At 49.6% G+C, this 70,411-nt stretch overlaps 1 protein-coding gene across 2 annotated transcripts; it reads left to right on the top strand.

The window, feature by feature from the left end:
* The first annotated feature begins 256 nt into the window (after window positions 1-256).
* Window positions 257-31,458, top strand: GLRX3 (glutaredoxin 3). Of its 2 annotated transcripts, XM_004265705.4 has the most exons (11): window positions 257-400; window positions 6,083-6,191; window positions 14,196-14,270; window positions 14,980-15,181; window positions 20,056-20,228; window positions 20,466-20,527; window positions 22,698-22,755; window positions 23,727-23,779; window positions 27,575-27,614; window positions 27,723-27,815; window positions 31,194-31,458. In XM_004265705.4, exons 1-11 carry the CDS (start codon window positions 312-314, stop codon window positions 31,242-31,244), a joined length of 1,005 nt encoding a protein of 334 aa, XP_004265753.1. In that variant the 5' UTR covers window positions 257-311; the 3' UTR covers window positions 31,245-31,458. The 2 variants fall into 2 exon arrangements, with proteins under 2 accessions (XP_004265753.1, XP_033276595.1); XM_033420704.2 differs by lacking the exons at window positions 14,196-14,270; window positions 14,980-15,181 and adding an exon at window positions 1,551-1,638 and having other exon boundaries at window positions 291-400.
* Window positions 31,459-70,411: the final 38,953 nt, after the last annotated feature.

Genomic DNA, 70,411 nt, shown 5'->3' on the forward strand with positions numbered 1-70,411 from the left:
GAGTTGCAAGGAACGTACGGCGCCCCGACATCCAGGAACCCCAGAGGCCAGGATTCCTGAGAGTCCGGAGCCCCAGGGGTCAGGAGCCTGGGGCTCTCACTTGGCCCTCCGGTAAGCCCCAACCTCCCGCGTTTCACCGGCTCCCGGCTTCCACGCGGGCCTACAGGGCGGGGCGGGCGCGGGGGCGGGGCTTCCGCGGGGGCGGGGCTTCCGCGCGGGCCGGAGGCGGGGCGGGGCTTCCGCGTGCAGCCGCCCGAGCCCCTCCCCCATCGACCGCCCGCGCTCGATTGCTCTTGTCTGGCGGCGGCAGCATGGCGGCGGGGGCGGTTGAGGTGGCGGCTGCTGTTGTGGAGGTCGGCTCAGCCGGGCAGTTTGAGGAGCTGCTGCGCCTCAGAGCCAAGTGAGCGGGGCGGCGGGCGGCAGGGATGAGGGGAGGCGGCGGGGGCCGGCCGCGACGGCTGCCCGGCTCCCTCGCACCCGGCCCGGCCTGGGCGGAGCGGCCGGCGCGGCCCGGACCCCGAGGCCAGGTCCCCGCCCCGGAAGGGGAGCGGGGTCCACCGCAGACCCCCGGCCCTCCGGGCGCCCCGAGGCCCGGGTCCCGCCCTGCCGCCCGGCCCGGCCTCCCGGGGCGCGGCGACGCGGGGACTCAGCCGCGGGTCGGGGGTGGGCACGGAGACCCCGGCCCCCGCCCGGTTCGTCACGGGCGGGAGGCGGAGGAAGGCCTAGCTGGGTCGGCGGTCCTGCCTCCTTTCCGAGGGACGTTTAAGGGTGTTGGTGATGGGGCAGAGCGCACTGTGTGGCGCTGTCCGGGCCGAGGACGCGGGTCTCCTGTTTCCTGGACGGGCTCAGCCGCGGTCCGTTCTGGCTTGGCCCACGTGCCCCTCGCCCTTGGGACGGCGTCTGAAGGAGACCCACCGGGATGCAGAGGCCGGGCCTGGGGGAACACATGGAAACCCGGGGCTTGCGAGTCGGCGCCGGCGGGCGGGCACGGGGCCTCCGCAGCGGTCTCGCGGCTTCCGCTGGCCGAGCTCTCGGGGACTGGGCGGTGTCTCGGGGCATGGCCGGCGGGGGCGGCGGAGCGCCAGCCGATTGCCCGGGAGCCAGCCCCAGAGCCGCTGCGCACGTTTCTTAACCAGGTCTCAGGAGTGTCCTCTGCGGTGAGAGGGGTAGGACAGTGCCCACCCGGGGGTGTGGGAGCGGACACGCGTGCTGCCTGTCCTCGCGGCGCCTTCGCGCCCGGGCCCTTCTGCGTGCGGCGGCGCGGCTGCGCGGGCTCGCTGGCAGTGGAAGCGTATCGGCGCGAGTGCAGGAGCGGATCGCGGTTGGAAGCGGGTAGTGAGTACGCTGGCGAGCGGCTGAGCTGCGGAGTGCGGGTGCGATGGGAGAGTTCCCGTCTGGCTTCGCCGCCGTGCTGAAGTTAAAGGTGTTCACCAGAGCCGCTCTTGCGGCATTTCCGGTCTTGCTGGGAAACTGCCAGAAACGGGCGAGTGGGGCGGGGGGGGGGGCGAAGGGAATGACGTGGACTCATTGATGAAAGGTGACTCATCCAGCGCTCCCCCCATCTTACGGCGGCCCACTTATGGAGTGCCCCAGAGGCGGCGTCTTGAAAGGAGCAGGGCTCGGTTGGACCTGCCCTTCGTAAGTGTTCACGATCACCTGGAGGACTATTTTGCTTTTTGTGTGTTTCACATTTTTGATTTTATGTATCGTTTTTTAAAGAAAAAAGTCGTTAAGACATCACAGTTGAAAAAGCTTAAATGTTAATTCTTGCCACGGGCCCGTACTTGAAATGATCCGGAAACCAATATACCTTTTTCGTGGTGATGAGTTTAAATGGGCATATGGGAAGGAAGTGATGCCTGGCATCTGCGGAAGGAACAAATCTCTGCTACTTTTGGTGAAATTGGCAGCATTTCAGAATATTAAACAGTACTTGTTAATGTAGTTACTTAACGTCTACTTTACAAATCTTCATTTCCCAGTATTAAAATTTCATGTGAATTGAAAATTTTTTTTGCTTAAGTCAAATAATCAGATGTTTATATGTTACTGAGACCTCAGTTGGTCTATACAGTGGGGATATTAATACCCATTTACAGAGTAACTAAGGTTTTTACCCATTTGTAAAATATTTAACAGAGTCTAATATTATATGATCTTAATAGATAGTAGCTGGTGTTACCTGCAGAGGAATAACTATAAGAGAACACCTGTAATAACAGAGAAACAACCATTTATCAATCACTAATTATCTTACTGAAAAAGAACCAAGGTTCATTACATTGTTTAACATCACAGTAGTTAGGATTTGAATCTCGTCTTTCTCTAAAGGTTTTCCTTCAACAATGCACCCTGCATATTGGGCTGTCCATGAAGGTGGAGAGAATACATATAATCCAAGAGAGGGTGACAGCGTTTGTTTGTTTCAGGTTTATGTCCTTATGATGTTAGGCATCGTGTACGTAATTGGAAAGTGGAAGTTAAGCATCTAAATATGAGAATATTGTGGATAATGTAAAATAACAACGTTAATATCATTCTTTAATGTTTTCAAAGTGCGTGCATAGTTTTGTTTGATCTTCCCAACCTCCCAGGGTGTTACTGCTGTTTAACAGATGTGGAAGTTAAGTTACTCTTCCAAGCCACATTAGGAGTAATGGAAGTTAAGTTGTGTACGTGTACTTTTTTCTTTTCTTTTTTACTTACGTTGGCACATACTGTTACAAAGTTTGGTAACTTATTTTAATTTTTTAAAAATGTACTCATTGTGAGCATTTTCCCATGTCGTTAAACATTCTTTGACACACGATTTTTAATGGCTTTATGATATTTTATTGTATGACCATTAAGAAAACTATCTTGTTGAACAATAGATTTTTACAGTTATTTGCTGTGTAAAATACTGGGAAAATGTTCATATACGTACGTTTTTGTCTCTTTAATGACTTCTGTAGGATAGATACTTGGAAGTGTGTAAGTATCTTGAAATTTCAGGAAGGTTCCAATTTAGTTTTTACTGGTAGGATATGAAAGTGCCATCTCACTTTATCCTTTTTTCATTGAATATTATGATTTTAAAAATCTTTTTTCAGTTTGGTAAAAAGTGGTATCTAACTTTTAAAAGATTGAGGTATTAACTTATATACTGTAGTAAAATAAAATGCACAGATCTTAATTGCTGGGTGTGATGAATTTTGACATTTGTATTAACACAAGTATCCACCATTCAGGACAAGAATATAGAGCCCCAGAATGCTCTTCAGGCTCTTTCCAGTAATCCCCCACCAGTGATCTGCCTTCTGTCACTGTAGATGAGTTGTGCCTCTTCTTTTACTTTATGTAAATGGAGTCGCAGAACTCCTGGTCTTTCATGTCTGGGTTGTTGTGCTCAGTGTGTTTTTGGGATTCATCCATGCTGCTGTGTATCTGTAGTTGGTTCCTTTTTTATTGCTGAGTGGTATTCCGTTGTGTTGATATACAGCAGTTTCTCCAGTTTGTGGACATTGGGTTACTTGCAGGTGTCGACTGTTATGTGCCAGGCTGCTGTGAACATTCCTGTGCAGTCGTTTCGTGGGCCTGTCTTCCTTCCCACCATCCCTTAGGCCCCAGAGGCCCCCCGCCACTCTGTGCAGAAGCTCTGCGAGAGGAGGCTGGAGTAGGCCGAGGCTCACGCGGGAGGCTTTGCAGGGCCAGGTAGCTCACTTCTGCCCTGCATCCCACTGGCCACAGCTCAGTTCCAGGGCCCCAGCCCGGGACACAAGCGAGACTGAGAGGTGTAGTCTAGCTGCATGCCCGAGAGGAAGAGGCAGCAGGGATTGGTGAAATACTTCCTCCATAGTCTCTACCCACCTACCCACATGTTGAAGCTCCTGCCTTCTGCTGCTGCACTTGGTACCCATGGAGTAGGGGCCCTGCCATGTGTCCTTTCCCACCTTAGGCGGCTCTGCCTTTAGAGCCTCCTGCTTTACTCTTGTGTGCCCCTGGGCAGCCCTCCTGTCTTCCTCGGTCCTGTCTGTGACCCCTGTCCTCCATTTTCCTTCGTTTCAGCACATGACCTTGTTTCCTACCTGGAAAACAGGACTTCCAGAAGCATCTTCCAGAGCTCTTCTTCGACTTGCCCCTCCCCCGACACCTACACATTTACTTGTAGCTTCACCCATTCTTGATTCCTTTGCTCTTGACCCGGAGGAGATTGTCCCTCTTCTCAAGGCGAATTCTTCTCTGCTCTCAGTTTCCCTCTCCTGCCACCTTTGAGACCTTGAATCCTTAGCTGTCTCTCGTGTCTTCAGCCTCTCCCTCCCCATTTGCACTCTGTCCCCTCACAAAATAAACGATGAAAATTCTCTTGTATTGAAAAAAGCCCATTCCCTGATCCTGTCTTCATCCTTGCTGTCTCTCTGTTTACAGCCCAGTCTCTTACAGAGTAGGTTTCTAGCCGTCTCTGCTCCTCATCCTCAGTCCAGTGGTCTACACGCTGCTTCTGTCGTCCACCGGACTTAACTCTCACTGTTGCTGGTTGCCCTTCCTGCTGCATTTGATGATTGTCTCTCCTTCCTTCTTGACTTCTGGGAGACCCTAGAACCTTGCTGTGTGCCTTTTAGGTCCCTTCTCTGGTCTACCACCAGGGCTCCTTTACCGCCATCTGTCCTATCTTAGTGTTGATGAGCCCCAGAGCCTCTGCCCTCGGCCTCCTCTTTATCCTCCTGCATGGATGAGCATGCTGCCTGCGCTGTTTCTTGATTCCCAGATCTGCAGATCAGGCATGGACTTCTTTCCTGAGCTCCAGACTATCACAGCCCACTAGACTTCCTTTCCTCTCAGGTTGGCAGCTTCTGTACTGTGATTCGTGGCTAGTGCTATCACTAGCCATCAGTCACTAAGCCAGGAACTTGCAGGTACTGAAATTTAGACTGTGCTCCAGTGCCACCAAATCCTGCCCCCAGCTCTCTGAAGTCCCCAGTGCCTCCCTCGGCTTCCGGCCCCCAACACTGCATGGTAGGCTCCTCCTTCTCTCAATACTTAGCTCACATGAGCCAAGTATTCTATTCCTTTCCTTGCCCAAGGTTAGTTGTCCTTTGTTTCCTTTCTCCGTGTAACATATTTTTCAATGTATTTTCTTCCTGGGTTTTCAGATTTTTTTGTAGTCAAGGAGGATTATATTTGAATTTGGAATTCTGTAAAACTGAAGGGTTTTTCAGTTGGGTATGAGGATAGAATTAAATATATCTTTGCCAAGATAATTTTATATGAAAATAGTTGATAGGTACATACTGAGATTCTTGAGAATTTCATTGACAATTTATTAATCGCTATTCTGTCTGTTCATACTATCAATTTTTAGAAAATCTTCTGTAGCATAATAAAAGTATGTGAAAAGCAGCTCCCTTTTTTTCCCTTTGTTTTCTGCTTATATACCTTCATTTGCAACATTTTTTTTTTTTTTTTTTGCGCTACGCGAGCCTCTCACTGTTGTGGCCTCTCCTGTTGCGGAGCGCAGGCTCAGCGGCCATGGCTCACGGGCCCAGCCGCCCCGCGGCATGTGGGATCCTCCCGGACCGGGGCACGAACCCGCGTCTCCTGCATCGGCAGGCGGACTCTCAACCACTGCGCCACCAGGGAAGCCCTGTAACATTTTATTTCTATTCCTATGGGCACTTCATCACAGTACCATGTCTAAAAAGTAAATAACATGAGTAGTAGTAACGCATATGCAGTCATTTTTCACAAACGTTGTGCCTTGACTACAGAAATCTAGTTTCCATCTTTCTTTCCTAAGGGTCTCAAAATAGAGTTAATTTACATGGCTAGTAGTTGAGGTGGATGAATATTCAGAACCACTTCATGTGAGCTAAGTATTGACTCAAGAAATATCATTAACTTGGAAATTCATCCAAAAGATTCTCAAGACCTTGCAAGTTGTTATATTTCTGTCTGTGTTTAATATAACAAGATTCTAGCAGTACAAAAACAATTCAGGCGGTCCTTGTACAGGTTTCTTTGCTAATAGAATTTGATCTGCCTCAGTATTTGCTTATTTCTAAAGCTACTGTATTTTTAAAAACTGCATTGTATGGATTTACAGGTCCCTCCTTGTAGTCCATTTCTGGGCACCATGGGCTCCACAGTGTGGTCAGATGAACGACGTCATGGCAGAGCTAGCCAGAGAACACCCCCAGGTTTCATTTGTGAAGGTACTGTATTTTCAGTGTCATGTCTTTTAAGAATTTAATTCTGATTTATGGGTTAGAGTACATTTTATTAACATATAAGGGAGGACTGGTGTGGGATTCCTCATGTTCATAGCTGGTGTTGGGATCACAGTAGATTATTCTTAAACATCTTAAAATGTTTTTGCATTTTTCAAGTACCGAGTGGTGTAAAACTCACCACACTTTCCCTGACACATGCTTGGTTGGGAGGACAGGATGGCAGTCGGGGGAGTGTCTACGTGGGCAAAAAGCAGATGAGATCATTCATTTTGGGGAATTGTGGTTTTAATATAGTAAAGATAGTAACAAGACTTACTTCATTGAAAAGCTAGGTGTGACATGGAAAGTGATTCAAGAAAGAGTGTGTGAAGGCCGCTGTAGGGACCGGGGCAGTAGGAAGAGGTTGCTGTCGGGACCGGGGAGGTGCAGACCTGCAGGAGAAACTGAGTTCTTCTGACCTGCCAGGAAGCAGAGGAAAAGGAAGCCAGTCTCTCCCTTGCTGCCTTTGTTTTTTTACCCTCTTGTGCATGCTCTGCATTCCTGGTATCTTTCTTGGGTAGAGGCAGTACTAGGAAAGTGAGAGTTGTGACTGGATTAGCTCACTAGGTTTAAGCACATTTAACGTTATCAATCAGGACTTAGTACTCATTTAAGCAGCAGGGCCAAAATAAGAGCTGAATATCTTAGAAATGAAATTTTGGGAAGGGAGAAAGCTGAATCCTTAGTATTTAAAAAAGCAGACAGGAAACCAAAGCTTTATTTTTATTTTTTAAAAATAAATTTATTTATTTATTTTTGGCTGCATTGGGTCTTTGCTGCTACGTGCAGGCTTTCCTCTCGTTGTGACGAGCAGGGGCTACTCTTCGTTGCGGTGCGTAGGCTTCTCGTTGCGGTGGCTTCTCGTTGCGGAGCACGGGCTCTAGGCATGTGGGCTTCGGTAGTTGTGGCACACGGGGCTCAGTAGTTGTGGCGCGTGGGCTTAGTTGCTCCGCGGCATGTGGGATCTTCCCGGACCAGGGCTCGAACCAGTGTCCCCTGGATTGGCAGGCGGATTCTTAATCACTGTGCCACCAGGGAAGTCCAAAGCCTTATTTTTTAAAACCAGGGTTTGTGAGTTCAGAGGATATGTTGGCAAGTATACCTGTGTATGGGGTTAAAAGTGACATCAACTGTATTGCTTGTATGCCGCTTTTTATGTAAACTGAAGACCCAGAATTCCGACATACTAATCCATTTGTATAGTGAGTGATACAATTTTCAGACAGTTTCTATATAAATAAGTGTGCTTTGAATAGGTATTGCACTTAGTTGGTTCAGAAATCAAAACAGTATACAAAGATGTACTTTGAGAAGGTCCGCCCCACTCCTTCCCGTCAGCCCTGTTGTCCCATCCCATAAGTAGCTGCTTGTATTAATTTTGCATGAATCCTTCCAGTGTTTCTTTATGCAGATGGAGCAACTATGAATATAACGGTTAGCTTTTTAAAATTTAAGGACTTATTTAAAATTCCAGTGAAATGTGTAATGAAACCTTAGAATGTAACCCTAAAATGTTCAATATAAATAATGGAAGGGAACATTAAAACTGCATGTTTGGTCAGTGATAAAAGATAATGATTACAAGTGAAATGAATGATTAAACATTCAATCATAAGATTAATCAAGATGATGGTAATTGTTGTAAGTCTGCTTTTATGTGTATAATGTTACTGGTTTAAGTAGCACATTGTTCTTAGCTGCCATTTGAATGATTTATTTAAAGTGACTATAGAATTACTTCTCACATTGGTACCAAACTTGGCAGTGAGACTTTAAGTTGTTCAAGTGCTTAAGTGTCTCAGCACGCCAAGGGTTGGGAAGCCCTTATCTGTTGGGGATACCTGAACCCAACTGCACCTGCCATTCACGGAGAGGGTGACAGGGCTAGGTGGGTAGTTTGCCCAGGTCGTTACTTTCTGCAAATTCATTCTGTGGCATAGTATTTCTTGCTTAGACATCCTCAAAGGTAAAGATCATGTGCGTGGAATTTGGAAGGTAGGTACTTTTAAAGGCCACAGTACTGAACAATAGTCAGCCCAGGAGAGGTAAAATATTTGAGAGCTCTCTTGGCATTTCCCAGTAAGAGAGGCATGCGGTTCATTTCAAAACAGCTTTCTCAGTGAGAGCTTTGTGAAACTTCTAGGGTATAGAATTGATGTTCTACCACCCTGTGTTTCTTTTGATTTCTTGGTCTTTTTTTTTTTTTTTAAATGACAGCCATCATTCAGCATTTTTGACTTTGACGTATAAGAGGTTAGTTCATTCTATGACTTAGATTTACAGAATCATTATATAGATGGTTTTAATCACAGTTTGTGATCATCAGCAATTCCTTATTTTGTAGAAGATGGTAAAATAATACCGGAGAAAAGCTAGGATACATTTTTGGTCCCAGTAGTTTGTGCTCATTGGAATAGGTTGCTGAAAGGCAAGATTTTCACATGTATTGCATCTGAATCCCTTCACTTCCTGGACTGATGATATGGTAATAAAGTACCTGTGCTCCTTCCTGGTGCCATGTTTAGGCCGTGTGCTGGTTGCACTCACCTGCATCGGCTGCCATGTCCAGTCAGGTCCTGGGGCTGTGTCCTACCCTGATGTTCTCACACCTTCAGGGGCATGGAGGAGATCCATGAGTTATTCCTGTTGCTGGAAGTCTCACAGAAACCTTCGTTTGTTCAGAATAAAATTAACCAGCTAATTAAAATATCAAGTGCCTTTGCTTTTCAAATTATGTAAAGTCAGTTTGTTAGCATTTAAAATGGGAATACATGTTTATCATTAAATCAAATTGTTTGGTAGATAGACTATTTCAGGATAGTTTCTGGTAGGGGGTGAGAAGGAGGAAGAATAGTATTGGGTCATGAAGTTGGGTACCACTAGTCATATTCATGGTCCAAGTCAAATCCATCTTTTTTTTTTTTTTTTTTTTTTTTTGCGGTACGCGGGCCTCTCACTGTTGTGGCCTCTCCCGTTGCGGAGCACAGGCTCCGGATGCGCAGGCTCAGCGGCCATGGCTCACGGGCCAAGCTGCTCCGCAGCCTGTGGGATCTTCCCGGACCGGGGCACGAACCCGTGTCCCCTGCATCGGCAGGCGGACTTTCAACCACTGCGCCACCAGGGAAGCCCTCAAATCCATCTTTTAATAGGAGTGGCAATTTATTTTAAAAATTTTGTAGTTGATTTTATTATTTTATTTTTTAAGTAAAGATTTTGTGTATTTAAGGTGTACAGCATGATGATTTAAATCAAATCCATTTTGTGTGAAGTCTTTCTTGTGTACCTCCGTGGCTTTTTTTTTTCCCCCCTCTTTCCTCTCTCTCCGAACTTAGTCTGTGCCATTGTTTGGACTGTTAGTCGGGGAATATCTTGTATCTTCATCTGCTCTGTCATTTTATTCCCGTTTTGTTGGCTTCTTGACTAGATGGTGGGATACTTGAGGTAGGGACCTTTACCTTACCATGTTTTTTTGTTGTTGTTCGTTTTTGTTTTTGTTTTAAATTGCTTTCCTTTGTGCAGGTGGGAGCAGAGAATACTGATCAGTTTATTCGGCATCTTAGAGAGCATGCGTAGGATTCCAGTTTTTAGGAACTCTAAGATGTCTCTCAGATAATTCTAGTAGAATTGTTACATCTTAAAAATATCCTAGTTTTAATCGATGCTGTCTTGGTAATAAAATAATACCACAATTAACATAGTTTATTAGCTGTTACTGGGCTAAGTTTGGTAAAGTGTTAAAAAAAGTTATCAAAAATGTTAATTTAAATACTATTTTGAAATTTATATTTGACTATCTGACAAATAAAGAATTTGATTTTGAAAATTTTTCCTTTTGTATCTTGTCACAGGGCAGAAAGAAGCCCTGTAGGAGATATGACAGAATGTCCCGGAATGTCAGGTGGTTTTGTTTGTTTGCTTGTTTTATTGAAATATAGCTGATTTATACTGGAATGTCGAGTTTCATCATTGTGGCCTTAACCTTGGAGGCTCATTGCCACCACTGGCAAGTAGTCATTCCCATTTTGGCTTAGGAATAGTGACCACTGTTAGTTCAATATTCTGTTCAAAATTTATTTCTTGAACACTTAATTATATGCCACACAGTATGCTAGTTGCTGGGAATGTGGAACAGTAAAGGTACAGACAGTAAATGGGTAACACATAGTACCAAGGTAGTTTCAGGTGGTAGTAAGTTCAGCAAAAGAAATGAATAGGCAGGTTATGAAAGGTGGGGACTTGGGTGGGTGGGGTGCTTTATTTAGGTTGGGCTGAAAAGGTGTATCTAATAAGTGAGAGTTAAAAAAATGAGAAGGTGGCAGTCATTGGAAGAGCTGGGAGAGAGCTTTTAGGTAGAGGCTTAGCAAGTGCAGACTTCAGAGGATCAGCAGTTGGCCAGTGGGGCTGGAGGACAGTGAAGGAGGAGAGGCTCTGACATGAAGTTGAGAGGTAGGCAAGGGCCGAGTGGCCTTGTGGGCAGTGGTCAAGTTTTGGTTTTATTCCAACTACAGTGGAAGTGACACAGTCTGATTCCTAAGTCGATTACTGTGGCTGCCATGTGGAGAATGGTTTGAAGGGGGTAAGGGTGCAGCCTAGAAGCAGGTATACTAGTTAGGAGACTATTTCACTGGGCCAGGTGAGAGATGCCTTGGACACTAGTGGGGAGAATGTTGAAGTAATGTCATGGTCTGAGTCGGCTTGTATTTTGGAGGGGGGCACCCAGGAGACCTGTTGATGGATTGGATGTCAGGAGTGAAGGAAATAAAATTCGTCAAGGTTGTCTCCTTTTTGATTCGAGCAAGTAGATGGCTTAAATGAGATAGGGATGCCCTGGGGAGGAACAGGTTTAGTGGGAGATATCCAGTAGGGATCTGAGTGCAGATGTCGAGTGTGTGGCTTGGAGGTGAGAGGAGCGGTCTGGCCTGGAGAGAACTTGGGTGGCAGTACCATATTGGTGCTCCTTAGAGCAGGGGGTTGTATGAGACCGCTCTGGGAAAATGAGTGTAGGTGAGAGAAGCAGACTCAGAACCAAGTCCTGGGATGTGCAGCCATGTAGTGGTTGGCCAGAGGTGAGGGAAGAAGCCAGGGATTCAGTCTGAGAGTTGGAGGAAAAGAAACCACAGAAAGCCAAGGGAAGGGTATCAGAGAAAGTGGGTGTGGTCATCCTTACTGAATGATACTGAAAGGTCAGTAAAGTGAAGAAAAAAGGCATAACCATTGGATCTGGTGAAGTGGCAGCAGGGCCGCGGAGAGGGGAGTGAGGCTGGAGCCAGACTGCCTTGCTCCACCGCCCAACGGTGGTGTGCTCTCGACCGTGTTACCTAGCCTCTTGAAGTTCCAGTTTCTTCCTTAAGACAGTACCTACTGTGACGGTTAAGTGAACTCAGTGCCTGAACGTACTTAGAACGGTGTTAGCCATTATCATCACGATGGTCAGTGGTGACCCTGGCAAATTGAAGGAGATGATGCAGAATTCCCTTCCTCTGGACTCATCTTGCTTTAGTAACACCTCCCTGCCCTCCTCCCCCTTCTCCACAGACACAAAGCACGCTGCGTGGGGAGGGTCCACGTTTGAGATTCACGGTATAGGAAGCACGTGGTTCCCCCAAAGGCCTTCCGGCTGAGAATCCATTCTGGAAGTATTCGTGTCTGTTTTGTCCTGAAGTCATGTATAAGTCCTATCTTTGAAATTTGACTATTTCTTGTTTGATTGTTGTAGTAGAAAAGTTAACCTAGTATAGTGAAAAAAGCACAGGCTTTGTAGTCAAACAAACATGGGTTTGTTTCTCAGTCCTGCTGCTTATTAACTGTGTCTGGAGTGACCTCTTTACCTGGCTCCCTGTGAAGCTGAGATGATTACATGCCCCATACTTCCCAGGCTGTGACAGGTCTAGGTGCTCTCATGTAAAGGCATGTCGTGGTTTATGGCACAGAGCAGGCCTCCAAGGAAGGTATTAGCTCTTATTGGCCATCTTTGGTCTCTTTGGAATGCAGAAGAAAATTAAAATTAAAAATTTTTAGTATTTATACATTTATCTTCTGCTTTCATTGTTATTAACGGTTATGTTGTCTTACATCCAACGGAAGTATTTCTAAAGAGTTTTAGTGTTGTGAAGGTTTCGGACTTCAGGTGCCCTTGATATTCTGGGGAACGGCTTTGCCTTTAATGGTGCTCCTGGCCCAGGCTCAGGAGGATTTGCCTGTCACCGTTGCCTGTGTCTTATTAAGATCTCGTCTTCTGGGAGCTCATTTAAGGGAGGCACGTGTAGCGATCCTCCTGGCTTCAGCAGGAATTTCAAGAGCATCATTTGCTTCCCAGAAGAGTTGTCAGTAAGGGACCCTACTGGAAACCAGCGGGAATGTGAGAAGAGATCAAGTTTCAAAAGCATATAGGAATTTGATTGTATGAGTCAGGATGCTGCTTGTTTTGTTCTGGTTTAAAACTCTATTATCTTGTTTCTACTTAGTGTTGCCTGGTTTTTGATTTGTATTACTTTTCTGTTAGAATCCAGGAGTGCCAGCGATGGGGATCTTCACTGAGCCTGGCCCAGTCAGTGCCCAGTGTGTGGTGGGCACTCACCAGATGTTAGCCGAAAGACAGACAGTGATGCGCTGCCTTTGTCATCACCTTCGTGCTCTTCTTTGGTCTGAGTGTGGAACTGTATGAAGGAATATGGCACAGAAGTTTCTTATATCTTGGAAAGAGTCTCTTCTAAATAGCTGTCTCCAAGTGCTTTACCTTTGTTCTTTTTTCAGTTTTATTGTACATTTGACATCGACTTTAAAATGTATATAATTTTTCACAATGGAGAATGAAAATAATTTAAAATATTGTTTCAAAAGGGCGTTGTAAAGAAACGAGAATTAAGGTGATAAGAGAGCACCCGAGGGTGCATGGGCTGGAGACACACGCCAAAGACAGACGGCTGCTTCCCGCTTTGTCACTGCCGCCCGTTTGATGGGCTAGGGCTGCAGACAAAAATAGTGTCTCCAGCCCGGTGGGGGTCTTTCACTGCTGAAAGAATGCAGTGTATATAGTTTAAACTCTTTAGCAGTAGAATTTATCAATAAATTTTATTTCCTACAGGTGTAGTGTGAATTTAGATTTTTATTGGTTTTCAGAGTTTATATTACATTGACAGTCCCCTGAGGGAAAGATACAATGTATCTCAGTCTTTCTCAAAGTATACAGTTTAGAAAGTCCAAGTAAAAAGCTTGAGGTATTTGTGTTTTAATTGTTTAGAAAGGGCGTTACTAAATACTGTTTAAGCTTATGTATCAGATATCACATCAGATCTTGTTGAAGGGCTTCAAGGAAATTGTCGAATACAATGTGGTCATCTTATTTAAAATGCATTTAAATGTATGAATAGACCCAGAAGCAAGTAACCTAGCAAGGTATCTGCTTTGGGTCCAACAGCCTTGCAGGAGTTAAAAGTAAAATTTATCAGACATCAATAGTTTATTGAAGAAATATTCCTTTTTGCTTCATAATTTGCAGAAGGCTGCAACTGTCAGTCATGATGTACTGCCTCTTGAAATTAGTCAATAGAGCAAACAGCAAGAATTGCTGTGGGCAGAAAATAAGCACTGTAATCATGACATAACTGGGGTCAGTGATTTATGGATTTCAATATAGTCGTAGCTGCATATGATTGAAAATTTACTAGGTCACTAGTGCACCAAAAATTTTATTCACAGCCTCCAGGCATCTTTTGAAATGTGCAACAAAATAAAAACCTCTGAACCTGTTTTGATACTGCAGACTCAGTGGATGACATGCCAGCCCAGTGAGTCTCATTTAAATGTAAATGTGTCATAAACTTTTGTACCATACTCTTTAAAAAACATCAACTACTTGAAGGGATAATGCATGTGAAACTGATTTACATATTGAAGTAGTAAAAAAGGATCTTTTTATAATCACGCTTAAATTCTTTTATTTTAAAGTTGGAAGCTGAAGCTGTTCCTGAAGTATCTGAAAAATATGAAATTAGTTCTGTTCCCACCTTTCTGTTTTTCAAGGTAAGGATAAGATGGCAGAAGAGGTCGTCTGCCTGCAGTGGGCCACGGGCTGTCTGTGCTGGTTCCTTTGCCCTCTCCCCTGCTCCCTAAACATTAGGCATTTGCTTGCTCTTGGCTTTGCCCTTCTTGTAGTCTCATCGTTTACTTGGCCTTAGGGGTCCTGGAAAAGGGGCATGGACTGTGGAGGTCCAGCCACCAGGATTGGAGAAAAATTCTAGATACATGGTTGTAAACCCAGAATGTTCCCTGAGTTGGGTCAGAAGTTGGTTGTTTGGGGCATGTGCCTGGATGTAATGAAACATCTGGCTGGTTCTGGTTTGATTAATGACTCCTTTAGGAAGTGGGTGCAAATCAGTGCTTCAGGGTACCTCTGGGTGTTAGCATGGTCCCCCAGTTACCTCATTTATACTTAAGAGTAGATTTGATCCCAGCGAGGGTGGGGAAATCCTTTCTGACCTGGTTTGAGAAGTAGTGCCGTTTTCCTAGTATGTTCCTAAAAAGGAAAGAAGAAAACAATTATTTATTTCTAAAATTGAGATGCATAGCAGGTAATCTGTAATCAGAGTTTAAAAAACTTTTCCAGTGATAATGTTGACCTCTTTAAAAACTGGCTAGAGCTATGGATTTGTGCTCGTTGTAATTTTAGAGCCTGAAATATAGAGATGATGAAGAAATGCACACATACTCTAAATGACTTTTTTAACTTTAGAATTCTCAGAAAATGGACCGATTAGATGGTGCCCATGCCCCAGAGTTGACTAAAAAGGTTCAACGACATGCGTCTAGCGGCTCCTTCCCACCCAGTGGTAATGAGCACCCGAAGGAAGACCTCAGCCTTCGCCTGAAGAAGTTAACTCACGCTGCCCGCTGCATGTTGTTCATGAAGGGAACTCCTCAGGAGCCGCGCTGCGGTAAGGGGCTGCTTGGAGGATACTCACCGGGAGGGGCGCAGTTGAGGCGGTGCGCTCTGTGCAGGCTGCGCCATATATCTGATACTTGTGTTCAGACACCCTTAGAAGAGCGGGACACGTTATAACTCCCAGGAGATTCTATAATTAGGTGTGAGAACTCGTTTGCAATGTAGACTCGGAGAATGTTGGAACCAAAAGGCATCTTGGAAATCATCTGATTCAAAATCTTTGTTGTCTACTACCTAAGTCCCAGTGAAGGTGACTTGCTCGGGTCGCTGGGTAGCAGAGTTGGGATTAGGTTCCGGCTGCCAGACTGCTGTCTCCATTAATGGGCTTTTGGGCTGTTCAGTTAATTTTGCTCTTAACACTTACCTCTCTTTCTTGGCAGCCTCCTTTTATTCACATAGTCCAGATTCAGCAGTTTGAAAATGTACAGAATTGCAGTAGTGTTCCTGTGTCTACCCGGTGTACTTCTGTTTTCTCTCAACGTCTCATGACTGTATTATTCACCATTGATGTCAATTCCAATTTGTAGCTGCTCATAATTTAAAGATTCCCACTTCTGTGGCTTATAGTCACTCTTATTGTCTTACCACAGGTATGCTTGGAATTTTGTCCTTGAGTAAGTCTCAGGGTTATTTGGCCCCTCTGATATTGGGGTTACGTTGTTTTCTTTTTACTGTGCCTTGTACAACATTATTATGCTGCATAATGGAGCATTTAATGCCTTTTGGTGATGCATGTTTGTTTCAACTGCACAGGAGGGATTTATTAAGACAGGTGGCAGGAAAGTTGAGTGTGTTATTGATGTGATTACTGCATGGCCAGAGTGACTTTATAATATAGCCAAGCTTCCAATATAAAGTTAATTGTAAATTCTTCCCTGTATAGTTAGCAAATTACATATTAAAGTATGAAACAGTCTAGTTTTAAACGTAAAGTTTCATGATGAATTCTGTCTTAGGAAGATAAAGAAATGGTTCCTTTTTCTCTCAATTATGCTTGAAAATTTTCCTTGCCAGTATTTCCATGTCAGATGCCTGCTGTTTGTGTATTGAAAGGCTAACTTAGTCTATACTAGAGTTAACCAAAGATAGCAACAGATAGTCTCTGTGTTTTGGTTGTTGGTTTTTAATGGATGTTGCAGCTGGTTCAATTTCTCCTATCAGGCATGAAAATCACTTCTGGTACTTTATGTGGTGACCTAATAACAGGGACTTAAATCAGTCCAGTGGATTTTATTTAATGTCTTCATTGAAGCCTGAAGTGCTGTAGAACTGGTTGTAAGATGTGGAGGAACCGGTGGGACAGGTTATACACAGGAAACCTACAGTAAAACCAGTAGAGTATTATTTCCTTTGGGAATGAACAGTAGTGTTCTCTTAATCGTTTCTGAATAATAACCTAATGAAATTGGCAGGTGGTAAAAACTGAAGCTTAGGGAAGGTATTCTGAGGCAGCAGAGGGGAAGGTGATAGATATACTGGAAAGCCTAGCAGACTAGATGTCACGACAGGTGAGCTGCAGTCCTAACTGCCCCTATGTCTGCCACCTGCCTTGATAACTTGAGGTACAAATCAGTTACCTTCCGTGTGACTTCACTTCTTTGGGTGTTGGGGGTTGGAGCCAGTCTTGGAGAGCCTTTTCAATTCAGATGTTATATGATTATTCAAATAAATTAGAATTATACTTAGAAATAATCATTTTTTGGCTTACCTTTTCATTAGACTGGATTTATGATGTATTTCTAGCCATTTTTATATTAACCGTCTGAGTGACATTTGGAAGACTGTACAAATAACGAGGTAGAATAAAAAAGAAACCTTGAAACATTTCAGAGCAATAGGAAAAAACGCTGTATTATAGACATTTAGATAAATACTTGGGGAATTAAAAAAATATTTTGATACATATTATAAACAGAGTTTCATTCCGTACAAGTACTTATTTTATTGTTTATAATTTTTATAACTACACTTTAATAGGCTTTTCTGTTTCCCAGTATTTTGGTTTCTGTTACATCATGTCTTTCTATCACATATAGTAAATAGATTATTTTAGAGTTTTGGTATTCTTTGAAAAAACATCTACTTAAGGATTAATTGGGAGTCTTTTATTGTGACTGTGCCCTGCTGCTTCCTTCACTGATGCTGCTCTGATTCTGTGTGTCCTTTTCTGTGTGCACTGCTACACAAACTGCCTCTATCTTCAAACTATTCTTTTACAGGAATGTACACGACTTTCACCCTCTTCCTTTCTGAGCCTGTTTAGTGGACAATCGTTTTAGCTTTTCTGGTGGTATGTTAGAGATGAGGCGTAGGCAGAGCCTCCTTTATAAAAGAATGGCCATCAGTGCTTACGAGCTCAAGTGGCTGGTATTTCCATATTTTGCACAGCATTCACTTTGAAAGCACTACCGTCAGTAACACGCTTTACTCCCTTTGGACGCCCGTTGTGGAGTAGAGCTACACTTGATTTTTCATTAGTGGGCCCCCACCTTGCTTTCAGTTAATCAGAAAAACATGAATGAATAACATTTAAATTTTGCATCAAGGAGACCTTGAAAGCCGTTTCGGGGTCTGCCCTGGAATCTACTTGGACTCGGCCCAGCCCCTGCACATTGCACATCTCTGTCTTCTCAACCTTCACTTTTGGGCTCTACCTAGAGAATGGTATGGTGTATTAGGAGCCTGACATGTTGATAGGGTCTCAGTCGTCAAAGAATTAGATTATCCTTATTCTGTGCTGCTCAGGAGGACAGGAAAGGGAGGGCTCTCATGTTTTAGGATGATTTTCAAGAAGAGCTGAGATGTACATCTTTTTAAACAGCATGATAAATCCTTCAACATGCAGGTTAATCAAGTTATTTGGGAATTCTTGTATCTATTTCTACTAACAAAGCTTTTAGCAAAGCAAAAGGTATTTGAACCACAGTGCAAAAATTTCTCCTGCAGTGAGAGTCATCTAACTGTTTTACTTTTTAAATCAGACACAAAAACATTGCAGGTTCCACAGTGTTCTTTAGGGTCTCGTTGTTGTTACGTAGTGGGACAGTTAGGCTCCTTATTCATGTCTTCTGTCATGAGCAGAAATGATTGTGGGTAGAAATGGTGGTTCTGGGACAGTTAAACGTGGTTTTTCTACTTTTAAATATTTTTATTGCATGCATGCATTTTTCCTAAAAAAACTGGGTGTAAACATTTTGTTATTAGAATAAAGCCTTCTGACTATTTTATTCTTAAGCATAACATTCCAGTCTGCCTCTTTAACCCGTAAAAATGCAACTCTACCAATCAATCTTTCTAGTCTGCATGTAATTGCCTAAAGCAAAAATAAAGCTTTTTCTCAGCCAGTTACAGTAGAAGTGAGTTAATATATTGGCAACAGAATAACTATCAGCAATCAGCCGTTAGCTGTTTACTAATGAACTCCCAGATGATTGAAAAATTTCAGAATCAGTGTTTTACTTCGGGCTGTACATGAACTTAACACTTCAGTTGTAGGAAAAGCAACTTATGTGCTATACAAATAAATACTGGTACTTCATCTCAATGAACGGCAGATCTAAAAATGTCTGGAGCCAGTAATAGATCCATGTTTTAATAGTAAAAGTGCTTTTTGTATGACATCAGGTAAAGCCTATTCATACAATTAATTTTATACTGAATTTCATGGTTTGATTTTATTTAAAAATAATTGCAGATGCTGTTAAATCTTCCAGGAATTTTGCATCTGAAGGTTATTTTCCAGCGGATTACGACTGTTTGAAAAGAAGAATGATGGAATGTGAAAGAGTAGAGTATTGAAAAACAGAGTATTGAAAAACAATGGGGAAGAATGAGCTTATAGAAAGAAAAATACTCTCTTTTCAGACAAGACTAATAGGTTTATAAAAGACTGATATTCACACTCTTATTCTTCAGTACTAATGTCATAATAAGAAAATGATGTCAAAAAAGTACAGAACAAAAAAAAGTATAATCAAATCATGGAACATAAGATTGTCACTACAGTGAGGTAAAAAAAAAAATCACATTACATACTTTGGGGAATATAAATAGTTTTAGAAAAGAAACTGTCAAGTTATGACACCAGATGAGAAAGGATACCAGCAGTCTACTGACAGTTCATGTATAACAACAGAGAAGATAGCTCTGAAATTCAATGTGCTATATCCATTCTAGACTAAAAGAGAACACACTGCTTCTTGATTTTTAATTTATTCTGTTTAGGGATGATGAAAATTGAGAACTATTGAAATGGGTACACAGGAAGTAGTAAAAGGGCAGTAGAAAGCAAACAGAATTGGGTTTCCAAGTATGGTCAAGTACTAGTTAAAAATAACAATTGTAGAGTTTTTTCCTCCACCCAGTGTTGATGCTCATAGATTCACAGAACAGCAGAGCTGGGAGGGACTGTCTGGGCATCCATGTCAGTCCCCTGATTGATGGGAAAGTGCAGGGGGGCAGAGGTGGCTGTCCAGGCCTGAACTGTGCCTCCCCTTGGTGAATGGAGCTGGTGCTGGGGCTTGAGGTCTCTGCTTTTTGGCCAGTACTGTTTTTCCTACAACAAAAATACCTAATATTGAAGAGGAACTTCGATAAATAAACATACTTTGTTTTTGTTTGTTTGTTTAAACTCATGATACTTTAAAAAGTTAAGCCATACCTGAGCATGTGATGTGGTTCAACGTCAGAGAAGGGGTTCTTGGACTTTGCTTCCTCATTACATACTACTCAGCCATGCTAATTAAATCATTGGTAAAATAGAGGCAGGCATCTATGTTCAGTAGATAACATGTAATCCGAATTAATTTAAAATTGTGTGTATTTGAGAGAGAAGTTAAGTTCTTGATTTTCTTTTTCTGTATGCAGGTTTCAGCAAGCAGATGGTGGAAATTCTTAACAAACATAATATTCAGTTTAGCAGCTTCGATGTCTTCTCAGATGAAGAAGTTCGTCAGGGCCTCAAAACCTATTCCAATTGGCCCACCTATCCCCAGCTCTATGTTTCTGGAGAGCTCATAGGAGGACTTGATATAATTAAGGTTAGACTTGAGAAGACTAGACCTTATAAAGAATTTTCATATTTAAGCATACTTTTATAAGTGCTGTATTAAATCTAAAGATAAATTTCTTAAGGTTCTACCTTTATGAATATGAATCTGAAATAAATACAGAGTATTTCTGATGAGGTGATTCATTAATATTTTATATTATGGCATGACCAAGGAGATTTATGTTATAATAAATGTTTCTTAAACTTACATGTATGTTTATTTTAGGAGCTAGAAGCATCTAAAGAACTAGATACAATTTGCCCCAAAGCCCCCAAGTTAGAGGAAAGGTAAGCGTTTTAAAAGTTTCAGTCTGCTATTATTTTAAAAACATTTTTAAATTTTCAGTTTTTGCATTACTCTTTCTATGTAGAAATCAGAGATTTGCTTTTGTACGCCAAAGTCATAATTGTGTCATTTGCAAACTAGTCATGCAGACTTGGGAAGGTCTGATTTGGATGGAGAAAATTTTGTACCGATTTAATGGTTATGTGGAGGATAGTCTTTGTTTGATAGAAATGTCATTGTCACCATGGAACGACCAAATTTTAGTTCTCTCCATTTCGGAGCTGGGATCCAGTTGTCTTGGCGTTCAGGTTTTAGTAGCGGTTCCTGCTCACAGCCTAAAGCTGGCTTACTTGTGTTTTCTTCTGTTGCTCTCACTATCCTGGTAGAACGCTGTGAAAAGTGGTTGAGTGTGGAAAGCAGATGCTGTGCATGGAGTTCGTGTGTAAACACTTGGGGGATTTCTCACTGCCTTTCGAAGAACTGTGGTAATTTAAAAATTTGAGGAGATTTTAGAGCTGTAAAATCTCTCTTAGTTTTATGAAGGATCTCAATCTGCTTTCAGAGACTTTATCTTATAGAAAGTTTGGGCTTTGGCCAGTAGGAAGACTTTTAAAGTTAGGATTTTAAATGTAATAAATATTAATTAATGTAGAGGATTAAAAAGCAATTTATTTTGAAATACAGCAGCATATCAGCCATTCCTAGTCGGGGCTTGACTTTGTAAGGTAAAACTTCCTGTTGTAATTTTCTTATCATTTAACATTTTGAGATTTTCTAAAAGTGTTTAATAATAAACACCTCATTTATCTGTTTCTGATTCATGAAGTAGTCCTCATAGTTTGCATATATGTCGAGCTGACCTTTAAGTGCCACATTTTCTCACATGATTGGCGCCTTTACTGCCTTGTGGGTAGAAAGTGCTGCCCCTGGTTCCTTTGATGCTCTGGTGTCTCCAGTTGGGTTTCTGCTGTGCGGCCTGGCGGCCATGGAGGCTGTGTGGCCTCAGAAGACTGCTGTGCTTTTTCTAATTTCTTTTTACAGATACACTTGTATTTGCTTTCCGTTTATTTTCCTCTGTGTTGAATACACTTTTGCTGTTGTTTTTGTCCCTGTCTTCATCAGACCTTCTCTCTCTTTTCCTCATGTGCTGCATTTGTGTCTCCTGTGGTTTCAGACACCAGAAGATAACTGGCTAGAATTACATAGAAAGTAATATCCAGTATATTTTGAGTAAAAATTTAAAGGGCTCCTGGAAAGCAGAGTGCAGGAGCCTGAGTTCCTGGGCTTGGCCGTGTCTCTGTGGGTGGGACAGAGGGACCTGTTTGGTTCCCTGGATCCCGGTAGTTGGGTCTCCAGGTGCGTGATTGGGGTCTTTCTGAGAATTAGCTGATTGTACCACATGGACATGTATGTGACGTAGCTTTGTGCATGATTGGTGTGTCTTGTTTGTGATACCTTTTTTCTCTGAGGAGATTTGGAGCCATGAATGATCCAGAGCACGTGGAAGGAGGAGAACATGGTGCTGTGACCACCATTGTCCACTGGGGCCTAGAGGCCCTTCAGCAGCCCGTTGTCCTGCTGCGGGCTGTTGCTGAGAGTCGTTACTGGGCTCTAGGCTGCATGTAGATGGTTAGCATTCCTGACAGCAGTTAGATCATGAGGTTTGAAAGATGGTATAAAGTACCAAACATAAAGTCAAGACGAGAGCATTTGATTTTAGCAGCTGGTGTTGGTTGGTGCTCCAAGATTTAGCGCTTCTCCCTTCAGGTGGGACCTTGTGGGCGTGAAGAGTGTAGAGCCATGCGGGCCTCATGATGGGAAAGGGACACACACGTCTAGTTCTGGAAATTCTGGGTGGGCTCAGTGTGTAGGTCCCTTACTGAACAATTCCTTATTGAGTTGGTTATTATTTTTTTAGTTCTGTGAGTTGATGGGCTTAACTTGCAACTTGAAGGCACACTCATTGCCTTAAAAAGCCATATTGTGTTTTACAGTGGCTCAGGGAGACAGCGAAATAAAGGAAAATGTCAGTGCGTTTGCTTGTTTAATGCCACTCAAAGCTGTGGACCCTCATCCTGCTCTCCCTCAAAGATGTTCGCTGCTCATGAAGCAGAGTGACAGTGCTGTTTAGTAATTTAGCTGAGCCGTTTTATATCCATTTTCTCTCTTCAGGCTCAAAGTACTGACAAATAAAGCTTCTGTGATGCTCTTTATGAAAGGAAACAAACAGGTAAAGAACTCAAAAATGGTTTTATTTTAAATTTCTTTTGATGTTATCTGCAGCAAGGGGACACTTAAATCTTTTTTTCCTGGCTTTAGCTAATGAAGCTGTAGTGGTAGCAGGAAGTTATCCAGGCCTCAGTTGGTGCTTATGGAGATCAAACAAAGTGATCTACATTTTGCTTGACTTTATCATCAAATCTCAGTGGGGTGCATTTCTTCCTGCTGCCAAACTTTGTCAGCTAACGTGGTCAGCACTGTTAACACTGGACTGGTTCTGTTAGCTGCTGTCGACTCCTGGAGTGTGCAGTTTGGTTCTCTACTTCCCGCGTTATACCTTTTTTTTTTCTTCTTGGTGGTTATTTAAAGCAGATTTTTATCCTTTTTTTCCTGGAAGCCCAGGAAGTATGCATAAATTCTGGGAACAGAATCATTAGTGCAGTTAAGGTGTTTATGTGGTGCCAGGTCTTTCCCAAAGGATTGGGAGTTGGAATCCTGGGGCGTGAAAAAAACTGTAAGATTTTCCCATAACCTCAGAAAAGTTTGGTGCTCTATAGTGTAAAGGTAGATTTAAAAAGTGGGAGTAGAAGTCCAGTTGGGAGTAGGAAAACAATGACCCTAATCATTGCAGAAAGGTGGAGTTGAGGCCGTCTGAGTGAAATAGAGAAGGGGCAAGAGAAGCCTCAGGGTTTAACTCAGGACCTTTCTGACCACAAAGGTTATAATGTTAGAGCACGGGTCATCTCCAGTGGTTACAAACCGAGGTGAGTCTAGGGGCTGTGCGTCTCGGACGATGTCTGGATGGGTCAGTCCTGAAGGTGCAGGTCTTATTCCTCTGACGGCTCTTGATGTGAAGAGGCCCTGGGAGGTGGCTGCCTTCTGCAGGTGCTGTCCCCCTTGACAGAGCATTAGATACAACCATGCTAGTGGGCTGTGTGGGAAATGCAGTTCATCCTAAAATTGGTTTTTTTCTAAATTTAGGAAGCTAAGTGTGGCTTCAGCAGACAGATTCTGGAAATACTAAATAGTACTGGGTAAGTAAATCTTGTTTTCAAATGGTATGTTTTACGAAATGCTAACTTTTCAGTTCTGCCACTGATGCTTTTCGGTTGTTATATCTGTTCATATATTTTTATCTATTTATTTTTGCTCTAACGTTTTGCGAATGCTTTGGCTTAGACCACAATAGAATTTTCTGGCCAGTGTCCAACCTATCGGTAACATAGAGGAGGTATTCTGGCAGTCATCAGAATAACTCTTTGTCTACTTTCCCAGAGGAAACTTGATAACTGAGTTCTTACCATGCATAAAGATATTTTAGGGAAAGTGTATTATAGGTTTTTAATTTTCTTTAAAAAAATATTCTAGTTTCCAAATAGTTCATGAAACTGATAGGATACATATTAGGATCCATTGTCTGGATCTGAGAAATAGGGTAAATTAAATTGCAGAGCTCATGCTTTTGCTCTCCTTAGTGATGGAGCTGCTGGGTAAGAAAATTGTAGTTGAGTTTTGTGGTTAAAAACCAAACCACTTGGGACTTCCCTGGTGGCGCAGTGGTTAAGAATCCGCCTGCCGGTGCAGGGGACACGGGTTCGAGCCCTGGTCTGGGAAGGTCTCACAGGCAGCGGAGCAGCTAAGCCCGTGAGCCACAACTACTGAGCCTGCTCTCTAGAGCCTGCCGTGTGCCACAACTACTGAGCCCACGTGCCACAACTACTGAAGCCCACATGCCTAGAGCCTGTGCTCCGCAACAAGAGAAGCCACAGCAATGAGAAGCCCGCGCACCGCAACGAAGAGTAGCCCCTGCTCGCTGCAGCTAGAGAAAGCCCGTGCGCAGCAACGAAGACCCAACGCAGCCAGAAATAAATAAATAAAATAAATAAATTTATTAAAAGAAAAATGAAAACAAAGAAAACACCAAACCACTTGTTTGGAGATACTTAGCACATGTTCTATGGGGTTGTCAGATGTTTCTGCTTATCTTTCTTCCTTATTATTTCTCAACTGCTTCTTTTCAATATTGTGAGGATTCTAACCGTAGCTTTTTTTTTTTTTTTTTTTTTTTTTTTGTGGTACGCGGGCCTCTCACTGCTGTGGCCTCTCCCGTTGCGGAGCACAGGCTCCGGACGCGCAGGCTCAGCGGCCATGGCTCACGGGCCCAGCTGCTCTGCGGCATGTGGGATCCTCCCGGACCGGGGCACGAACCCGCATCCCCTGCATCAGCAGGCGGACCCCCAACCACTGCGCCACCAGGGAAGCCCCTAACCGTAGCTTTAAATAGACTAGCTGACCCTGTGAAGTGACACGGAAAGTCATCTCTGAAGCATTTGGGCATTCTTGGGCAGGGTAGAGTAGCACAGGTTCAAATACAACTTTAGGGACCAAAGAAGAAACACAGTTGTTCTCTTCAAATGATTGTGACATTTCAGAGGAGAGTCTAGTTGCTTTTGTCCTGTGGCCTCCAGCTGCCTTGTTTTCACCCCGCCCCAGGATGTAGGAGAGGCCGGCTTGGCTTTGGTTGTTTTTTTACGCCCCCTTTCTCTGTCTTCCCTCTGCCACAGATCCCAGTCAGTTGCCCTCAGGCCACCTCTCCCTAGTGCCAGTGTGTCCCCTCAGGTCCTGAGGCCAGGGTAGGACAACCCTAGGCCCATCACCGCTCAAGTATTTGGTGGAAAGTCTCCATAACTTGACTTTCTGTCCCATATCTGTCTAATCCTCATTGGATTGGAAGCACCAGTTAACCCCCAGTGGAGCGCCTTCTTTGGGAGAGAGTGCCCTCCCGGCTCGAGACTGGCTAAACGCCTCCCAGGGTCTGTTAACTTGAGTGGCCTGCGGTCTTGCTGAGAGCCATTAGAATGTGGAGGAAGCTCCTGGCGCTTTATTCCTTTCCTCCATTCTTTTTTTTTTTTTTTGCGGTACGCGGGCCTCTCACTGCTGTGGCCTCTCCCGTTGCGGAGCACAGGCTCCAGACGCACAGGCTCAGCAGCCTTGGCTCACAGGCCCAGCCGCTCCGCGGCATGTGGGATCTTCCCGGACTGGGGCACGAACCATGGTCTCCTGCATTGGCAGGCGGACTCTCAACCACTGCGCCACCAGGGCAGCCCCTTTCCTTCATTCTTGCACTTGTCTGTTCCTTCCCTAGCCAAAATATGTGTGCCTTGAGGGGCTGAGTACCTAGTGTGTATTGGGTGTGAAAAGCACCCTTTACAGTGAACTTCTAGGAGACATATTGGCTGCTGTGACTCTGTATACCTATGTACATTTAGGCCCAGCACTTCTTAGATCCTTTATAGATAGTTCCAGAACTCATATTTGTATTGTACTGTGTCAATTAGGAGATCTGCGTCCTTAGTTAAACTTGAAGGGAGACTTACATTGGGTGATTCTTTTTTTTTTTAATCATTTTTGCTCTTCTTTCAAACATTCCTTTTTTGGTACTTGCTGCTGATTATCCTGTCAGGTTATGTTTTTGACTGTTTCCTGCATCGTGGACAGTCTTCTTTGGAATGTGTTTACTCAGTAAACAAGATTTCCCTATGAAGATGGTTTTGGTTTTATGGAAGACAAAATTTGTTTCTTTATATGTGGCATTTTCTTTGGCCAATTTTTGGAATTGCATGTGTACCCACAGTCTCCCTGCAGGAATTCAATCTTACATTCTTACTAATTCTTTGACCACCTTGTAATGAAATCCTCCCCGAGTAGATGTGGTTGAATTTTCATTAATTTATACAAGTAGTGTTCATTACATGGCATAAAGCCACAACACTTTCACTGGTTTCGTGCATATTGAAAATAGCACGTGGGACTGCCCTGGTGGCGCAGTGGTTAGGAATCCGCCTGCCAGTGCAGGAGACATGGGTTTGATCCCTGGTCCGGGAAGATCCCACGTGCCATGGAGCAACTAAGCCCGTGTGCCACAACTACTGAGCCTGCGCTCTAGAGCCCGTGAGCCACAACTGCTGAGCCCATGAGTCACAACTACTGAAGCCTGCGCACCTAGAGCCTGTGCTCCGCGGCAAGAGAAGCCACTGCAATGAGAAGCCTGTGCACCGCAACTAAGAGTAGCCCCTGCTTGCCGCAGCTAGAGAAAGCCTGCGTGCAACAACGAAGACCCAACAGAGCCAAAAATAAATAATTAAAAAGAAAAAGAAAGTATAGCGTGTGTGTTCTGTGATAAAGTTTATTGCTGTGTGGAAAGCACGTCTGCAGAGGGTAGAGTTGGTTGGCAATGTTTTTTCCCAGCTGGTGAGCCCCCAGCCTCCATCCATGGGCACCAGCAGGGCTGCTCCCTCCTGCACCCTAAGCAGCTGCCAGTAGGTTAGGAAGCAGCAGTGCCGAGGGGGCTGGAAATGGAGCGAGGGTGTTAACGAGAGGCCTGCATGAACGCTGAGTCTAGCCTGAACTTGGCAAACTGCAACTGGCCGCCTACTTACGTAAATCGAGTTTTATTGAAACACTGTCCTTTCATCTCTGCCTTGTCTGGCTGCTTCTGTGTTTCACAGCAGAGGTGAGTGGTTGGAGCAGAGGCTGTATGGCTCGCAGGGCCGAGATGTTTACTGCCTCACCCTTTACAGAAAGGTCGCCGACCCCTGTCTGACCTGACACTGTGTAGAGAAAACTCCAGATGAATTCGTTTCTTGGGATGACTTATTCTGTGTAGTACCTGACAGATTAAGAAGTAAAATCATTTCTATGTTTCCACAGTAAATTTTGTTAGCAACAAAATAGTTTTACTTTTCTTGACCTTTTGGGACACCAAATAGTTCTTATAATTTTTGTCTAAAACTGTATTTCTTGTTAAAATGTTTTCTCCTTTTTTATAGTGTTGAATATGAGACATTTGATATCTTGGAGGATGAAGAAGTAAGTTCTATGTTTTATGTTTTGTCCTTTATCTTAGTTTTAATCGTTAGGATTATCATTTAATCCTAATCTGACAGGAAGGTTTCAGGGTCCCTGTTGTTTCCGTAGGTTCGGCAAGGATTAAAAACTTACTCCAATTGGCCGACATACCCTCAGCTGTATGTGAAAGGGGAGCTTGTTGGAGGATTGGACATTGTTAAGGTGAGGTTGGGATTCGTTCGTCTGGGAGCCCAGAGAACTGAAAACCCGGGCGCGTTTGAAAATTATTTCATTGGGGTTGTCCTCGATGTTCTTTCCTGGCCTCATATCTAATCACTTCTAGACCAGCATTACCATCTTTACCACCATAATATCTGTCGTTCTCTCAGCTCTCACCTCATCCGGGCAAATCAGCCCCCTTACTGTGTGGCCTTTCCTGCCACGCTGGGTCCTTTCACAACCTCCTCCAGCTCTTGAGGGACTGCCGACCAGGGTCTGAAGTGTGACTGGGCATTCAGAGCGGCTCCGGGTGTGGCCGAGCTCAGAACCTGATTTATTCACACTGTACTAAGTTCTTCCATGTTTTCAGCTTTCCTTCACCCTGTCTCTGCTTTGGATTTCCTTGCATATCTCACACTGAAGTATGCTTTCTGTACCCTTCAGGGCCTTTCTCTGTGAGTCACTTACAGAGTCTTTCCGGCCAGAAGTGTTCGCTCTGCCCCTGCTCCTGAAGTTCTCCTGTCCTTTTCTATTTATATTATCGTAATTATGTTGTTTTCTGGTGTCATTTTATTTTGCTTTACTCACATGCACTTTGGTGATGGCGTGAAGAGCACCGGGCTAAGGGCCCGAGGGCCTGAGACCTAGTGTCGGCCTGGACCTGCTGGCTGTGTCCCCGAGACCTGAGGTCATCTCCAAGTCCCCCTTTGATTCTCAGATGCTAGAACACTGGAGAGCTCTGTCAGATCGTAAGCGTGTTTCAAGGACGCTGTTTCTTACATGTCTTTAATGATGAATTTCCTTCTTTGGTTTGCTTTAAGTAAATTCTAACTGAATTTTAAACGAACATGACTTTTCTTATAGAATTTCAAGTCCAGAACTTAGGGCACCCTTACCTGGTAGCACCTGTGTGCTCCGGTGCTCTCCTGATTAGCCCAGGACCCCAGAGGGCAACTGCAGCTTTCACGTCCTCAAACCCTACCCCCGACCCAGGCCCACCCTGGGCGTCATGGTGTGGGAGGAGGGTGGCAGTGGGTGGGCACAGGAGGGCCTGGGCAGGAATGCAGGGCTCTGCTCCAGAAGCGCCAGCCTTCACGAAAGGCGGGTGGTGGAGCTGCCGGGGCTCAGGCCCTCCTCGGCCTCGCCGGTTAGAGGATTTTCCCTGAGGTCAGATCCCTGGTATCTTAAGTGGAAAGCAAGTGGTAAGTACAGCTGTCTCTAGTTATAAAATGAAAGTTTTTAACTCATGCTTTCGTACCGTGAAAGACCTCTGGCCCAGCCCTGAGTGCCGGTAGGTTTTCTGAACACAGGGCCACGGTTTCATCTGCCCAGATTTTGTCTCCTGTCCAGTTCCAGGTTTGACATCACACTTCTTGAGCAAGCCAGTGAGGCACTTCCCCAATAAACTGTCTCATTCCTGGAGGGAAAAAAAAAGGTTTAACACAGTGGCTTTTGAATAGCCCTGAGGCAACAAAAATAGATCTGCATTCGTTACCTTATATCTATTTTTTATTTTTGTAAGACACAAACTGTCTTCCGACCAGAATACCCTTGAGCCTGTTCTTGTCTGAATGTTTGATGGCCTGTACCTCAGCCACTGGTAGCTCTTGGGGAGATACAATCAATAAATCTCATTTAATTCTAAAGCTGAGCTGCACGGGCAACTTCTTCTTAGGTATATAACAGGGTGTTCGTTATATGACTTTCTGTGTTCACCTGCTAAGAACTTACACATTTGGAAACGTGCGATAGTGTTAACATTTTTCTTTGAGAAGCTAACTGGGAATAGTTGTTAGGTTGCCATTTTGGTCTGTTTCTGGCAGAGGGCAGTTCTTCACCTTTAGGTCACTTAAAGCAGCGGTCTCCAACCTTTTTGGCACCAGGGGCTGGTTTCGTGGAAGACAGTTTTTCCACGGACCGGGGGCGGGGCTGGGTGGCTCAGGCGGTGACGCGAGCGATGGGGAGTGGCAGGTGAGGCTTCGCTCGTCCGCCGCTCGCCTCCTGCTGTGCGGCCCGGTTCCTAACAGGCCTCGTACCGGTACTAGTCCGTGGCCCAGGGGTTGGAGACCCCCAACTTCAAGCCTCAGCTGTGTTGCCAGCGGGTTAATCCTGACTGCGCTCAGCAGGAGCCGTGAACGCCGTTTTGGTGGTTGAGTGGCTACTGAAAGAATGAACGGCTCGGAGACTCAGTGACTCCACAGGCCAGTGTCCTGAGGAAAACATCTGCTGGTTAACACGCACACAGTGTGTTACCGTTACCTCCCAAGGGCGAATGGTTCATCACCGCAGACTGTTTGGATGCAGAAACAGTTGAGAGGCAGAATATTTAGATCCGTTGCTGTTTAACCCACTGGCTCACAGTCACAGCGGCATCCGAAGGGCCTGCGCCACGCCAGGCAGGCCCCTCTGGCTCTTCGTGTAGGCTGCCGCGTCTCCTCCATCGGGTGAGGAAATGGACAGAAGTTAGGGGAGCTGTCTGCCCTGTCGCAGCCAGGGAGCCGTGGCCAGATTCCACCTGAGGGCCACCCGGCCCACCCACCTTGCCGCGTGGCCTGCTGCTGCTTCTGAGTCGTGTGCTCTGAGAGGCCCTGTTTGGCCTTTTGGTGTAGCTGGACGTCTGCTTGTTAAATAGGTAGAAGATCCCAAGACCTTGCTGTCTGAGTTTGTGTGACAGGATCATGCCTGTTTGGGTTCAATCCAGAGAGCAGTGTGAGTGGATTTTAGTGGTTTTATTCATTGATGTTCATGCAGCTTAGGAAGAACCTGAAATGTTCTATCAAATTAAGTGTTTACCTTAAACTAGAAAATCTTACTTATCCTCCATGGTCATGTTTTAAACTTGATGGCTGTATTCCATATTTTAGATCTGAAAGATAGGCACAAAAAACTTTCTGAATTACTTCATCTCTTTAACAGTTTCTGGCCTTTACATTTACGTACTAGTACCATGGCTTTTCCAAGTTTGGTTGAAATAGTGAAGCCTGTTTACCACCTGTAGGGCCGCAGGTGTCATGTGCATTGTATCTGAGTGGACCTTAATATCACAGCCTTTCATTTTTCAGTCACTCAAAGTTCATTTTCCCTGTTTATTGCTGTTGTTTAAATAGGAAGCTTCATCATGTTGCTCTCATTGCTGTATTCGCTAATGCTAAAAAATCTGTTGGTGTTCGTTTTAGAATGCCTTTTAACTTTAATTTTGTACTGTGATAGTGTACCCAGTTTTTATGGCATGATCCTTTGTTCAAGTGTGTTGGTGGACTGGAGTTTTCATCCAATAAGGTGTTTCTTTGGGTTCTCTGATATAGATGCGATCTTTCATTGTTTAGATGTTTTCATCTTTTATATATACGTATGCATGATATTATTGTTTTTTATTTTTAGGAACTGAAAGAAAATGGTGAGTTGCTGCCTATACTGAAAGGAGAAAATTAATAAACGTTAGACTTGGTGCCCGGCTGCTGCAAGAAAGACTTCACTCCAGTGGAGCAGTTCACGACTGAGTCCTCAGGAGAGGACTAGCTGTAGAAAATGCTCGTCCCCAGCTGCACTTTGTGTATTTCACAAGGTTGGGCTAAACACACGTATGTGACGTTTTTTCCACCAAAAATAGAATGCAATAAACACCTTCAAGTTCACTTAAAAATAATTGTGTAAAAAAGTGTGTCTTTACAGTGGTGTTAGACATATAGTTACTGTAATTAACCCACTTTTCATCTCTTTTTCATCACATGTGGGCATCTTGAAGCAGTTAAGAAATAGACAGGCTTCAGAGAGTGAAGAACTGTGAGAGTCTGAACCACAGCAGTATTTAGAGCCACTCATAGACCAAACCAGTGGCTCCCCTCACTGGCCGAAGATCTCTTTACAGCTCAGAAAATTCCGCTGCAGACCTTGTCCTGACAGCATCACTGAGCTGGGCCTGGTGAAGTCGCAGTGGCAGTGTCAGGCGTCTGCAGATTGAGGACCCGTCTCAGAAAGCCCCAGCAGCGTAGTACCAAGAAACGTTTGAGAGGAAGGTGACTTCTCAGTGGGTGTGTCAGTAAGGCTTCTTTCATAACTTGTACAAGGATGGTAGCCTGGCAGCAGAATGGTGTTGTCGAGTTGTGCGTTACACATCACAACTTATTTTAATCATTGTATTGAAAGTATTGATTTAGCCCTTAAGTATGTGGAGAACGTCCAGAATTCCATGAAAATTTCAATAGTTTTTTTTTTTTTTTTTTTTTTTTTGTGGTACGCGGGCCTCTCACTGTTGTGGTCTCTCTCGCCGCGGAGCACAGGCTCCGGACGCGCAGGCTCAGCGGCCATGGCTCACGGGCCCAGCCACTCCGTGGCTTGTGGGATCCTCCCGGACCGGGGCACGAACCCGCGTCCCCTGCATCGGCAGGCGGACTGTCAACCACTGCGCCACCAGGGAAGCCCTCAGTAGTATTTTTGATCCTGAATCCAACGTATTGAAAAAACAGTTGCTCCAGTAGGCCTGTGCTGTGCATGCCTTAAACAGACGGTTGAATCCACTGTCATGGTTCTTAGACTTTTCTGGTACCCGTGGCACATGTTAGCCTCATTGAGTTTTCCCAGCCTGTCCATCTGAAAACTGTCTGGTGGTTGTAAGGAAAGGGGTGCAGAGGCCAGCAATTTAGGTAAGAGAAACAGTAGGAAACGCAGGTTAGCCCTTCACCAGGGCACTGGCTTTTCCTGTCTCTTGAGCGGCAGGCCATTTCTCTGCTTTTTGGTTGTGTGGAGAGGAGGGAGCTGATGCCCTGGTGTGTGTTACAGAGACATCTGCACGAGATCATAAAGGTGGACGTGGCCTTGCTTCCTGCCGGGAGGAGGACACCCATCATGGTGGGTATTCCTGCCACTGTGTGTAATCAGGTGGGTCTCTTCTGGGCATTAGTCTATGAACTACATTTTTCCACTTAAAATGAAAATAACTGTATAAGCAAACCTTTAAAATGCAGATGGAAATGGAATTTTGACTGAAATTTTATTAAGCCATTGGCTTCAGGGATGTGTGTGGCTCACAGAGGGGTCCCTAATTTCCTTGTGTGCTTTTATCCTAAACCTAAATTGTCTGCACGCCGCTTTCATGATTTCTGCTCTCTCCACGAGTGCTACCTGCCCTGGTATATTTTCTACTAAGTCAAATTTTAACCTCACCTTATCCCAGGCAACAGTGTCTTTGCAATCACAACAGTACCTTTACTAGTTTTTCTTTTTCCCTCTTGCCCATTCAGGTAAACAAAAAATATATATATAATATATAATATATATATATAATATATGTAACAAAATATATAACAAATATATAACAAACACGCTGACCTCCAATTTGGGAACCGCCCTTCTGGCCAGAGGTGTTGCTCTGATAATGTAAGATGCTACGTGCATTTTAGGACAGCCTTCCCTTCCTTCAGGTGACTCTTGCATGATGAAAAACTTTGACGGTATTCATCCTTGTTTGAGCATCACGGTTTGGGTTGGGATGAGTGTTCAGAGTTTTTGGGGAGTTGTCCCTGTGTTGAACGTGAGGTTGTCCTCTTGAATTCTGTTAGTTTTTGGGTCCGTTGGTTCTAGGTATGTTGGAGTGACAGTGGCACAGGTTTCTGTTTTGCAGGTGTTTCCAGCTAGACGTTGGGAAGGCCAAGATGCCTCCATGCAAACTGATAGCCATTCCTCATTGACTTTTCCGGGTATATTGTAGGAGTAAGGCAGGTGATTCTTGTGCCTGGTGGAATGTCACATTCCATAGGTAATCCCCGATCAGATTTCCTAACCAGCAAGCCTGTCCTAGTCATAACGTTCTGTCAAAATTGTCGTCTTCTCTGGGATCCACAAATCCTGGAGACAAAGTAGTTCTCAGCACCCGAGAGACCGTTGGCAGGGAAGGTGACAGGGTGTCGTTTGGATGTTGCAAGTTTGAACTTTGTTGGGAGCAGACTTGGGGCAGGGGCTGTGTGAGGGTTTTAGCGAGTTTGTCTGGTTTGGGGGAGTAGGGGCGTGCCTGTGGATAGAAGGGCTGGGAAGCGCTCTTGTCTGCTGGGGGGCCAGGGGCCTCTGCACGGCCCAGCCCTGCCAGCTCCTCGCCTCCGTGGTTCCCTGTGCTTGAGTTCGCTTGTGACATGGGGCTCGTGGTGGGCCTGGGGCTGGGGAGCGGCAGGTCACCGTGCAGGGTGCTGGGGATGCTGGCACTGGCTGCTGTTACGACTTCGTCTTTTAACCCCCAGGTTGCCCTTCAAGAAAGTGACTTCCATGGGAACTGGGAGGGCTCACTGAGGAAGCAGGCAGCTCCCCAAGGCTCGTGTGTCGAGCCTGGAGGCAACTTCCTCGCGAGGGAAGGGTTTTTCGGGAATTGGTATCCACTTGGGGAAATAGCTTGCAGGAAGAGACTAAAAAAAAACAAAACAAAAAAACTCTGATTTTGCTTTGTAACCAGAAGTGGAAAGAAAAATAAAACCAATGAAAGGAGTTGGGAATTTGGGTGAGGGACTTAGGGAGATAAGTGAGTTGTTAGCACAAAGGCTCAGCTGCAGGCTTGGGCTGAGATTTCCGTCCGGGATTATATGACTCCCTAGACCTGAGGCTCGCCTCCTCCACGCGGCCACCCCATCACGGTGTATGGAATTAAGTTGCCTTTGTACCTGTAATGGGAAATGCTGGGTGACTGGCCGGGACTCTGGGCTCTGGCTGAAGTCTGTCCCTCTCCTGAGCACTGGGGAGGGCAGTTCATCCTTCCTCTTTCTTACCACCTGTTACTTTGTAGTCCAAGGATTGATTTGAAGAAGGCCTAGGAGGTAAATGTGTTGAGACTTGCTAAAATAATGTAAATGGCCCTTGGAACATAAAAGGATGGGGGGACGGTTGGCCTTGCCCTGGTGATGACGGGGACCTTGTGTCATCCTGTGGGACAGCTGAGCCTTGCAGGGCAGCCGTGCTGTTCCTGGCCTCGGTCAGGAACTTCAGGCCGTCCATCTTGACTGATCAGTAACTTGCTCAAGAAGGAAGAAAAAAATGATTTTCCCTTTGCAGACTTTACAGAAAACCTCCTGATGAGTTTGAGATAGAGACAGATTTTTAAAAATAGGAAGCATATGTTTATAATTAGAAAATCTCATTGTATTAACTTATTTTTAAAGAAAGCTACGTTTCTAGTCATGCTAAGAAGTTTAATTGACCTCTGAAACAGCTGTAATACATTTGAATGACTTGATGTAGGTAATCATTACCTGCCTCATTGGAAGGAATTACAAAAATAAGACCTATCCCGTGGCCAAATCAGAAGTTCAAAGCTTAAGACTGAAATATGAAGCATGATTTTCGATTTAATTAAAGTCAATTTTTGTTTTTGTTGGTATGCGGGCCTCTCACTGCTGTGGCCTCTCCCATTGCGGAGCACAGGCTACGGACGTGCAGGCCCAGCGGCCATGGCTCACGGGCCCAGCCACTCCGCGGTGTGTGGGATCCTCTCGGACCGGGGCATGAACCCGTGTCCCCTTGCATCGGCAGGTGGACTCTCAACCACTGTGCCACCAGGGAAGCCCCTAAAGTCAGTTCTCTTAAATGTGACAATAGGTACTTGTTACCACAATTCACATATTTTTTTTCCAAAATAAAAGTAATTTGGTTCTTTGCAGGTAAATTCATTTTTTTTATACCCCATTTCAGATGTTGAGTTGTAGGAATAGATATAAGTTGGTGCCTCATTCACCAAAATGGGTAATTTCAAAGACAGGGTTTTGTAGTTAGTAACCCCACTCTGGTTTCAGAATGCTAGGGGCTTTGTCTGATGTTCACAGACGTTCAGATCCGGAAGACATGAGTTCGGCCAGCTTCGGGGCATTCAGGCCCAACAGGGAGGGCGTGTGTCGGGTGTGTGCCCGGGCTCCCCACGCGCCGCCTCGCTGAGGCCGCAGCATCCCCCGAGGAAGGCTCCGGTGCATCTAAGTTACTTCGCAGGGGTCCAGGGAGGGGGTCTGAGCCAGGAGGGACACCAACTCCAGCCCTGAGCACTGTGCTTTGGGCATCGCGGCACGACGGCTACAGCCAGAGGTCTTGGGCTTCCGAAATCCGTCAGGAGTACCGTGGCTGTGTAAAAATTAGGTGACCAAAAAGGCCTTTCGTGTGCTCCCCCACCTTCATCTAAATGGTTTTCTCTTGTAGATAATTTTTAACCATCTCCTAAAACAACGTGTTTTGTTTAAGTTATAAGTTTCCTGTATGAACACCTAGAGGGAGGGCCTGACCCTTTGTGGGGTCGCCCGGGGGATGCCTGCCACGTGGCCTGGAGTTAGGGGGTTAGGGTTCCCGTCTCCAGGAACCAAGTACAGCCCAGCCTTCAAACCCAGGCCTGGAACCTGGATATGGAGTCTATTCAGGAAGAAGAGAAGCTTGGTATTTTTACGGGCGTTTACATAGTTTTTTATGCTATTGCTCTGTGTTTTGTGTTTTAAAAAAGGGCCATGGTGACAGATAGGAGCTTGGATGCCCTCAGAGAGCCCCTCCCTCCCTCCCTCCTCCCTCTAGAGGAAGGTTCCAGGCCATCTGGTGCAGGCAGGGAAGAGGCCCCAGCTGTTTCTGGGCCCACAGTGGAGATCTGGCCAGGATTGATGCAGTCCAGGGCACTTGTCCCTCGTGTGTCCTGAGGGTCTCACTCCAGCGTCATTGCGTCCTGCTGGGCAGGGTGTGTGGGTCTGGCTGTCAGGCTCTGGAGGCGGGGCAGCCGAGCAGGTGGCTCACAAGCACTGCGCCGGGCTCTGTGTCGGGCCCTCCGTTCCCTAAGTATGTCCTGTTCCGGAAGAGTGCTCCTCAGGGCACTTGCCTCTCCTGGGAAGCAGCCTCCTGCATCACCTCGGTGGGGCCTGAGTGCTGGGCCCAGTGCAAAATGAAAACTCTGGCCCTTTGTTCATAGAGCAGGAAAAAGTGCCCTTAGAGGTGCTAAAACATAAAGCTTTTTTCTTCCACATTCTCTATGTCATGGTTTTAAAGTTTTGCTGTTTAATGCCCTAGTAAAGAAAAATTTAAATTATTAGCAGGAGTCCGCTTTTCTTTGTATTGTGCAATGACAACTTTAAATGCAAATACGAGAGCATTTACCTGTACATGGAGGATGTGAAATGACAGTTTTTATAGTTTGGGCGTGCATGTGTATTTTGTTACCAGACGTTGGAAATGCTGCACAAAACTCTACCTTTTATTCTCCTTCTTGATGGGTGCGCATTCTCTCAACACTGCCCTGGCTGATGCAGGAGGAAGGGCCCGGGGTGGTGGTGACGGGGGGTCTGGGTACCATCTTTGCCTCCTGTCAGTTCACCGTGAGTGGTCGGCCAGCACGAGGGATACCGGGCAGAGGGACAGACAGGGTTCCTGGTCACGCGTGGCTCTTGGAACGCTGTTGCCTTCTTCCTGTGTACGAAGCAAGTTGTGGTTTGAACGGAAAGCATGGCCTTTCAGGGCTGCGGGCTCCCTGCTGCGGGCTCATAGATGTAACAGGCTCACCTGTACTTGCTCTGAGGCTCAGGGACCTCCCATGCACAGGGGCACTGGGACTCCACGCTGTGTGTGAACGGGGTGGCGGGGGACAGGTGGGCACGCACGTTGTCCCCTGAGACTTCACCTAGCAAACACAAGTCCAAAGATACAATGATGCATTTCAAGGTGACAGCAGAGTGTTGAACAGCGTGGGTTCCCTGAGTGAGGGCCCTGCCAGTGGGACTCCGCAGGCCCATGAAGCCTTGGGGGTGTGGTCTGAGGGGGGACGGGGGTGGGGGGGGAGGTCCAGCCCTGACCCTGTTCTTTGCTAGAGGTCCTGTTGAAGAGCCACTTAGTGTAACTGCTGTCCCGCTAATGAGTCTTCTCTTTGAACTTGACCAAAACTGTTCACTAGGGAAATGTGCACATTACCCTCAACACAATCAGTGTCCTGAGTCCTTGCTCTTCATGCATTCCTGTGTTAGTGACGTGGTATAACAACAGCAACACCTACCTACCTGGTGCTGATGACGTGTCAAGTACTGTCCTGTATATTTGACACAGTGAATCGCTCGCTTCTCACAACAATCTATAAGGTGGGCATTATCAACCCCATTTTATAGATGGGGAAACTGAGCACAGAGAGGTTAAGCCACTTGCTCCAGGTCACACAGTACCAGGTGGAGCTGGGATTTGGTCCTGGGTCACCTGGCTCTAGAGCTCCTTCCCTGGTGACTTGGAGGGAGGCCATTCAAGGTCCCGGTGGCCAGAGGGCACTGAGCACAGGGCGGAGGGCTGGCTTGTGGATGGGGCCCCAACTGGCCCTAATGGGGCAGAGGGCTGGTGCAGGAGGTGGGGTGGGGAGAAGACTGACGATCACGGGAGCTGCCCTCTGCTGAAGGCCAGGCTCTGCTGGAAGCCCCGTGCTTGTTAGGTAGAACCTGCCAAGGACCCAAGCACAGTGGGTGTCACAGGTGCCATTTTTTGGCGTGGGGGGAACAGGTTCGGAAATTTTCCGGTCACTCGCCTAAGGGGGTGGTTGAGCTCCCAATCCCTGCACCTTCTGGACGCGGCGAATGGTCATTCTCAGCAAGCGCTGTGCTCTGGCTGGGGTGGAGGACAGCAGCCACTCGGTGCGGTCGGCAGGGCAGCCCCTCTGCTCGGGGCGAGCCCCTTCCCGCCCCGTGGATCCCGGGTGGTTGCTGTCACCCCGGGGCATCCTGGGGGACAGCCCGGCGCTCACGGAGCAAGCCTCTCACCCTCTGTGCAAACAATGAACTTCTAAATCAAGCGAACAAAACGTTACAATGTGTGCTGTCCTCTTATCATGACAAATACACCGTGCTAATGACCCGGAGGACTGCATTTGAATTGAGCACGGTCAGCCCATGGAGGGCTGTTCTGGGTGGCTGCAGATCGCCCGCCCGGCCGGCCCCTCTCTCCCCACCCTCAGTTTCCCTCGCCCTCCGCGAGCGCCCGGGTGCCGGGCAGGACGTGCGCAGGCCCGGCCGGCGCCGCCGCGGGAGCAGGTGTGCGCCCTCGGGGCCGGGCTGGGGGAGGGGCGCGCCGGGCACGTGCGGGGAGGGGCTGCGCAGGCTCTGCGTCTTTCCCCTCCTGGAAGCCTCGGTCCCTAAGCGCAACTTTCTGGAGGGGTCGACCCCAGTGCACCCCGCTTCTGGAGAGGTAAGTGCCGGTGCGCCCCCTTCTGGAGGGGTGGGTCCCGGTGCGCCCCCTTTCTGGAAGGGCCGGCTTGGGCGCGTCTGCGCTGGCGCGGGGTCGCCTCGCCCCGGGAGACGTGCAGCCTCTGAGCCTGGCCAGGGGCCGCACTGCTGTGGAGGACGCGCGCAGATACTAGCCCCGGAACTGGAGGTCGGAGCCGGTGGCCAGCCCTGACTGGCTGGGTTACCCCGTGTGCCGCGGTCGTGGGATCTACAGGGGCGCCCCTCTCCCCCCAGCCACAGGGCCGGGTGACGGCAGGCGACGCCCAGGGCCCCGCGTGACGCTGAGCTTTCCACCCCCCACGGCTGTCATAAACGGAAAGAGGTCCCCTAGGGGTTCTCAAGCGTCAGTTCTGTCGAATGTAGAACGGTCCAGGCCTGTGCGCTCGTTTTCCGGCCCCTGCTGGATTGTAGAGGTCCGCTCGGACTTGGCGCGCGGCCAGCCCCGGAGTGGCCTCCACGCGGGCCGCGGACCTCCGGGCGGGCGGAGGCGGCGCGTGTCCACGCGAGGGCGCTGCTCACCGCGCTGGCGGCCGGCCCGTACCGCCTGCAGGGGCGGCCGCCGGGCGCCAGGGGGCGCGCGAGGACCGAGGAGCGCGCGGGAGCCGGCCTGCGGGTCCCGGAGCGCGCGTCCTGCCGTGTGCGCGCGCGGGGGGAGGAACCAGAAGCCGGAAACTTCCCCAGAGGGTGCCCGGCGCACCTATGCAGGTGCCGCTTGGCCGCGTTACCCGCGTTCAGGTTCCAACCTGGGCCCGACCGTGGGCCTCATTTTCCCGCCCGGGACACGGAGGCCCCGGTGCCGAGGGAGTCGGGACTGAGACCCAGAGCCTGGCTCGGGGCGCTCCCCACCCCCGCGGCCCCCGTGGCAAGGCGGCCCTTCGGGGCCCCTCCGGCGATCTGGGCCCTCGAAGGCCGCTGTGGTCCGGGCGGCAGTGTCTGGGGAGCAGGGGACCCCAGCAGGGCGGGCACCCCGGGACCTTCGCCCTGCCGGGTCCTCGGGGGGCCCGGATGTGGTGCGGAGCCCGCGCCCCGGTGTCTGCGGTTCTGCGAAGGGGGACGCCTGCGACCCCTCCTGGCCTCGCTACCAGCGAGGAGCAGCAGCCGGCACCCCCATCGCGCTTGCGTGCATCTCGCAGCCCACCCGGGTGATGCTGACGACTCCCGGGGGTGAGGGTCGAGCCCCGCTCTTCCCGAGCGTGTGTCCCCGTGCGCAGAGGGGACCGTACCTGGTGCTAAGGACGCAAAGACAGGTCCGCCCGGGCCTCAGCACACACAGGCCTCTGGCCTCTTTGGGGCCAGCTTCCCCTCCTGAGTCTTTTGTTTTTTAGCCCCAATAAACCTTCAGTGTCCTCCAAAGAAGGAGCTGAGGGACCTTGGGGGACACTGGGGACAATCGGGTTAGTTTTTTTAAAAAACTAATAGACTTGAGTTTTTAGACTAGTTTTAGATTTACAGAAAAATGGGGTACAAAGTCCAGAGGGTTCCGTATCCCCCTCAACGCCCTGTTTCCAGTATTATTAACCACTTACGCCAGTACGGCTGATTTGCCATAATTAGTGAACCAATGTCGATACATTGTCACGAGCCAAAGTCCATACTTCATTGAGATTTCCGTAGTTTTTGCCTAATGTCCATTTTCTGTCCCAGGGTCCTACCCAGGACGCCACATGACACTTAGGGGTAGCGTCTCCTGAGGCTCCTCCTGGCTGGGGCAGTTTCTCAGACTCTCCTTGTTTTCCATCCATTTGGCAGTTTGAGGAGTACCGGTCAGGCGTTTTGTAAGACGTGTCTCTGTTGGGATTCAGCTGAGGTTTTTGTCGCGATTAGACAGGGGCACAGTGGTTTTCGGAGAAGAAACCCGCAGAGGAAAGTGCCCTTCTCATCACATCCTACCCAGGGTGTGGGCTGTACTTGCCACATGACTTCTGGCTGCTGATGGTGACCTTGATCACCTGCCTGGGGTCTGTCAGGTGCCTCCCCTGTCAGGTCATTGTTTTCCCCCTGTTCATAGTGTCCTCTGGGAGGAAGTCACTGTGCACGGCCCATACTTAAGGGACATCGTTAGGGAGAGTATCTAACTAACTACTTGGGGTTCTTCTACACGGAAGTTTTGGGAGATTTGTCTCTTTTTCCCATGTATTTATTTTTTGCAATAACATATTTGCATCAGCGTGGAGTCATGACACTGGTATTTATTTTATACTTAAAGGGTAGGAGGGAGTATGGTTTCACATTGGGTAAGGCTGGTGGTCTGTACATGGCTTTTGTTATATGGGTCCCTATTCTTGTCTGTTTGGAATGTTTCAAATGAAATGAAAAGAAAATGAATTTAGGGCCGATATCCAGGCCCTGAGCCAGGCTGGTGGACAGTCACTGCCCCCGTGGTGCCCCCGTGGCAGGGTGGCCGTACCTGCCCCTTCTCCCTGTCTGTGGTCACAGCCAGGGCTCCTGGGGCGCAGGCCGGACATCCCTTGGCGTCCAGAACCTGTCGTACTCAGGGTCCGGTCAGATGTGATTTCTGCCCCAGATGGGACCCCTACCCTGGGTCTGGGCCATGCCTACAGCCCAGTGAGGCGGGTCTGTGGTGGCCTGGCCTCTCTCCTGAGCCCACCCCGCCTGCTTGGACGGCTGCCCGCCTGGGCTGAAGGATGTGGGCTCATTATCTTGTCTGTCTTGGGGGAAGGTATTAGTTTGGCAGTTAATAAAGGATTTTAATTAAAGAGGGAAGAATCATTCTGGCAAACTAGCCTCGTTCCCAAACTCAAGTGACCTGTCAAAGTTATAAGTTTGGTTCCTTTCCATCTGAGCCTCTGCTGTCTGTTTGGGGGGCACCTGGGGGAACTGGTCCCTCTCTTCCCTTTGAAGCCCCAGCAGCCATCCCACCCTCGCTTCTCCAGGTCAGCCCCTCCTGCGGCCCCCGACCCCCAGCAGGTCATCCCTCATGGGGTCCCACCTCCTTCTAGCCTCTTCTCCGAGCGCCAGCCAGTGGGACTTTGACAAAACTTGAGATAATTGTAGGCTCACATGCAGTTGTAAGAAATAACAGAGGAGTCCTGGCCACCCTCACCCGGTTTCCCCCAGGGAGCGTCGTGCAGGGTATTGACAGCAGCAACACTGTCCCCGACCTCCATCAGATCCTAGCAGTCTGTGTGCCCTTGTGTGTGTTCTCGCGCATGTGCATGCCCCGTGTGCATGCATGTGTGTGCGTGTGGGAGCGTGTGTGTCTAGTTCTCTGCAGCTTTACCACATGTGTAAACTCACATACCCAGCTCCACTGTCAGGACACAGAACAGCCCATCCACCACAAGCCTCCCCCCTGCTGCTCTTCTGTGGCCCCAGCCGCCTCCGTCCCCCCACCTCGCCAGTGAGACCTTTTCTAACCAGATCCCTGCCACTCCCCGGTTCTCCCCTTGTCTCCTGACCCTCAACCTCCATGGCTCAGCCAGTGGGCTCTTGGTGATGGTGCCGGATGCGGCTCCTGGCTCCAGGCTGCCCGGCGGGTCTCTCTGGCCCTCCTTTGCCCCTGCACTTGCCCACAGGATGGGACAGGGAGGAGACGGGAGTCCTGGAGTCAGCCCCCTGCCCCGTGCCTTTGCTGGAGTGGCGCCCACTGCCCCCGCCAGCGTCCTCCCCGTCTCTCCCCGGGCCTCCCTTCCTTCACGGAGGCACAAGGCTCGTCCTGCCTGTCGGCATCTGGCATCCATGTGGGTCCCTCGGCCGCTCGGGGAGTCAGCGCAGCGGCTGAAGGCCCCCCTGTCATAAGTGTGGGGCTGGACCTCGGCCCACAGGGGGACGGGGAGCCCCAGCAGGCCCCCGGATGGTGGTGATGGGAACAAACACTCTGCTTGACAAAGCCTGGCCTGGGAGGGGAGGCAGGGGGAACTGTGCCGGGGAGGCTGGCCTCGAGGAGGCTGTGGTGGGAGTCCAGGTGCAGGCGGGCTGGATGCGGCTGTGGACGGGCGACGGAAGAGGTAAAGGCCATGTTTAGGTGTGAGCCCAGGTCACAGGGGAGGCCCCAGGCGGCAGTCCTCACAGCCACGCAGGGCCAAGGGCGTGTCGCGCATCAGTGTCAGGACCCCTGCCAGCCACCTCCCTGCCGGAAGTGGCGGGGGTCGGAGGGGGAGGAGTGTTGCAGGGTCTCCTTACCCGTGTGATTCTCAGCAGGCCCGTGTGTGGTCTCCTCTGCCCTCTTGTTGCAAAGCTGCACCTGGACGGGCGGCCCTGACCTGACCATCACAGCGGTACTCTGGTTTGCAGAGCGGGGGAGCTGGGCGACACCACTCTGGGCGGCCTGGCCATCTGATGAGACTCCTTCTTGCTGGGAGCGCTCGGTGTCGATCCTGCAGATAGGACAGTGCTGCTGTCACCTCCCTCACCGTAGCTGCAACCCGCCCCTCCTCGCCCCCGCGCTCAGTGCCTCTGGGCCCTTGGGTGCCTCTGTGGGGGCGGGGGGCGGGGGCTTTCCCACAGGTGGGGTGCGCGGGGTCAGCCGGGGCTGGCTGGTGCGCCTTCACGGCTCAGCTGACCCCCAGGGGGCCCCTCGTCTCCCCACCCCCACCCCGGCCGGCCCTGGGCCTGTCCTCACAGCGGTCACAGGGTCCAAGACAGTGGGCGGACACGTGCAGAGCTCAGGCTGGCGCTGGTGCCCTGTCCTTTCCTCTGCAGCTGCAAAGCCAGCCCGGGTTCCAGGAGCAGGGGGAAACTCTGCCTCTTAGTGGGGGCTGCAGAGGTGCGTTGAGAGGGGCCAGGCTGCAGGGGTGGAGCAGAGCTGGGGTCCACGCCCCAGACCCGGGGCAGCTGAGCTGCAGGTGACGACTGGCCTGGTGTCCCAGGCAGAGCCTGGGGAGGGAGGTCTGTGTGTGTGTGTGTGTGCATGTGTGCAGGCGTGTGTGGGTGTGCGCTGTGCACATGTGCATGTCCACGTGCCCGTGCACGTGCAAGCGCACGTGTGTGGGAAGATTCATCCCATTCTCGACACGTCTCTTTAGCATTCCCGCCTGCAACCCTGGGGCGTGTCTTGTGGAGCCAGCGTCTGTGTCCAGATGCCTGGGTGGGAGCTCCAGCCTGGGGTCCGCAGCCCCGGACAGCGCGTGGTCCCTCTCTGCTGCCCACGGGAGCCCCGGGGATGCTCGCACACCCCCTCAGCTGCAGAGTGTCGCTGGGAGCACGTTCTCCATGACAGGATCCTGTGAGGCCCCGTGGACACAGCAGGCTACAAGGGGGCACCAAGCGCCAACTTGTCTGACTTAAGCCAGGGCAGCATCCGGCTGGCTCGTCCATCCCACTGGAGGCTCAGGGCGTCTGGGCTCTGCCTTCCCGACAGTGGTGGCCTGGTGTGGGCTGGGCTCCAGCCAACGCTGACCAGGCCGCCCCTTCCCAAGTGGAGGGGCCCACGGGCCCTGACGTCGGGGGAGGCCCCCTGGCCCCTACAACCCCGTCTGCCCCGAATCCTCTGTGTCGGCTGGAATCAAGTCGGGTTTGACGGAGCTTCCGTCTCCCGGCACAGAGAAGTAGTGTGAGCAGGGAGAATCTTTCTTTTATTAGGAAATAAGAACCTGGAACTGATTCCTTTTAGTGCTTATGGCTGAGACCCTCGACATAAAACAGGGAAAGGGATAACGATGCTACCAGCTTCTCCACAAACCCCAGCAACGGGGAGAGACCTTCTGAGTGTTGTGTGTTACTGAGCTGAGTGGAAGCTGGGGGAGCATCACCTGCGAAGGTACCAGGTGCTCGCTCCCTCTTTTAAGCCCCGCGTGGCAGGCATCCTTGTCCCTCAGCACCAAAGTCAACACAGTGACCAAGGCAAACGGCTGTTGACAAGTTGCTGGGGACACGTTTGGCTGCCTGTGCAGGAATGTGAATAATTGATTTCAAATATAGCTCCAAACAGAAAATGTAATAAAATTTTGGCTAATAGAAGTTTGTTCTTTTCTTGCTAGAAGCAGCCCTTGGAGTTCTCTGAGAACTGTGTTCTCTCTTATCCTCCATCTGGAGGTGGGGAAGGACATTCCATCTGGGGTTGCAGGGCACACCTGGGTGCACTGTGACGAATCTCTCCCACAGAGATGCCTGCCAAGGTCAAGTTCCTATAAGCACCTCACGGTTCTCACTGAGGTCCGAGTTGCAGAACATTGTGAAAGCGTTTCGGTGTCACCACGTTGACGTAGACGACGCATCACAGGTTTAGGTAGAAACAAGGTACGCTGTGTGCGTGCTTTCTCCCAGTTAGGACATGTTCTGCACGCTCTTTTCATAAACATCGACATAAAAGCCTAATTCCGCTGCTTCTCCGTCAAAACACCGAAGGGCGGATGACCCCGGTGCTGTGGGAGAGCCCAGGGCCCCAGGGGCCCCTGGGGTGAGAGGCTGCGGTGGCTTCCTCGGGGGCTTTGGCAGCGGCACCTGGGGCTGGGCTCAGGGCCAGGGCTGAGGCCCCGGAGCTTAAGGAGTGGCTCCCTGTCACCAAGCTGGGCCGCCTGGTCAAGGACGTGAAGATCAGGTCCCTGGAGGAGATCTGTCTCTTCCTTCTGCCCATCAAGGAATCTGAGATCATGGACTTTTTCCTGGGGGCATCTCCCAAGGACGAGGTTTTGAAGATTACGCCTGGTCAAAAGCAGACCCGTTCTGGCCAGTGGATCGGGTTCAAGGCATTCGCTTCCATCGGGGATTACAAGGGACATGTCGGTTTGGGTGTCACGTGCTCTAAGGAGGTAGCCACTGCCCTCCATGGGGCCATAATTCTGGCCAAGCTCCCCATCGTGCCCGTGTGGCGAGGCTCCTGGGGGGAATGAGATCGGCAGGCCCCATACCGTCCCTTCCCAGGTGACTGGCCCCTGTGGGTCTGTGCTTGTGCGCCTTGTCTCTGCCCCCGGCGCACCGGCGTCATCTCAGCCCCTGTGCCCAGGAAGCTACTTCTGATGGCTGGAATTGACACCTGCCACATCCCGCCAGGGGCTGCACCACCAGCCTGGGTGACGTTGCCAAGGCCACCTGTGATGCCGCTTCCAAGACCTACAGGTGTCTCAGCCCTGATCTCTGGAAAGAGTCGGTACTCATCAAGTCTCCGTATCAGGAATTCACTGGCTATCTTGTAAAGGCCCATGGGAACCAGAGTCTCCGTGCAGCGGACCCAGGCTACAGCTGCAGCCACCATGTTGTTTTACATGAGAAAAACAAAGTAAGTGAAGCCGGTTAAAAAAATAAATAAAAAGAAAAGCCTAATTCCTCCTAGAACACCCTTTAACTTGCACTTGCACATGAGGCGACACCGCCCCAGGACCGGCTTCCAGGTGGGCCCTGGGTCGTGTGGTCTGGGTGACCCTGGCCCCCCGCTCCCATCTCTGACTGCTGGACTGTGGCCCCGAAGGCCCCCCCCCTCCTGACGGCTGCTTCCAGAGCTCTGGTGGCCTCGTTGTTGCTGTTTGCTTTGTAAACGCTCTGCTCTGCAGCTTGGATGTCACTTAGAAGTGAGACTTCAGGGGTCTTTTAACAGTCGCACGTGCCCTCAGAGGGGTTACCAGTCCCTGGAAGGTGGAAGTCAGTGACACTTGGCGCTAATCGCGCTTTAGTTGCGCTGTGCCCGGAGGGATGTCAGGTTTCGAGGTATTCGCGAGTCGGTGTGGCTGCTCCGAGCTGCACGTTGCTGCGGCTGTGGCTGCTCCGAGCTGCTGACCCCAGTGTTCATGTTCTCAGTGTCTCCCGGCGCCGCCCAGCAGGTGTCTGTCTTTAGCGGCCTCCGGGAATGCCTGTGCTTCTTGGGCTCTCGCCCTCCTTTAAGGATGGGGTCGGGGAGTCCGGGGTGCGTGGATGAGAAGGAGGACGGGGAGAGGAGGAGACCCCCCTAAACGGGATCCTCCCTGGCTGGGGGAGCTGAGAGAACCTGGGACGTCTCCTGGGACGGTGGTGGGAGCCCAAGGAGGGGATGGAGGGAGGTGGGAGCAGCTGGGCCCCGGACATGAGGCTCTCCTGGGGTGGGGCGGGCGGGAGGCCCCCAGTGGGGCTGTGACCTTGGGGGCTCCTTCCCCGACGTCTGGGCTTCATGCCACAGGGAGGCCCCAGGAGTGACAGAGGAGCTGTCCTGCCTTTGAACCAACGTTCCTACGATTCAAAGCAAAGACAAGCAGTGCTGTTTCTAGAATCTGGGAGACTTGCCCCCCATTCCCTCCGTCTATGGCAGCCCCATGCCACCCACCATCTCCAGCTACCCTCTGCACAGGTGAGTCCATACCTGTGCCACTCTGGTCATCCCTGATGGCCTTCTGCCTCGGTTTGCTCATCTGTAAATGGGGCTGGCTGGAAGGGGTGTGGTGGAGGCCCCACGCGACGGCTTGGGGTGTTGAGATGGGCCTCTCAGGATCCAGTCCCCCGGTGTCACGTGCAGGGTGGCAGCGTGCTGGGCACTGAGCGAGGGATGTGGGCGGAGAGGTGTAGGCTGGAAGGGAGGAGGGTCCCAGGGGGGCGCTTGGGGCAGGCGGGGGCCTCCCGGGGAGAGCAAACAGCAGCGAAGCCATGATGGGGGCTCTGGGGTTGAGGGTAGAGGGACCCAGGTCCCCGGGAGCAGCTGCCACGGGTTTTGTCGGGTGGGGTAAGAGCTGCTGTTCACTGAGAGGGTGGCCTGCAGGGGTCCCACCTGGAGGAGCAGGTGCCACCACGCGGGTGAGGTGTCCGAGGGTCACTGGGTGGGCAGGTGCCGGCCGGGCAGAGCACGGGCCGCTCGCTCCCTGGCGGCTGCCGTGTGTGCCGAGCCTCGGGGGGCCAGCTCTGCAGGGAGACTTGGGCAGCCCAGGTGGAGGGGCCCCTCCAAATTGCTCGGGGGTTGAGCCGAAAGCACAGGGGTTCCGAGCAGGTGGTGCGTGGGGTAGGACGCGCTCGGCCGCAGAGGACGGTGTCCCTGGGGGGATGATTCTCAGCCTGGGATGTGGGGGTGGCCATGCTCCTGCCTCTGAGGCGCTCGCTGCATCTCTGGGGACCCTTCCCGGAGCCACTGTCGTCATCCTCCCCTGGGCAGGAAGAGGGGGTGGAGAAGCCCCCGTGTCCTTTCATTAGGGGAAACCTCTCTCCTGTGCACAGCGGCCTCCCTGTACATTGGCCAGACTGGCGCCGTGGCCCCAGAGTCCTCTGGCCGAGGGGAAGGGGTCCAGCGAAGGCGGTGGCCCGTCCTGACTCAGCCCTGGAGGGGGGCTGCCTTCCTGGTCTGACTCACCGCCCAGTGGCCTGAGCTGGCCTGAGAGAAGCGGAGCGTCTGTGCACGGGGCTGCTCAGAGGAGAGGGTCTTGGATGTGACAGGGTCCGTAGGGGGAAACTGAGCCCAGGGGAGGAGAGCGGCTGGTCCAGGGCCTTCTGGGGAGCTGGTGGCAGAGCTGGGCAGGAACTGGACACCCTGCCCTGCACTGCAGGATGGCATGGAGGTTGGGGGATGGGGATTATTGGTTCCAGCATGTCCACGTGGATTGGTGGAGTGAGGACGGGGTGAGCAGGCCTGCCCTCGGAACGCTCCGTCTCCTTGAAGCCGAGAGCCTTGTCTACACACACGATGAGCCGGAAGGGCAGCTAGCTTGAACATCAGGGGTTTGATGCAGGGGAGTCGTCCACACCCCATCCTGAGCCCTCAGCCACTTTCACTAACGATGTGCATAGGATCGTGGCAGCACCTGGGTGGGGTTGGGATTCTGAGTTACCTGTGCACTTCAGGGTCAGTGTATGTGTATGGAGAGTTCCACTCAAGGGTTTCACACTCAGTGTGCCACAGGGGTCAGGGGGTCCTGGTTTATGGGGCTTTTTGAAATGTGAAAAACCCCAGGAATGGACAGTCCTCCCCACATGCCCCAGGCTGCCTTTAGGCTGCATCCCTCGTTGCCCCTCGCGTGCCTGCCTGCGTTGTGAGCAGTGCCCTTCTGTTTGAGTGGGTGTCTTGCAGCCTTCTGCATCTGGGCAGCTCACCCCCGGAGGAGGTCCCGGGCCCTGGCAGTGGGCAGAAGGGCCAGCCAGTGAGAGCCAAGTGCCCGCAGCCCCCCACCCATCAGCAGTGCCGGCCGGGGCCCCAGAGCCGCTCCATTCCCCTTGAAAGGATGACGGGAGATGCCCACCGTCTTTCAGCATTAACTTCTCGTCCAGCGAGCATCAGAAGCCCCATAACTTCGTTAGGAGCAATCAGAAACTCCATTTGCTTTTATTAGTTTGAACACTGCTCTCAGGGCCACGTGTGGAGTGGCCCCAGAGGACAGGGCAGCTCACAACCCAGGAAGAGGAGAGTCCATCTGAAGGTCGCAGCCGCCATGACCTGCGGCCTGGCCCGCAGACCGGCCTCTCCCATCGGGTGCTTCTGGCCTCGAGGCAGCCTTGGGGGCTGAGGACAGCTTTCTGGTTGTTTTAAAGTCTACATGCGTAAATGCGATGGAATATTATTTAGTATTAAAAGGAAGGAAGTTCTGACACAGCTACCACGTGGATGAACCTTGGGGACATTATGCTGAGTGAAGTGAGCCAGTCACGAAAGGATAAGTACGAGATGATTCCGCTTCTGTGAGGTGTCTAGAATAGTCAAATGCATAGAGACGGGAAGTAGATGGTGGGTGCCGGGGCCTGGGGGAGGGGAGTGGGGAGTTAGCGTTTAACGGGGGCAGAGTTTCAGGTTTGCAGGTTGGGGAAGTTCTGGAGCTGGATGGTAGTGATGTTACTGAGTCCAAGCTTGTACTGCTCGCCGCACGACAGGCCAGTGAATCGAGGGATGAGGGTTGGTGCAAGGGATAGTGACTTTATTTGGGAACCAGAAGACCAAGAAGATGGTGGACTCTTGTCCCAAAGAACCATCTTCCCCAAGTTAGAATTCAGGCTTCTTTTATGCTAAAGAGGGGGAGAGGAGGCCTGGTTCTGGTCGGACTGTGGAGGGGATGGGTTCACTCCTTCCTTCCTGCAGGCTTCACAGGTGGGCCTAGTCAGGATGTTTCCTGTGAGTTAAAGGTATTTTAGCTTCATGATGATGACCTGGGAGGCAGGATCCCCAGAGACGGGCCATTATGTATAATTTAAGCTTATAGGCAATATCCCTTTAGTGATGAACTTGTAATAGGATACAGAGGTCTTTCCCTATTACAGTGGTGGTTACACAGCACCGTTAACTGTACTTCATACTGAACTGTGCACTTAAAAATGGTAAATTTTATGTTCTGTGTATTTTACCACAATTAAAAAAATAGGAAATAATAAATTCTCTTTAGCATTGACCCTTGAGATCCCAGTCAACCTGGAAACACATCAGCATACGTGATAAACCAGCATTAGATCTCAGGTCAAGCTGCAGTGTGTGGGCATGGAGAGCTTTCACCGCCAGCGTCTGGGTCCGCTGGTGCGCCGTGAACTGGGGCATGTCACTCTGCCCTTAGCCTCTGATCTCCTCTATGGTGGGGAGAAGCCGAGGGTGAGGACGGGCGCTAGGGAAAGGCCTGAGTAGTGAGTGTGTTTGCATCAGATGAGCGTTTGTTCTAGGTCCCCAGATACCAGGGTGGGACTGTAACTAGGGACCGCATGTCCCAGCTTGGCTGGCCCAGTTCACGCCTGCAGAATGATTGGTGGGGCCCTCTGGCCACCCTCCAAAGCCTCTCTTTGTGTGGGTGACGTTATAGGGCCATCCTAATGGAAGATGCAGGGATGTGCCCCAGCTCCTCTTGGGGTGCGAAGGTTTATGCCCCTGGCTGCTGGGAGGCTGGGGTCGGGTCAGCCCTCTCTGGGAGCTGCCCTCTGCCAGCCCAAGGTCATGGCAAGAGGGACCCAGGTCTCCCTCACAAAGGGCTGCTCGCCCCATGTGACCTCAAGACCCTCCTAGATGAGCTGGAGAGTTTACAAAACCACCTCCTGGATGTTGGCGGAGACCTAATAGCCACTGGCGAGCTGGCTCTGTCCAGCTGAAGGGCACTTGGAGTCCCAGGGAGCAGGCAGGCCCCATGGCTGGGGACCAAGTTTGTCCTCTCTTAGCTGGAGACACCCATTCCAGGGTGGGGCAGAAGATGATCGAGGCACCAGCGTCCCACCCGGGTGCTTGGACATTAGCCCGCAGGCAGTGGCCCAGGAAAGTACTGTGTCAGCTAGGGTGAATTACCACCTGCCAGTGAGGGAGATGGCAGACCTCAGGAGGTGAGGGGGACAGTGAGGCAGTGACAAGGGTCAGCTTGACCTCTGCCTGCCCCAAACCTTTGGAAAAAATTGATTTATCATTTAAATCATGGTAACATGCACACAGCATAAATTTTATCTTCTTAACTCATTTTAAGTGTATAGTTCAGTAGTGTTAAGTATGTTAATACTGTTGTGCACCCTGTGCCCCCAAATCTTCAAGTTCCTGAGGTTCTTCAAGAGCCCCGAAGCCTCATTTTTCATAACTAATTGTTCCACTTTGCTGGTGGCTTAGGCCCGTCCCTGATGGTTGCAGAGAAAGCGCCTAGCCTCCTTCCGGTTTCTCCAAGTCTCCACAATTAACCTCTTTGCAACTGAGTCTGAGAATGACCATTGTTCCTAGGTCTTAATCGGATTTTAATGCATGAAAGAATCTTACTGTGACCCTCCCCTGAGGAAGTCCTCAGCTTTTTAGAGGGTTTCCTGAAAGTCAAAATAATTCCCACTGATTGTTTTTAATGCTCGTTATAGGAATCGCACAAGGGACAGTCAGCAGTTGGACGTAGTTTTTCTCCTTTAAGCTCCGAGGTTGTGTTAGCCTGGAGAGCCCTGCCCGCCCACCACTCCCTCCCCTTCTCCGCCCCCCCCCTTCCCTGTCTGGTGGCTCAGGGGGCTTGCAGATGTCAGCCTAATACACATGGCTCTTCACGTGCCTACCTGTGTCTCCTGCCTGGTGCTCTGAACAGCAGAGGTCATTCAGTGCCCGCTGTGGTCTGAGCGTTGCTTGGTGGGTGCCCACCACGAGGCCCAGGGGCAAACCCGTGTTTGGGTGCAGCTCTCAGCTGCTGTGACTGGTTTGGACCTGCCAGGTGATATCAGAGTTGGCGTCTGGTAAAGGGTGTCTGTCCAGCCTCAGCGTCCTAGGTCCGGCCCTGGGTTCAGGTGGTTTTCTGGACCGTTGCCTCATTCATGGAAGCAGGGTCCTCCATGCCTCTGGACACAGTGGGTGGTGGCCAGGGCGGGAGGTGTCCTCACTGTTATGGACACAGCCTGTTGACAGCCCTGGGCTCCCGGCCACGCTCTGTGCCTGCAGACCCCTAGCTGGGCGTGCACGGGGTCCTGCCCCAGCCTGCCCTCAGATGAAGGTGCCTGCGGGGCTCCTGGCTGCCTGTCTTTCTGACCTTGGCGGCCAATGCTACAAAAACCCGCTGAGACTCTAATAGTACAGGTTCCTTAAATACTGTTTTTTCATGTCGAAAATGCTGGCTAGGAGATTTAACCAGTCTTGAAGGTCACAAAGGTTTAAGAAGCCAATTTGGAAAGTCGCTTGTGATGAACACAAACTTGTGGACATTTTTCTGTTTCTTGTGGGTTTTCACTATTCAACAGGCAGTGAGATTTATCTCATACTTTTGTTCTTATTTTCCTCCAAAGATAATTATGTGTGATACACTGTGGCGTGCTGAGTTCCCCTTTCTGTGTTCCTTGACTTTGAAAATGTGAAGATGTTATAAATTGTGCAATAAAAAGCTGATTCTGTATCGAATGAAACAAAGACTCTATTTCTAATTGCGTCTGTTAATCTCGTACACGTCTTCATTAGGGGTTTTAGTATATTGGAAAGATGCATCACAGTTCGCAATTAAGGAAGCGTCCATATCGATCGTGGGTTAATACATTTTCTGTGTCAACAGCCGAGGGCTAGGGCTGCATCTGGGACATGGCTCAACTCTGCATGTGGGATGTGGCCTCTTCCACACTCTGGGCTGAGATGAGTGTCCACTTCTCGGGGTGCACAGACTTGATAGTGATGCCGAATCTGGCCTCTGTATCCCAGCACCAAAGTGAATCTCAGAGACAGTTTTGGGTGGAATAGAAAAGAATGACTTTATTGCTTTGCCAGGCATAGGGGACCATGGTGGGCTAATGCCCTCAAAACTGTGTGTCCCATCCCGGGAGCTGTGTGTGAAGAGTCATAGTCGAGGGGTGGGGTTGCTGATAAGAATCAGGGTACCTGCAGGGCCCACGTTCCTTCAATCCGGAGATCTTCTGGCTTCAGGTGGTGATGGACGAATTGTGACCTTCTCTGGAATGAAGAGTGCTTCATCAAGTAGTTAACGTCTTGCGTTTGGTAGACGTTTCAATTCTGCAAAAGAGCTCAAAGATACTGTTCCGTGCATCCCTTGAGGGGGAGCCAGGACCCCGCCCCACGGCTGCACTGTTGCTTCTTGACTGCTCCTCCCTGGTCTCCACATCCCCTCCCTTCCCTGATCAGCAACTGTTTGAACCTGCCCTTTGGAACTAGGGGAGGGGACACAGGAAAGCTTTTGTGCCCAGGAGCCCCACTGGGTCCTGCTTGGTTTCAGGAGGGGCTCGGAGCCAGGCATTTTACATGCACTTCTTCTCCCAGCAAAACTGAGTGCTAACCATGACTCTCTTCTGCAGACAGGGAACAGGTTCAGAGAGGTAAGGAGAGGCACAGGGCAGAGGGCGGGGATCTGAGCCCAAACCCCAACTCTTTCCCTTCGGCCACAGGCCTGCCTGAGCCCGAGGGGCACGTGATCCCCAGGAACAATCAGCAGACGAGGGGTCTTGAGTTTGTTTGTCTACTTTCCCCGTTTGGGTCTCACAGTCCAGGGCTGCCTGTGGTCCCCCAGCCAGTCAGGGGAGCAGCTTGGCTGCGCACCAGACACTCTCCTGTCAGTTCCCCTCCAGCACCACGGACAGAGGAGGGAGGGTTGGAGGGTGGAGCCCATGGAGAGGGAGTGGAAAAGGAGAAGGACAGAGAATTTAAAACCTCTGTGTCCCTGTCTAGTCAAGCTGCTAAAGGTAGACATTTGGTTTCAAGAGCTGAGCGTGAGGAATTAGGAGAACTTTTAAGGGGAAAATACTTAAGTAACACTTTATTGGTCTAGTTGAGGAAAGAATGATGGGAATTTATTTTCCCAAGGAGCTGGGTATTTAATCAGATGCTGATAAACAGGCCCTCTCAAGTCTGACTCAGAATTTTTTCTTTTTTTTAAACATCTTTACTGGAGTATAATTGCTTTACAATGGTGTGTTAGTTTCTGCTGTATGACAAAGTGAATCAGCTATATGTGTACATACATCCCCATATCCCCTCCCTCTTGGATCTCCCTCCCACCCTCCCTATCCCACCCCTCTAGGTGGTCACAAAGCACTGAGCTGATCTCCCTGTGCTATGCAGCTGCTTCCCACTAGCTATCTGTTTTACATTTGGTAGTGTATATATGTCAACGTTACTCTCTCACTTTGTCCCAGCTTACCCTTCCCCATCCCCGTGTCCTCAAGTTCATTCTCTATGTCTGTGTCTTTATTCCTGTCCTGCCCCTAGGTTCTTCGGAACCATTTTTTTAAAAAATCCATATATATGTGTTAGCATACGGTATTTGTTTTTCTCTTTCTGACTTACTTCACTCTGTATGACAGACTCTAGGTCCATCCACCTCACTACAAATAACTCAATTTTCGTTTCTTTTTATGGATGAGTAATATTCCATTGTATATATGTGCCACATCTTTATCCATTCATCTGTCGATGGACGTTTAGGTTGCTTCCGTGTCCTGGCTGTTGTAAACAGAGCTGCAATGAACATTGTGGTACATGACTCTTTTTGAGTTATGGTTTTCTCAGGGTATATGCCCAGTAGTGGGATTGCTGGGTCATATGGTAGTTCTATTTATAGTTTTTTTTTTTTTTTGCGGTAAGTGGGCCTCTCACTGTTGTGGCCTCTCCCATTGCGGAGCACAGGCTCCGGACGCGCAGGCTCAACGGCCATGGCTCATGGGCCTAGCCGCTCCACGGCATGTGGGATCTTCCCGGACCAGGGCACGAACCTGTGTCCCCTGCATTGGCAGGCGGACTCTCAACCACTGTGCCACCAGGGAAGCCCTATTTTTAGTTTTTTTAGGAACCTCCATACTGTTCTCCATAGTGGTGGGAATTTATATTCCCACCAACAGTGCAAGAGGGTTCCCTTTTCTCCACACCCCCTTCAGCATTTATTTGTAGATTTTTTGACGATGGCCATTCTGACCGGTGTGAGGTGATACCTCACTGTAGTTTTGACTTGCATTTCTTTAATGATTAGTGATGTTGAGTATCTTTTCATGTGTTTGTTGGCAGTCTGTATATCTTCTTTGGAGAAATGTCTGTTTAGGTCTTCCGCCCATTTTTGGATTGGGTTGTTTGTTTTTTTGATACTGAGCTGCATGAGCTGCTTATATATTTCGGAGATTAATCCTTTGTCAGTTGCTTCGTTTGCAAATATTTTCTCCCATTCTGAGGGTTGTCTTTTTGTCTTGTTTATGGTTTCCTTTGCTGTGCAAAAGCTTTTAAGTTTCATTAGGTCCCATTTGTTTATTTTTGTTTTTAATTTCCATTTCACTAGGAGGTGCGTCAAAAAGGATCTTGCTGTGATTTATCTGACTCAGAATTTTGAGGGGTTTTATTTTCCTCCTGCCACTGCCATGGTGAGCGGCTCAGCTCATTTTGTCTTTCCCATTATTTTCATTCTGTTAATTAACTCAGCCAGCCAGATGCAACATTTATAAAAGGCATCTGGAATATTCTGTGCAGAAGCCACGTTCACCTGAGAAGGTGCTTTGCTATGAGTGGGAATGTCGAATTTTCATGGAGACGTTTTTATGAAGGTCCCACACACTTGCCCCCACCTGGCAGGGGTTCTGAGCCCGGTGGGTGGAAGCCAGGGTTTCCAGGCAGGGTCCCCCTCATCTTGCATCAGGGTGGGCAGCGCAGATGTGATAGATGTTTCCCAGCAAGAGGAAGCTTCTAGAGCGAACATCACTGGGCCTGAGAAGTTCTGGTGTATCAGCACAGATGGGCGATGTGATCGGCCCTGCCCTTGTGTGGCCAGGGCTGCTTTGAGGGGGAGGAGCTTCAGGTTCTGATATGTCACTAAATGGCAGTGATTCTTCCTGAGGTACCGACACCTCCCACCCCAATCCAGGCAATAGAGGTGTAACTATAGTAAATACATAAATACTTAGGCTGAATATTCAGATGCTTCTGTGCGGCCAGCACTGTGCTCAGTCTTCTCGTACATTTAATTCTCATTTAATCCTCAGAACAACCCTGTGAGGTATTGTTTTATTCGAAAGATGAGAAAACTGACACTTAAAGAATTTAGAATCTTGATCCAAGCCATATACCTAATAAACCGAAAATTCGGGAACCACAGAAATTCTAAATCCTGGGCTTAACATATAATGCATATCAGTGAATACATGGAATGCATTTTAGAACATTCTAGAATGTGAGTTTGTTGAATGTTTTCTACTGTTAGGCACCGTGGTGGTTTCAGGGGCAAAGGTGAATGAGGCCCGGTCATCCTGGCCCTCAGGCCCCTGTAGGACCAGGGTAGACGTGTGCCAGCTGGGGCATTGGGGACGGCCCATGAGGGAGGGTAGCTGCTCTGGACACTTGATGGCCCCTTGTACCCAAAAGTCGTCAGCACAAGTCCAGGCTGCAGAAGCCCTCGGCAGGGCAGGGCTTGGGTGAGCAGGCTCTGGGCTGGACCTGGATGGGCATTTTGGCCCAGCACTGTTCTTGCTGTGTGGCCTGCACAAATTACTTGACCTCTCTGTGCTTCTGCCTTCCCATCTGTTACAGGAGGTGGTGACAGTGGCTGCTTTGAGGCTCAGTTAGTACGGGCTCACGGCCTCTTAGCAGGCAGCAAACAGTCATTTGGGCTGCTAGAACCCTTATTCACCTGCACGTGCTTTTGGAGAATGTGTTTTTCTTTTCCTTTATAAATTACAAAAGTAATACATACTCACTTAGAAGTTCCAACAATGTAGAAGTGATTAGTTGTAACGCAAAGTGCAAATCTGCTTCATGCTCTGTCTGCACCTTCTGGAGGGGGAACCACTGTCAGCCGTTGGCAGGTAGCTTCCTAGACCTTTTTTCTAGGTGTTTACAAGTATGGATCCATCGTATGCATTTATACCATTGAAATCCCTCAACATTCATTGCGCTGCATATATAGCAGCATGTCCTGGACATGCTTGCGTCATTTGACATACGACGTCAACATTCACAAGTTTTGTCTTTTCCATGGCATAAGCTACCTCCATTTTTAAATCACTCCCTTACTTGATGGACATTTAGGTGTCTGGCCTGCGTCCTCCCCACCCCCATATATTTCATTTAGGAAGAATGTTGCATCAGATGTCCCTGTACATTCATCTTTCATTTGGAGGAAGATTTGGATTCAGTGAAAGAAACACCAGCACATTCAGTGTCTGCTCAGTGGTCCATGAGTCTGCCCTGGTGATTTGGTGCTCTATCTCTGAGATATTCCAATGGGGCAGGCTGGCCATCTGTTAGTGACGTCCTAGAGGGGATTACTGGGCTGTGGGTGCATACCTCTTTGCTCTTGGAAGAATTTTGGCAGTGAAATTAGGAGTCTGAGTAGACTTGTTAATGGCAAAACGAAATGGTGGGAATTATATTAAGACAATTATATTGAGAACTAAATATTAATTGACCAATGGGAGTGCATCCAGGGAAAGGTTTCCAGGCTGGCAAAGGATTTTAAAACTGTGTTTTAGGCAGCAGGAATTTTCAGCCTGAAAAGCATGGGGACCACCATCAGGGGCCACCATTTGGACCACCATCAGAGACCATCAGAGACCACATCAGGGGCCACCATCTGGAACCATCAGGGGCCACCATCAGAGACCATCATCAGGGACCATTGTCAGGGGCCACCTTCAGGAACCGTCAAGGGCCACCTTCAGGGACCATCATCAGGAACCATCAGGGACCATTGTCAGGGGGCCACCATCAGAGACCATCAGAGACCACATCAGGGGCCACCATCTGGAACCATCAGGGTCCACCATCAGAGACCATCATCAGGGACCATCAGGCACCACCATCAGAGACCATCATCAGGGACCATCAGGGGCCACCTTCAGGGACCATCATCAGGGACTGCTGTCAGGGGCCACCATCAGAGACCATCATCAGGGACCATCAGGGACCATTGTCAGGGGGCCACCATCAGAGACCATCATCAGGGACCATCAGGGACCACATCAGGGGCCACCATCTGGAACCGTCAGGGGCCACCTTCAGGGACCATCATCAGGGACCATCAGGGACCATTGTCAGGGGCCACCTATTGGAAGCACATCACACAGAAAAAGAACGAACCTTTTCTAAGTGGCTCCAGAGGGTGGAGATAAGACTAACTAATACAACTTAGAGGAGGCTGGTTTAGACTCAAAATGCAGAACGACCTTTGAACGTGCAGATTTGTCTCCAGAAGACCTGGGCTGGACTTCCAAGCCCAGGTGGGGCAGGTGGATCCAGGCATAATCCCCTCTTCTCTGTTCCTGACTCAAGTGCTTGATAAGTAAACTGGTAAGAAAAATAAACAAAAGAAGACATGTTCCAAAGGAAGAGGAAAGCACCCAGGCCCAGGAGTGGAGAGAAGGCCCAGGGTGAGCAGAGACTGGAGCAGCACGTTCAAGGGGACCAGATGGAGCAGTGGGCCCAAGGCTTTTCAGGCCCCGAATGCTTATTGTAAGATCTGCTTTTAACCACACAACTGCAGGCCAGGCTGAGGCAACTGCAAAATCAGGTAAGAGGGAGAGTATCCACGGCACAAGTTGCAAACAGAATGATGAGTCACAGGAAGAGACTCAGGGAACAATCAGGAGCTAACACGTGGGGGAACGCACACCCGGGAAATAGAAATAATAACCGTCTGAGAAGAACTTTAAGGTGGGAAGGTTCAGAATTCTCGGGGAGACTGAGGAGGGAACACAGTCCTTAAAATGGGAACAGGAGGGTGTTGAGCCAGGTCTGGTCCCAGTTCCCGGGAATCAGACCCTGAGATGAAGACTTTTGTGTAGGACATTTATCTCGGGGACTCTCAGAGTGATGCCTGTAAGGGCGCGAGGGAAGACGGGGCAGAGGGAGGAGTTGGGCACTGATGCAGCCACAACAGAGGCCACAGACAAGCCCACAGGGAGCTCTGGAGCCTGATGGCTCTCAGAATCGTCCCCCGGGAGGCAGGGGACATCCGTACCCCTGGGCAGGGCAACTGTGTTCAGCCATGCCTGGGGCTCAGGGCCTCGTTCTGGCAGGGACTTTGGTGCAGGGACGCTGCCTCTTCATTGTGTGGACACTTCTGTGGCTTCAGGTAGGTGTCCGGGGCCCAGATATCTCATTTCTTTGTTGATTAATACAATGCTTTTCCTGGTCCAGACATGATGATCAGATTTGTGCTTTCTGCAAATGTTGTTTCTCTTGTGTTATAACCTAATCAAATGGCTCTCAGCTCTACAACCCTTTGAAGCAGTTATTCTAACTACGAGGAAATTTTTCTAGCTAAAAAGCCGTGCACGATAACGTTCATGTATATTTCATCATTGCTGTTGCTTGAAATCATTCACAATTTACAAAAAAATAGAAATTTGTTGCTGTGAAAAGGTACCAGAGCCTGAAACCAGTGGAGTCACGGAAGACTGTGTGTGCTCCATGGAGAGAGCTGCAGGGGGAGGTGCGTGCCTGACTGTCGCCGATGTTGAGCTGGCGATGGGAGACACAGCAGGGGCAGGGCCAACACACAGAGTAACCCCTGCCCCTCCTCCCCTTGCTGGTTCCGGATTCCAGAGAACCAGGCTCTGTGCACCTCTTGTGATTTCAGGTTATTTTAAATGCTCGCTGGTCTGCAGTTCAGTGGCTGTGATAGGCGTGTCCCGTGGATATGGACATCCTTCCCTAGAATAAGCGATTCTGAATGTTCATTGTCGGCTTTGAGAAGGCACTGTCCCATTTTACCCACAGAGGTCTTGTTACCAAACCACACTCGGGTCCTCTCGCCCATCTGCAGTAAAGCCAATCTACTGACCCCGGGTGGTGGGGAAGGAAAGTGCAGCATTTATTGCAGGGCCAAGCAAGGAGTCCAGGCAGCTAGTGCTCAGAAGGCCTGAACTCCCCGAAGGCTTTCAGGAAAAGGTTTTTCAAGACAAGGGGGCGTCGCGGAGTGTGTGATCAGCTCGGGCACATTCTTCTGCTTGGCTGGTGGTGAGGTCATCGGGAGTCACCATCATCCACCTTCTGGTTCCAGCGGGTCTGGGGTCTGCGTGCTTGTGGGCAGCATGCAGTTAACTTCTTCCGCCTGGAGGGGGCTTCAGTATCTGCAAAACAGTTCAAGGACATAGCTCAGAATATTATCTATAGCCCTTGATGAGGAACTAAAGGCCCTGACAGTGTTTAATGGCTACACTAGTATTTTGTCTTGCTTGACTGTTTTCCTTTCTTTCTGCATTTTCTTACTTCTCTGATGACATTTATTCTTTGGAACTCAGGGAAGGCCTAGGAGGCTAAAGTTTTTCTAAAGACAAGAGGCAGGTGGAGGACATGGATGGGGTGTGTTTCCCGGGAAGGCCCCACAGGGTCCTGCTGGGTTACAGTCTGAGTTTCAGATCCCTCTGCTTTGGCCAGGACTCCTTCCTTTCCCCCACCTGCTCGAGTGTTCCTCCAGGACCAGTAATATTGCCCCCGGTGGCTCCGTAGAAACAGGTTTTTATTCTGTCTGCTTTTCTGTAGTCCTTTTCCCAGGTGTGCTGTCAGGGCAGGTACGTAACAACTGCTATTTGTTTCCCCGCTGGCCACACCGGATGTTTGTCAGCTGTGTGAGTTTCCTGGGCCACTGTAACAAATGACCACAGACTGGGAGGCTTAAAGCACCAGGAGTTCATTCTCTCACAGTCTGGAGGCCGGAAGTCTGAAATCAAGGTGTCGGCAGGGCCGTGCTCCCTCCAGAGGCTCTGGGGGGTCAGCAGCTTTCCTTGCTGCTTCCGAGTCTGGTGGTTCCAGGTGCTCCCTGGTTGTGGCCATGTTGCTCCCACCTCTGTCTTCTTCGGTCTCTTACAAGGACACTTGCCATTGGATTTCGGGCCCACCAGGATAATCCAGGATGGTCTCTTCTCGAGTTCCTTGATTCAATTACATCTGCAAAGATTCTATTTCCATGTAAGGTTGAATCCACAGGTGGGTGCTGGGGGTTAGGACGTGACCACATCTTTTGAGGCCACTCTGTTGCCACTGCATCACCCAAGATGCACACAAAGTTATGGACTCAAGGGCACCCCTGGAGCCTGGGCGCTGTCAGGAGTTTCATGGTTGAAGGACGAGAAGGAGACGGGCTTTCTTAGGCTGGGAGCGTCGCTGGGCTGAGTGTGTGAAAGTGAGGACGCCGAGAGGGCTTGCTGCACAGGCCGGGGAAGCCCGTGGAGGCGTTTGAGGGGAAGGGGTGGTCAGCGCCGGGGGCCTGGACGTCCACCACGGCTGCGTTGCTCCGGCGGCTCTGTCCTTTAGTCCATTCGATGGCCTCAGCCGGGCGAGCTGGGGGGCCCTGCGGCAATGGGGGGCGGGCCCTGCCTTCCAGAGCTGGGTCCTGGTCGGGCTGGCTCTGACCCTGCCCCCGCATGGGCTTGGCTGGGCTCTAGGTTGACGTGGGGTAATACAAGAGTATCCGTGTAGACAGTTCCCTCCCTTTACTTCCAGCCTGTGGCCTCGAGTGGCCGAGCTGGGGGGGCTTTGCTGTGGCTCCTGGGGGGCTGCTGAACCGACGTGGGGGTCTGGTGGCATGAGGTTGGGGGCTGTGGGTGGTGATGGTGGGGTCCGTGCTCTTGCTGTGTCCGGGGTCCCTGGAGACCCAGGGCGAGATGGTGGGAGGATGCTCTCACCTCCAAGCCCTCGCAGGGTGCTCTTGTTGAGGGCTACTCTGACTGCCCCCCACCCTCCCCGGGAGCCAGCCCTTCAGCCCCGGGGGGGGGTCTCATTCCCTCTCACCCTCTGCCTTCTGCCACCCTAGGGAGGCATCTGGTAGGGGTGCACTCATCCCCCCTTCTGCCGTACCGGGGCCCCTCCCCTGCCCTCACAGGTTCGGTTCTGTCACTTCCACAAGGGCTGCATTAGGACTTCCCTGGGTCCCGGGCACCTTGGTCTCTGTGGGCCCTTCCTCCATGAAAACATACTACAATTATACTTTATGACTACATTGGCATAGAGACGAACAGAAGGCAGAAGTTACGAATCTTGCTTATTGGGAGAAATGAAATGTTTCTGTGGGCCCTGGCCTGAGCCTGCTGTGGCCCGTGGTCAGGTGGGCTGCCTCCCCTCCTGCCCAGGGGCCTGCACCCCTGCTCGGATCTCCTTCAGTGACAGTACGGTACTCACATTCACTGTCCCCCACCTGCTCTGCACCCCAACATGGGCGGGACCTGGCAAAAACACTGCACTTTTTGTTTAGACTGAAGGGTAGTTGATTTACAACATTATGTTAGTTTCAGGTGTACAACAAGGTGATTCAGTTTTATATATATATATATATATATACATTGCAAATTATTTTCCATTATAGGTAATTACAAGATACTGAATGTAGCTCCCTGTGTATACAGTAAATCCTTGTTGCATATCTATTTTATGTATAGTAGTGTGTATGTGCTAATCCCATACTCCTAATTTATCCTACCCTGCTTCCTTTCCCCTTTGGTAACCATGAATTTGTTTTCTATGTCTGTGAGTCTGTTTCTGTTTTGTATATAGACTTACTTGTTTTACTTTTTAGATTCCACGTATAAGTGATATCATAAAATATTTGTCTTTCTCTGTCTGACTTAGTATGATAATCTCTAGGTCCATTCATGTTGCTGCAGATGGCATTATTTCATTCTTTTTTTATGGCTAACATCCCATTGTACATATGTACCACATCTTCTTTATCCATTCATCTGTTGATGGACATTAGGTTTGCTTCCATATCTTGGCTATTGTAAACTGTGCTGCTCTGAACATTGGGCTGCATGTACCTTTTCGAATTAGAGTTTTCTCCAGGTATATGCCCAGGAGTGAGATTGCTGGGTCATACGGTAGTTGTATTTTTAGTTTTTTAAGGAACCTCCATACTGTTCTCCATAGTGGCTGTAGCAATTTACATTCCCACCCACAGTGTAGGCGGGTCCCTTTTCTCCACACCCTCTCCAGCATTTATTATTTGTAGGCTTTTTAATGATGGCCATTCTGACTGGTGTGAGGTGATACCTCATTGTGCATTTCTCTAATAATTAGCGATGTTGAGCATCTTTTCATGTGCCTGTTGGCCGTCTGTATGTCTTCTTTGGAGAAATGTCTGTTTGGGTCTTAAGCCCGTTTTTTATTGCTTTTTTTTTTAATATTGAGTTGTATGAGCTGTTTGTATATTTTGGATATTAACCCCTCGTCAGTCACACTGTTTGCAAATATTTTCTCCCATTCTGTAGGTTGTCTTTTCATTTTTTTGACAGTTTCCTTTGCTGTGCAAAAGCTTTTAAGTTTGATTAGGTCCCATTTGTTTATTTTTGCTTTTATTTCTTTTGCCTAGGGAGACTGATCTAAGAACACACTGCACTTTTGAATAAACAGATGTCAGAATGACTCCTAACCCCAGTGGTTCAGGCACCCAGTGGGGTTTCACAGAGCTCGTAAGTCTAATGATTTTTATTACTCTAGGATTTTACATTGCCCATTACCGTAGCAGTTGGGAAGTTAATTGGCAAAATTAAGGACGCATACTTAAGAATGTACAGTAAATATTCACTGATGGCTTAATATGGGCCAGTCCTGCTGGGGCATCTGGCACAGTCACAGCTTTCCTGCCTGAAAATTTATCCCAACGTTGGAGGGAGATGCAGGGAGCCGCTTTCCTGGACGGGACCTTCTTTGGTGCTGTGAGGGGTGATGATTCTCGGGAAAGGGTGGTCAGGGTGAGTGGAATTTGGATCTGTGAAAGCAGGAAAGGGGGAAGGGGACTAAATAGAGAGGCTGTCTGTCACCTGGGCATTGGTGTGACAGCCTAGGTTTGGAAAAACGAAACCTACCATCACTGACATCCTGGTGAGGATATAAATGAGGGGTGATAGCTAAGGGAAACCGATGGGGTCTCCCGCTAACACACCCTTAGCACCTGCCATGCTATGGGCTGTGTGCCAGCAGCTGCAGAGAGCAAAGACAGGTGCACAGGGGTGGCCTCCCCAGCACGCGGAGCCTTGTAGGGACGGTTGTTGCCCTGAACGGCAGGTGGGATTACAGGGTGCTCTCAGGGGTCCCTCCAAAGTTTGTAAGTCCACGTCCCTTTGAGAGTTCTGAATTGACCCCAAGTGGAAGGAATACCATGAGGGTTTTAAAAAAAATCAAACAAAAGCACACGGATCTATTCACCGTCATCTCTTTGGTTCACGCTCTGAGCACTCAGAGACCCTCCTGCTAGACAGAGCACCTGATGTGCTCTGTCCCGCAGGATCCTTGGGGGTCCAGTGATGGGGGCCCAGCCGGGTGTCCGGTCCCTCCAAAGTCAACTGTTTCCCCCAGGGACCTGCAGAGGGAATGCCCTGTTTCACGTTGTCAATCCTCCTGTTCGGAAGGATGTGTTGGGTGAGGAGACAAGTCGGTGAACATGACTGAATCTGCGGCTCACCAGGTGGCCCACCTGGGCCCTGGACACTCACCTTCAAGGTTGTTTTCCCGGGCGGGTCAGGAAGGGTCTGGGAGGCAGTGTGCAGTAATGGGCGGGTCAGGAAGGGTCTGGGAGGCAGTGTGCAGTAATGAGCCCTATAGCCTGATCCTCAGGACCGGGTCCTGCCTGACTGGAGCCTGACCTCAGGACCAGGTGGAGGGAGGAGGCTGTTCGCAGGGGAAAGCTGCATGCTCAGCCTTGCCCTGTGGATTCCGAGATGATACCATCGCTGCATTTAGAGTCCTAAGGCCTGGATGTGCTGAGCTGGCCCTTGGGAGCCATGCTTTATGAATTCTTATTTCAACATGTTTTCCTTCTAAACCCAGTTTGTCATATTAGTAGATCAGTTCCCAAACGGGCCAAGCATCAGAATCACTGGAAGAGCTTAAAAATGCACATCTCCAGGCCCACCCCAGAGGCTCTGAGGGGTCTGGGAATCTGCCACCGCTGGCCCTTCATGTACATATATCTAAAAAATCGGGGCAGTGTTTAGCCAGCTGAATTTGAAAAAAGAAGAAAGGAAAAGAGAAGCAGCGGAGACACCAGCAGCTTCCCTCTTTAAGTGATGAGGTCGCCCAGCTCAGTGGTCACCTGACCCACCTGAGCGCTTGTTGAAAATGCAGGTTCCAGGGCCCCAGCCTAGAACTACTGATCTGGCCTGGTGCGGGGTGGGGTCTGGAATATGCATCTTAGACACGCGCCCAGGGGTTCTGGAGCCAGTGGCCCGTGGATGGCTCTCACATCGGGCCGCAGTAGCTACGAAGGGCCCATGCGGGGCGGGCCCTAAGCGTTTTCCCTAAGTGTACAGATTTAGCTGCCAGGACCCTGACGAGGACCACAGGATGCCCTGTTAGCGTGGGCAGGATGGGGCTAAGAGCCCCAGGCTTAGCCTGCCTCCCCTACCTCCTGGGTCCTGCCGGGCTCCTCGTCCTCTGCCCTGCAGCCCATGAGATGCTTACTGCCCTGCGGGGGCTGGGAACAGACACTGGAGACATGGCATTCATTAATAATGCAGTCCAGGGGTCAGCTGCAAGTCCTTTAATTAAAACAGGATCCCGCTAACTTCTGACACAAGATCAATGCCATGAACATGAGCAGGAGCTGCCTGTGGGGGGGCTTTGATGTGCCCCTGAGGGCTGGGCCACGTGGCCTGCCCTGCTCATCGCAGCTCTGTGCGGCCCAGCTCCAGCTCGCCTGTGGGCCCAGAGGGCCCGGGAGGGGCTGTGCCCTGCCCGTCCTCTCTGGCGTGGCCTGTGCTGGGCTGCGGGTATCTCTGCAGATGGGGAGGCACCTCCCGGAAGCTTGACTCCCTGGTCTGGGGCAGCATGTCTGTACTGAACATCGGCTCCGTGTTTACAGCAAAGCCAATCAGCTTTTGGGTGGACAGCCTCGGAATCCCTGAAGGTCCCGAGTTGTCACATGCCATCGGAGTTGCTTTCGTTTTGTGCCCTTGTTGCATGTGCATTTGTTTAGCAAATTTAATTGAGTCCAAGGTGATTTCCTTGTAGATGTCACACACCTGGTGGAGTGTAAATTGGGGTGGCTTTTCTGGAAAAAAGCCTGCCCCAAGCAGCATGTGCACACCCTTCGTCCGAGTTATTCCTCAGCTGGGACGCTCGAGATGCAGCCTTCAGGATACACGTCTCTGCCGTGCTCGTGATGGTCAAAGCATGCAGGCAGCCTACATGTTCTCCATTATGAGTTAGTTCAAATGAAATGTGGTCGAGCCATATAATGGCGTGTTATACAGTCCCTAAAATACAGCATTCAAAAAGAACAGTTAATCCTATGTGAACTATTGTACTAGGTAACATTTTAAAAGGCATTAAAAGAGTAGGGGAGGTAAATCTTATCTTGGTTGAAGATGAGAGATAAAAACAATATACTTGAATGTGTGTCTATGCACATGTGTGGATGGCTCTCTGGATGTGTGTGTGTGTGTTTGTGTGTGTGTGTGTGTGTCTTGTAGGAGAGGAAGAATTCTCCTCTACCCTCTTTGAGTCTCTGGCTGGATCTAAAAATTAAATGGACATAAGACAGATTAACAGGAGAAAATTTTATTGAATTTGTACATGTCCACGAGCCTTCAGAAGAGAATGACGATGTGAAGAAGTGACCAGAGCAGGAAGCTTTCACACCTCTTAGACAAAGGAACAGTAAGTTTGTGAAGAGTTCACAGGACAGAGGAGTCTGGGCCGAGGGTCGTAAGTGGTGAGGATGTAAGTAGGAAGTAAGGGTTGGTTTAACAAGGTTTGTGTGTACAGATCTCTCGGCCCCTGGTTCCCCGTCCCTGCTGATAAGAATGTCCTCCTTCTTCGTGGTGCGGAGAGGGCCCCTCTCAGGAGTTTTGTCTCCTGCTTTTGGGAAGAGGAGGGAGGGTCAGGGTGTCTTTCTTGCACCTGATGTTTCAGTGTGGCAAAGCGGCATATTGTGAGGTGACACAGCCTGCTTCCCTTCAGTCTGGACGTACGGATCGTATGCCAGAATGTGAGAGGGGTCATTTCTGGGTGGCAGGGTTACTAATAACTTCGATTTTCTTTTGTGTTTTAAAACTTAGATAATAAGAAATGCAGGTTTTAAAAATCGTAATACAAAAATAACCCATAATGTGTGGGTTAATCTGTTTTGTTCTGGAGGGGTGTGATGCTCAGGGGCGCGGGGGAGCCACATTGATGCTGATGGAGGGAGGGGGCCAGAGACTCCGGCCTGGAATCGGCGTCCCGCGCCCGCAGCGCCGTGGGCTTGGCGGAGGGATGATGCTCTCGCTGGGCCCAGGTGGTTGCACCTGGCGTTGAGCTTTCTTTGTGCGGCTGTTGTCCCGTGCCAGCCCTTCTCCGGAGGGCGCCTTTGGGGTTCTCCCGAGCCCCCTGTTGCCGAGGTCTCTCTTTTACTCCCAGCCCCCATCTGAATCTGCTGCTTCTCTCTGCGTGTCTCCCGTCGTCCCCTTCTCTCCTCCCCCCTCTTATTCTCCTGTCTCCCCACCTGTGTTTTCTATTTCTTTCTTTTTAAAAAATTGTGGTAGGATATGTATAACATAAAATTTAACCATTTAAAAATTTTAACCCTTTTTAAGTGTGCCATTCAGTGGCGTTCAGTGCATTCACGTTATTGTGCAGCCGTCACCACCATCCTCTCCAGAACGCTTGTCATGTCCGCACACAGACCCTCTGCCCCCCTTAAACACCAGCTGCCCTGCCCCCGCTCCCTGCCCCTGGCATCCACCCCCCACCTTCCGTCTCTGTGAATCTGCATCTCCCATTATACACCTTGTACGGAATCACACAGTATCTGTCCTTTTGTGACTGGCTTGTGTCACTGAGCATCGTGTCCTCAGGGTTCTTCCGTGTTGTAGCACGTGCCCGAATTTCATTGCTTCTTGAGGCTGAATAATATCCCATTGTACGGATGGACCCCGTTCTGTTCATCTGCTCATCTGCTGGTGGACACTTGGGTTGCCTCTACCTTTTGCCTGTTGTGAATCATGCTGTATAAACATGGGTGCAAATATCTGTTTGAGTCCCCACCTTCACTTCTTTTGGGTGTGTACCCAGGAGTGGAATTGCTGGATCATGTGGTAATTTCGTGTCTAACTTTTTGAGGAGCCGCCGTGCCGTTTTCCGCATTTTCCACTCCCGCAGCGGTGCATGGTGGTCTGGGGAGGAAGTACTTGTCTCCGCCAGCTCAGCTAGTCTGAAACAAGTCTGCCCCCACGTGCCCAGATTATTGCATGTTACGTTTCGTTTGGCCTGTGGGACTTACAGAGCAGAGCTCCGCTCAGGCCTGGGCTAGGACGTGGCCCAGGGACAGATAGGATTCAGGGTCTCTTTGACCCCAAGCACCAGAAACCAAGCAGAAAGCTGCAGTGGCCTTCCTGTGCTCCCTGGGGGCCGCCACGCTGCCCACACGGAGTGTCATTAGCGAATCAGGGTTGGCTCCTCAGGTGATGGGCCAGTGCAAAATGAAAGTGTGGAGCCCCCTTTCCCCAAATTGTTAACCGTTTCAAGATTGAGCTAAACCCAGTGGGGGGGGGCCCTTCTGGTCGTGGGGCCCGCGTGACCTGCCCTGATTGCCGTAGATCGTGCTTTGATACGCAGCAGGCTCTGCAGGGTGCTTTGTAAAGGACGCCCCCAGGCCACTTAGCAGGTCTGACTGTGCTCCCAGCCTCCCCAGCCGGTGGGCGCCAGGGGGTGGGTGCAGGTGGTCCCCGCCCGCGCCTGACCCTCATTCATTTGCTTAGGAAGCAGTGACTTAGTACTTCTCACGCTTCTGTGGCTTGGCCGGACAGTCCTGCTGGAGTCTCCTGGGGTCGCTCGTTGGCTGCATTTACCTGCTGGGCCCCCTGCAGGCTGGTCTGGTCTGTGTGATCCGTGCAACCTCATCTCCCGTGTTTGGGGCCTCAGATGAAGCGGCTGGAACGGGGTGGGGGGATGGCTGGCCACTGTCTCACTGTGGCCTCCTTCTTTACGACATCTCGTGTCCTCCAGGAAGCTGGCACGGGCTTCGACAGGGCCTGGTTGTGTGTTCCTAGAGAGCAAAGGCGGAAGGTCTCCGAGGCGCGTTCCAGAACGCACCCATCACGTTCTCCCTGGTGTTGATCCAAGCAAGCCCCAACCAGCCCATATCCAGGGGGTGGGAGATGGAGTCCAGCTCTTCATGAGGGGCTGCAGGATAGCACGGCTCCTTTATTTCAGGTCGTCACAAGCATCAAGAGGAAGGAAGTCCATTTTCAGTGCAAAGCAAATACTTCGTTTTTTGTTTTTGTTTTCTTTTTTTTTTTGTGGTACACGGGCCTCTCACTGTTGTGGCCTCTCCTGTTGCGGAGCACAGGCTCTGGACGCGCAGGCTTAGCGGCCATGGCTCACGGGCCCAGCCGCTCCGCGGCATGTGGGATCTTTCCGGACCGGGGCACGAACCCGCGTCCCCTGCATCGGCAGGACTCTCAACCACTGCGCCACCAGGGAAGCCCAAAGCAAATACTTTAAGACCTCCTCCCATTGGCCATCTATTGTTCACACGAACAGCGGTATTTTCCTTCCCATCCTAGCTCCCCGCAGGAGCCCTCCACAGCATCACTGCTGCAGTCATGCTTCTCTCCCAGTGCTACGTCGCTGCCCCATCACAAGCAAAAGCAAATCATCTGCGTCTGCTACTGTGGCCCTGTCTCGAGTATTCTCAGATTCTGCCTTTCTGTTGTCAAACCCAAGCTCATGTGCACAGTAAGGCCAAACAAGCCCAAGGCTTGTTTGGGGCAGAGAAAGGTTAATTGCAGGGCTGTGCAAGGAGAACGCGGCAGCTCGCGCTCTGAAGACCCAGCTCCTTGATGGGTTTCAGGGAAGCGGTTTTTTTTTTTTTTTTTTTTTGCGGTACGCGGGCCTCCCACTGTTGTGGCCTCTCCCGTTGCAGCACAGGCTCCGGACGCGCAGGCTCAGCGGCCATGGCTCACAGGCCCAGCCGCTCCGCGGCATGTGGGATCTTCCCGGACCGGGGCACGAACCCGTGTCCCCTGCATCGGCAGGCGGACTCTCAACCACTGCGCCACCAGGGAAACCCAGGGAAGCGGTTTTAAAGGCCAGGTGAGGATAAGAGTCTTGGGGTGCATGCTCAGCTCAAGCACGGTGCTCTGATCGGTTGGTGGCGAGGTAACAGGGGTTAAAGTTGTCAATCCTTAGGCTCCACTAGGTCTGGGAGCTCCGCGCATACACGGTCATCATGCAGCCAGCGTCTTCCCTCCGGTGGCAGT

This window comes from Orcinus orca, chromosome 14 (genome assembly GCF_937001465.1).
Source record: "Orcinus orca chromosome 14, mOrcOrc1.1, whole genome shotgun sequence".
Classification (NCBI taxonomy): domain Eukaryota; kingdom Metazoa; phylum Chordata; class Mammalia; order Artiodactyla; family Delphinidae; genus Orcinus; species Orcinus orca.

What these genes read in the sequence shown, in the direction of transcription:
- GLRX3 (XM_004265705.4), top strand. Translation starts at nt 312, where the DNA reads ATGGCGGCGGGGGCGGTTGAGGTGGCGGCTGCTGTTGTGGAGGTCGGC. An exon ending in CCCAGGTTTCATTTGTGAAG is followed by an intron (nt 6,192 to 14,195) that starts GTACTGTATTTT and finishes TTTATTTTAAAG; the next exon opens with TTGGAAGCTGAAGCTGTTCC. An exon ending in TTATGAAAGGAAACAAACAG is followed by an intron (nt 22,756 to 23,726) that starts GTAAAGAACTCA and finishes TTCTAAATTTAG; the next exon opens with GAAGCTAAGTGTGGCTTCAG.